General features: G+C 46.1%; 1 protein-coding gene and 4 long non-coding RNA genes across 9 annotated transcripts; 3 read left to right on the top strand and 2 right to left on the bottom strand.

Annotated features, from left to right (window-relative positions):
* Window positions 1-32,926: 32,926 nt before the first annotated feature.
* Window positions 32,927-34,051, bottom strand: LOC139835887 (uncharacterized). Its single transcript, XM_071825784.1, has one exon. The coding sequence runs from the start codon at window positions 34,049-34,051 to the stop codon at window positions 32,927-32,929; it is 1,125 nt and encodes a 374-aa protein (XP_071681885.1).
* Window positions 34,052-48,745: 14,694 nt separating this feature from the next.
* On the top strand, window positions 48,746-53,520 carry LOC127336748 (uncharacterized). Of its 5 annotated transcripts, XR_007873511.2 has the most exons (4): window positions 48,746-49,212; window positions 49,882-50,049; window positions 51,033-51,132; window positions 52,691-53,520. It is a non-coding gene; the product is annotated as an uncharacterized lncRNA (long non-coding RNA). The 5 variants fall into 5 exon arrangements; XR_007873510.2 differs by having other exon boundaries at window positions 51,033-53,520; XR_007873513.2 differs by having other exon boundaries at window positions 49,860-50,049; window positions 51,033-53,520.
* Window positions 51,718-52,721, bottom strand: LOC127336749 (uncharacterized). The gene is made up of 4 exons (XR_007873515.2): window positions 52,584-52,721; window positions 52,414-52,499; window positions 52,194-52,306; window positions 51,718-52,063 (listed from the first exon to the last, which is right to left on the bottom strand). It is a non-coding gene; the product is annotated as an uncharacterized lncRNA (long non-coding RNA).
* Window positions 53,521-62,267: 8,747 nt separating the features above from the next.
* On the top strand, window positions 62,268-64,452 carry LOC139836192 (uncharacterized). Its single transcript, XR_011752827.1, has 2 exons — window positions 62,268-62,939; window positions 64,241-64,452. It is a non-coding gene; the product is annotated as an uncharacterized lncRNA (long non-coding RNA).
* Window positions 64,453-66,233: 1,781 nt separating this feature from the next.
* Window positions 66,234-68,809, top strand: LOC139836191 (uncharacterized). The gene is made up of 3 exons (XR_011752826.1): window positions 66,234-66,795; window positions 67,210-67,295; window positions 68,598-68,809. It is a non-coding gene; the product is annotated as an uncharacterized lncRNA (long non-coding RNA).
* Window positions 68,810-72,089: the final 3,280 nt, after the last annotated feature.

Here is a 72,089-nt window from a genome sequence, read left to right as displayed (position 1 = left end):
AGTTGTAGTGCAAAAAGGGTAGTGCACTTTTTTACTCTTTTTTTTTGACTTATCTCTTATGTAGCTGTTACTTCCCCGTTCTACTGTAGTTATCTCTTTGTCTATGCTTATTTATTCTTTGCCATGGTGTCTTTGTAGCACTGAATACATTTTATAGATGATGCCGTTGATACATTTATTATGTATGTGATGAACTGTAACATACTTTAGCACCAGAAAATTGACCCTCAACACAAGAACACACTTCAATATTCTAAGTTCCCTTTGCACAAGGTACATTCTCAAACATCATGTATACATTTATATTCAATTTTCTGCTTTTAATAATTATGATTATTCTGCATCTTCTCATTTGCATGGTGGCTAGAACATGAAGATCTCAAAAGGGGATAGTGCAACAAAGCTTTCTAATGTGTGGTACATAATTTCTAAATCTTTTTCTTCTCCTATTTTGTCTGATTTATTTATATTGCATGCTGATCTTTAGCTGTATCTCCTGCGGAAACAACAATGTAGTACGAAAATTGGTTGGGTGCCAACTCAGATAGATTTATGTGTACTAAGTTTAATTTTATTCGTGATTCTTATCAGGTTTCAAATTTCTTGCATTGGATTTTCTTCTAATGTACTTTTTGTATGTATAAGGTTGGCACTATAATATTCTTGATGAATTTGGAAAATCCAGGTAAGAATGTACTCTTGCTACACTCTAAAGTATGCACCAGAATATACAATTGAGGTTGTTTAAATTGGAAATGAATTATGGGAGTGCATGTTGATGTTACATTATTGAAATCCGATGGGTTGATACAGCCGCATAAAAGGCTCAAGATTATTAGTCATCTAGGAGTATTAACTATTGTATGACCTTAAAACATTTTATAATTTGGAGTGGAGTTAGTACTGCTTTATTAACCAAATCTCAGTTTTTGTTGTTGTAGATTTCCAAGATAAATGGAGGATGCATGGTCGAAACATTAATTTGAGAATGATGCCACTACGACATAGTTCTAAATTAGTGTATTAGAATGTAAATGCATGGTCAATGTTTGTAACAAAACATGTATATTTGGAATGGTGCAAGTACCAAATAATTTTGCATCATGTATTATTGAACCTTCTTTCTTTGTAATGTAACAACGTTGATTTATTATATGAGATATTTCTGCTCATTATACTTACTATATTGTGGTTTCTGTGTACTATCTGTATTGACCTAGAAATGGTTGTGGGCAATAAATTCTGCAATGGTATGTCATTTTCAATTTCAAAATGCATTCATGCGGAATGCTACCAACGGATACAAAGTGCTGTTAGGCACTCCTTATATGCGTTGCTATCTTACAACACTTCAGCACCTCATTTACCAACACATGTATTTGCGTTGTTGTAGACCTTTGCAATGCCACCAACGGCAACGCATAAAAATCCGTTGGTATTGATCATTGCAACGCTTATATGGACATTCTGCAACACATGAGTGCGTTGCTATATGGGGGTGCCTGTTGTAGTGACATTGCACTTTTGGGTATTGCACCATTCGTTGATCATCATTTATTTTGTTTTGTTGATGGCTATCTCTTGTGAAATAAGTAGAGGTTATTTAAGCAAGTAAGCATGCATTGTTAGAGAAGAGCAATGGGCCGCTAACCGAAGCCATGATTAATCATGGTGGAAGTTTTAGCAACGAGCATCCTCAATAGGAAGAGTGAAAAAAGAGTTGTGTTAAAAAAAAGAGTTGTGAAAAAATAGTGTGAGAAAAGAAACAAAAAGAGTATGAAAAAAGTGAGAGAGAGAGAGAGAGTTAGAGAGGATGCTCAACGTCTGTTGTTCATGTTGTCCCGGTATGGATGGCCTATAGTTGAGATGCACATCTCCTTTGGTCCTTTGTACAGGTGGCATGAAGGTACCCCATTGCGATACTCGGTTAAAACATGTATGTCGAAAAATCTTGGTAACCCAGCGTTGAGTAACAAGAGGTGTAGTCCTTAGCATTCAAGAAAATGAGGCAACACTTACTCATAAGAGGTTAAAATCATGACACATAGATATCTTCATACATGAGATACTTGGTACCCCATCCTTATTATTATTGTTGACATGAATTGCATAGCTTAAAACCATGATTTATGCTCTCTACTTTTTATTTTGTTGGAGGTTTAGCACATACATTCGCTGCTTACTTTCTTGTGTTCAAGAGCCAAAAGAAATATTACTGAAAAGAGAGGACAAAGAGTCTTTCAACAATTCCATAGGATCTTTCCAAGCATGCTTTATGATTCATAATACTTATCATTCATGTTTCTTGATGGCTGTGAAATACGCCATATTTTCTCGCGTTTAAACCCTTAGCTAAGTCAAGAAATTGACTAAGTTTACCTCTCAACTTGCCACTAATGCCTAATCAATGCAAAGATGTGCAATCTCTTCTATTTTTGGATGTTGTGCAGGAAATCGCGTCATAATGGCAAATGGACCTGCAATTACTGAAGAAAATCACGTCAGGAGCATGGCAAAGTTGACTACGCTCGGAAAGGCAGTTCCAGATTCTTTAACGGGCATCGGTACGGGCAAGCCCCGCCCATACCGTCCGCCCGTACCACCTGCGGCTGCATTCCCGATGTCAAACCCTATAAAAGTCGTGAAGGGACCGACGCTAAAAGGAGAGCCATTCGTCGCCAAATAGAGCCGCCATCTACCAGATCCATCTGCACCACACCGAAGGAGATCCATCACCATAGTTCATCCATTCCATCTCCCATCTCCTCCATAGCCATAGCCATCACCATTGTAATAGAGATCTCCTTGAGAATTGGCGACCATTGTAAGAATATTGTGATTTCAATCTAAGTATTTTGCACAATGATTTCTATCTTTGTATTTGATCTTGATATTATGTGTGAGTAGTCCTCACGGGCTACGGGTTGGGGTGAATTCTCGCAGCGTTCATGTGCATCTAATCTTATGTTATGTGTAAGGTTTGAATAGGAGTTTTGCGATCTTGTATCCTTGTCTCTTTGCCTCGTCTTGATGATCTGCAGGTACCCATATCATTCGAGTCAATCAAGGGAAGAGGTGGGATGAGTGGAGAACGGCGTGCTACCGCGAAACCTCAGTGACAGAAAGGGGAAAGTAATAGTACATGTTTAGTGATTCATTCGGGATCATAGCACAATCATCTAGCTTAAGGCTTTGGTCTGTATTCACTTAAAAACTGTTGTTTCTTGCGGCTGTGAGGACAATGGTTGGACCATTAGGCTCTTATCACCTCTGGCTTTAGGGGCAAGGGTATTTACGGATGTGCTACTCACAAATCTCTTATCTCTATTTTATTTGTTACACATATGAGCTTCAATTATATATGTATGCATAGCTGCAGGTGAAACCTTAACCCTGGCCTATTTCCATCATTGAACACAACCCCCTTAAAAGTAAACTAGAAAGGTCCGGTAAACTGAAGATAAAGTACACTAGCAAGTCTTGTAGATGTTTCCTTCACACCATTTAGCAGTGCTTCCCAATGTTCGATTAAACCTAGGTCTTCTAGGGAAAAAGCTTATCATACTACAATCCGTAATCCGGATCGAAGGTATCAACCCTTTTTCTGGCGCCGTTGCCGGGGAAGCAATTTCGCTATTCCGGTAAGGTTACTAGAGACCTGGTTAGTTATCTTATTTTTAGTTTTAAATTTTTATTTACTGTTATTATTTTACTGTTTTACTCTTTACTTGAAAACCCAAAAAATTTAGTTACTTGTTCTTTTTAATCATAGAAGCAAATACCAAAAAGATAATCACTATGGTAGAAAAGAAGCTTGGGGAATATGCTATCCCCAATGATGATTTAATTCGTGCATAACCAATTTGAAATTAAGCGGAGAACTACGAAATTAAGCCTAACCTTTTAAGTTTGGTTCAGCATAACCAATTTGGAGGCTCAGCCGCTAAGGATTCAGGTATGCACTTAAACACATTCACTGAAATATGTGATATGATGCGCATTAAAGATGTTGATCCAAATGCTATTAAATTGCGCTTGTTTCCTTTTTCATTAAGAGGAAAAGCAAAGGACTGGTTGCTAGCTTTGCCTAAGGGCAGTATAACTTCATGGGATGAATGCACTAATATATTTATGACTAAGTTTTTCCCACCAGCGAAGACTATGCAACTGCATTCTAATATTACAGGGTTTAGACAAGAAGACCGCGAACCACTAGCGCTTGCATGGGAAAGGATGAAGGAAGCCACCATGAACTGTCCAAGTCATGGAATGGAGGATTGGTTAATCTTACATTTATTTTATAATGCCCTTAACCCAATGTCAAAGTCTATGCTTGATACTGCAGCAGGAGGAACATTCATGAGCAAGCCAGTTGAACTGGCAAGGAGGCTTCTAGATGATATGCAAAGCAACCATGCCCAATGGCATGTAGACAGATCCTCCTCAAGAAAGGTGAATGCAATCACCGAAGGTAACAATGAAGAACTTACTTTGAAGGTAGATGAGCTTTTAAATATTCTCAAGGGTAAAGAAACTACCCAAGTTAATGCCATCACCAATACTAAAATTGAGGAAATAGACTTCATAGCAAGAAATCCTTATAACCCTGCATGGAAGAGTCAAAACTATGGCTCTAATTTTCCTAGACAATATAGTAATGCAGGATTTCCTAATAATAACTTTACCAACGGTAATGGAGCAAGCAATGGTAATACTTCAATTGAAAGTACTTTCAAGAATTTTATGCATGCTCAAGCTGAACAAAATAGTAACCTTACAAAACTCACTGAAAATCATAACACTATGTTAGGGAATTTATCTAACCAAACCGTTTCTCTTAAGAATGATGTTCAAGTTCTACAGGAAAGGACGAAGACCGTTGAGACACAACTGGGGAAGATAGCTGAAAGCCAAACTATTATACTTGCAAGATTTGCAGGTAAACCAGAACCAAACCCCGTTGAAGACCTCAAGATGATGAGGATTGAAAGAAGTGAAGAAGCACTTGAAGAACTGGACTATAGCAATGCTCCAACACCTGAGTACTCCGTAGAAGATCTCATAAAGGCGGTCATAGTAAGACACCCCGGAATTGATGTAGGTAATGGTGAAAGGTACCATCAATTTATTCATGAGGTAACATGCAAAGTCCGTGATTTAGAACAACAATATAAGAAGCTAGCTGAAAAACTTCCAGCTAAGCTTGATGATATATTTGAGCCCACTATTAAAATTCATTTTGGAACAAACGAGGTGGCTGCACTTTGTGATCTTGGTGCAAGCGTCTCCACAATTCCAAAGACCTTATTTGATAAGTTAGGAATGGGGCCATTTAGAACAACTGAGCTAAGACTGCACTTAGTTGACTCAACATATAGACAAGATGTAGGCATAAAAGGTAATATTGTAGTAGAGATTAAAGGATGTCCTGCTCTTATTGATCTTATTATTGTGGACATGCCTGAAGATCCTATAGCTCCTATAATCCTAGGAAGGCCATTTCTTAGAACTATTAAAGCTTTGATCAATTTGCATGAAGGGAATGTGAGAATTGGACTACTATCCAAAGACCCATTTGTAGTACACTTCCCTAGAAAGAAGAAGGCCAAAAATGATGATGATGGGATCATTACTTTGAAAGATAATTATTTTGGAGTGGGTCTTCCACTTCCAAGTCTTAAGTGATCACCATCTTGGTCAAGCTAATTGACCTTAACTAGAAGCGCTTCATGGGAGGCAACCCATGTTCAATAAAGTTTTTCTATATAGTTCTTGTTTAAGTTTAATGTTTAGTTTTATTTGTTTGTTTCGTTTTGTTTTTAATAAAGAGTGTTCATGAGATCCTTGGAAAAGAGGAGAAGAAGTTAAACAACAATGCCTTTTTGATTTTCGATGCTAACGGTTGCGCATTCTTTAGATATACTGCTGTTTTCCCTTAGCCATTTTCGAGGTAATGTTGATGCATAAGGCATGTGAAGATTGCACAGAAATTTTTGATGTTCGCAGGTTAATATAACTTTGGCGACCATCGGTACGGTAGTACCAGACCGTACCACGCGCCCGTACCGCAACCACGACCACGAAAGAGAAAAGTTGAAGATTTCGTCGAAACTATCTGTAACTTTGGCGACCATTGGTACGGTCAGAACAGACCGTACCATGTGCCCGTACTGATTCGACGACGGACACATCAACTTCTCGAAAACTTACTGTAAGTTTGACGACCATCGGTACGGGGGGATATGGCCGTACCGCCCGGCCGTACTGCGTCGACCGCCTTAGTTCCGAGGCGGTTGCACCTGGTACAGGCGGGATGCGCCCGTACCGCGCGCTCGTACCGCGTGTCGGACGACTTAAACACGCAGGGAAGAGGTAAGCAACCCAAATTTTCATATTCTCTCTCTTTCTCCTCCAAACTCAGAACCTACTCCATTGGATCTCCAATTTCGTTCATTTTCGATTCGATTCCTCGCACTCCATCGAAGTATGGTACGTTTCTCAACTTTTTATTCGCGAATGCATGCTCTAGCTTTTGCCATTATCAATCTAGACTTAGGTCATATTATGAACTTCATCACCATAATGAGCATGCTAGATCGCAATTTTAGAGGAGATTCTTTTATAAGATGTGTAGAGGATGATCATATGTCTATTTCTATCGGATCAGATTTTTATTTTTCGTTAAATTTTTGTTAAGATGTGCTTAAGGTACTAAACCGCTAATAAATTTTTAGATGAACACAAGGAGCCGCTCGCGCGCTGTGGCTGCACAGGCTGCACTACCGGTTCATGACTCATCCGCTTCGCTCGGTATCGAGTTTGAAGACCGCCTTCATATCAACCGTTTCAACCGTCTCAAAGACCGCGAGGTGTCGACAAAATGGGCATGCCCCCATATTCTGAACCAACTAGGCCTACGCAATGATTTCAATACTCTTTGCAACAATGTTGGTTTGCTTGACTTTTGTTTTCAGAAGGCTGCCACTTATCGCCGCTTGACACTCGAGTTCCTCAGCACTCTGCAACACACTGTGGGACGTTTCCACAACACTGAGGAGAATCAACCCGGAGTCGACCGGATATCCTTCCGTTTGATGAACCGTGAGTATGATTTGACATTAGATGAGTGGTGCAACTACTTTGGCTTTGAGAACAGCACCACCGCCAACCGCTATGCATGCTTTACTTTGAACCCCTCACCTCACATGTATTTTTCTAGGATGACAATACCTAGCACACTCCCTCGGGGAAATTCTATTGAGTGCCCTGCTATTCGCTATTTGTACTATGTTATTGCTAACACCTTGCAGGCACGAGGTGATTTCACAAAAGTTAATGAAGAGGACATGATGATCCTCGCAAAGGTTGTGTTCCCAGAAAGCAACATCCACCCAAATTTGGGCGCCATTCTCATTTTCTACCTGCACCACCAAGCACGTGAAGCCCGGGTACCCATATGCGGAGGTGGAGTCATCACCGTCTTGGCAAGAAGGCTTCATATCAATGTAAGTATTTTATGATCATTGGAAGGCCCTCGCCACCATGGTTTTACTACTCTGAATGCATGTGGTATGGTTAGAAAAATAGAAGGTAGATATTACTTCAATATACCGGGAGCTGATCACTTGATCGCTGCCCCTCTACCTAATGGTCTATTCTCTCTCGAGGAAAGGCGTTTGCATTATGATGCGCAGGTTGAGGCAAATCTACCCCCACAAAAGAGGAACCGGAAGAAGAAGAGGAGGTTGAACAAGAACCTCAGGGACCAGAATAGGAGCAGCATCCATTCCATGATTTCACCACCTACCAGGACATATACGCGCTCGAAGGAAGCATTGAGAACCTGAGCAACCTCGCAATCAACCTTCGAGACCATACCACTGAACTCCATTCCCAGTTCACTCATTGGAGCAGCCAATGGAACGATGGGAATTATCCTCCACCACAATGAGCTCACCAATAGGGGTTGCAAAAGCCTAAGCTTGGGGATGTGTTCCTCAAGCATTTTTATTTGTGTTGAATAAGTTTGTACTCCAGCTCTTTGAGAGAGCTTTGAAACACTCGTGTTGGTTTGTTCCAACACTGCTTTTTATTTGCTTTTCATTTTAGTTCGTTTTCCTTTTTCATTTGTTTTAGTTCCTTACTTTGTCGCCATTCTCGTTTCTTTTTCCCTCTCTATCCCAATTCACGAAAATACAAAAAAGATTTTTCCTTTTATCCTTGTTCTTGAAGAGCTGAATTTTCTAATGCCTCTTTGCTTGATATTATTTTTGAGAGAGATCTACTAAGAGTTTTGAAGGAACACATCATAAGGAAGAGAAATTTGAAGCCACCTACAAGAGGTATGTCTTATGTATCCCACTTTTGAAGTTTGAATTGTTTATGCTAGTCAGTAGACTTGTTAAGATATTGTACCAGTGGGAGTGATCTGAAACAATTGGAGTGAGCTTTATTTGTATGCTTAGTTAATTGTGAAAGTTCTTACTCTAGTTCATTTGGTTAACCGAGTCTTGCCTTGAAAATAATATTGCCAAACAAGTACAACAAGAAGAAGTCTTAAAATTATGGCTTGTATGATGACCAATTGTCTTAAGGGTTTAACTTTGAAGATACTTAACTCCATAGATGTTGTGATAGACTTGATAGCACTCTTGATAGGAGTTGTTTGATGGAATTGAAGTCTAGTGGTAGCTGAGATGCATGCCAAGATGTAAGGTTGTATATAAATATGAGATATTGCTTTACGCGTGTCAACATATGCATTAGTGTCTGATATTTCTTTATGCGTGTCAACACGACTGTTGCGCACACTCTTGAGATACTAGCACCACTGGCCCCATGATTGTCACAATCCTACAAGGTCATTCATGACTTTTACTTGGAAACTGTCAAAGGAATCCGAAAGATATCACTTCTCAAGTCTTGGCATAGACTCGCTACTATTAGATGACTATATTCTTGAAAGGCAATGAATGGATAGTAAGTGTTTTGATAGCCTTGATCGATTGATGTGGGCGTAATTAAGATACTTCATTGCTTATACCTCTTTAGACATGAATGCTCATACTTAATTTGATGATAATAAACTTCCAATGTTCCTTGGCAAACTGAGAGTTAACTATTTAAACTAGAGTGATTGTTTCTACAACTAGCTATTCATACTTATAATCTTTATTGTGATTGTCTCGAGTTACCAATGCTTGTATTATATTCTTGGCACTTCTCTAACTATGCTAAGCTTTCAAATGGAAGAAGTGCTGGACTCATAAGGCTACCACTTGTAAGTGACTTTCTTTTCTCGTTGTTTTGGTTTAAACGCCAAGTTCCTTATGGTTCTTTGTTTCTTGCTCGCGGACGATCAAGTTTAAGCTTGGGGAAGTTGATGGCTATGAAATACGCCATATTTTCTCGCGTTTAAACCCTTAACTAAGTCAATAAATTGACTAAGTTTACCTCTCAACTTGCCACTAATGCCTAATCAATGCAAAGATGTGCAATCTCTTCTATTTTTGGATGTTGTGCAGGAAATCACGTCATAATGGCAAATGGACTTGCAATTACTGAAGAAAATCACGTTAGGAGCATGGCAAAGTTGACTATGCTCGGAAAGGCAGTTTGAGATGCTTTAACAGGCATCGGTACGGGCAAGCCCCGCCCGTACCGTCCGCCCGTACCACCTGCAGCTGCATTCCCGAGGTCAAACCCTATAAAAGTCGTGAAGGGACCGACGATAAAAGGAGAGCCATTCGCCCCCAAACAAAGCCGCCATCCACCAGATCCATCTGCATCACACCGAAGGAGATCCATCACCATAGTTCAGCCATTCCATCTCCCATCTCCTCCATAGCCATAGCCATCACCATTGTAATAGAGATCTCCTTGAGAATTGGCGACCATTGTAAGAATATTATGATTTCAATCTAAGTATTTTGCACAATGATTTCTATCTTTGTATTTGATCTTGATATTATGTGTGAGTAGTCCTCACGGGCTGCGGGTTGGGGTGAATCCTCGCAGTGTTCATTTGCATCTAATCTTATGTTATGTGTAAGGATTGAATAGGAGTTTTGCGATCTTGTATCCTTGTCTCTTTGCCTCGTCTTGATGATCTGCAGGTGTTGTGGGTATACTTTATGGGTATATCAATGGCATGGCCTAGATCCGGCAAGCCCGGGTGGCCCACGGATGGTGGTGTGGCATGTGGCCCATCGGGCGGCCCAGTTGCTGTAGATCAGAGAGGATGAAGTCCAGCCCAGAAGCAAGGAGTCGGATCTTAACCGACCTACGAAGAAGGCCGGATCCGTGATGGCCCATGAAGTATCCGGATCCAGTACGACATTGGTGGAAGGCGGATCCTTGACGTGCACGGCAATGTAATATTCCGTAGTTAGGCAACTTGTATTCCGGCTAGGACTCTCCGTGTAAACCCTAGATCCGGACGTCTTTATAAGCCGGATCCTGGGGGCCCTAAGGGGCAGAACCACAACTCATTGTAACAACATGAAAGCGCCCAGATAATTCCAGACAAGCAGCAGTAGGCCCTATCCTCGAGCAGGTGTTCCGAAGCTGGGTAAATCGCGTACCACCGTCCCGAGGACTCTCCGCCCAATGGCCCCTACTTCTTCTCCCCCTCGTGAGGATCCCTCCTCCGAGGTACCTTTGAATAGGCAACGACAGTTGGCGCCCACCGTGGGGCCAGCGACGTCTGGAGGCTGGAACCGGGAGGGTTCTACCTTCGGAGGCATCGGCGACACCATCGCCGTGGGGCGCGTCTTGTACGCCGGCAATTTTCCGATCGTCCCCCAAGACGAGTGTTGGATTCCGGCTAGGACAAACCCCGTCAAGCTCTCCATTGTCCCGATTGGCGGGATACACATCTTCATCGGCGAGACCGTCGATTCCGACGGAAACGCTCTGGTAAGTCACGCTGACGCGACCGCCGCTGAGCAGGACGCTGTCGCGAAGATCCGATCTGAGATGCAGGAGCTTCCCAAAGAAGGTTCCGCCTTAGATCCGGAAATTTCAAAGCCCACCCAATCCGCCCCTGAGCAGGAAATTACGGTGGAAGACCAATGCAGATCCGCCTGGGTCTCCCAGGTGTTAGAGAAGCAAAGGTGCCACTTCGTGCACTTCCTCGCACATACCGCAGGAACCGCTCCTCCCCAGGAAGAAGCTGTACCCATGCAGGTTGAGGCTACCGGAGATAGTGACGCCCCGGATCAGCAGGAGGCTGCCGGAGATAGCGCCGCTCCGGACCATCAAGAGGATGCCGGAGATAAAGAGGAATCAATCCTGGGCAATCTTAGCCCAGCCTCAGACGATGTTTCAACCATGAACACGGAGGAATACAACAAAGCTATGAAGGAGTTGGAAGATGAGGAGGCAGCCGAAGCGGAATCCGTTCCGCCTAGGCAGGTCCTGGCGACCATAGTCGGGCTAGAGCAGGACGCAGCTGAGGAAGAAACTCCAACCGATGCCAGGCTCCTAGGGCCGTCCACTTCAGAGACTCCGCCCACACGTCCTCGACGTGACGTCATGCCAGAAACTGGAGAAGGACATATCTCCGGGTACATGGATTACATGTCCGCAGATGAGCTCGTCGAACAGGCTGGCCGGGGTGCCATCGCACACTCGGAAATCCTCAACAAACCAATAACTCCGGACGATGCCGTAGATCCTGAAGCTCTAGAAGCACAAAGAAAGGAGATGCTGGCCACTGCCAAGGTATTTGCCAACACTGCAGCAGCAATGCTGGAGGAAAGGCAAGAAGCAGGCGAATTAATGGAAAAATTCCTCAAAAGAGAGCGCGAAGCCACAACATGTTTGGCAGAAGTTAAGAAAGTCCGAGCACAGTGGGAAACCATGATGGCAGACGCTGATAAGGAAGCAGATAGAATCCGCCGGGAGGCCATTGGCCCCCGAAAGATCAACTTTGCAACCCCCTCAAACCAGCAGCCACTCGCCACTCCAAAGGATAATATGAAGAAAGCTGCGGAGATCTTGGCCAAGAAAGACGAGGAAATTGACATCGCACACCTCCGCACGCTGGTAGTTTCAGCAATGAAGCAGCAAAGCAAGGCAGATACTTCGCGCCGGTTGGAATCCAACCCGGAACACTGCGTGTCCACAGCGCAGAAGGACGCCTCCGGAAGGCCTCACCGTGACGATGAATCGCGCACCGGATCCATGGAGCGCAGAAGGAGGACCAGAGAACATCCAAATCCGATCCCGGTACCTTCGAAAACACCACCGATGGACCCAAGAAAGGGAAAGGATCCGATGTACACTGGAAGAGACAAGTACCGGAACCCATCACCTCCGCCACGACACCAGGCACCTCCTCTGCCCCCTCGTCGTCGTAGTCCAGTCAGAAACACCAGGCCCCATGGGCCTGGCGGAATCAATATCCGCGACAACGTGGTCCCTCAGAGGAATCGGAACACGGAGCCTGCGCCGGAACCTCGTCGGAGCCGGAATGAAGAACGCGAGCCGGAGCCCCGCAGAAGCCGGAATGACGGAGGCGACCGCCATCATGGGGAAGGTAGCCACCGAAGCCAGAGTCAGCAGCGCGACGGGCGTGGCGAATCCGAAGGCGGAAGCAAAAGGTCCCACAGGCCCCCTCGCAAATCTCCCTCCCCACCACCCAGTGGAGGAGGCAGAGGCGGAGGCAGAGGCCGGAGATCTCGCTCTCGCTCGAAGTCCCCCGCTCCGGCCCACGCGATGCAAGGGAACGTCTCAACAAGTACAGATCCGAATACATTGGCCCAAAATGCTTTGGCAGGATGATCCGAGAGGAGCCATATCCAAAAGGCTTGAACCTTAAGTTACCCGGAAATCTGAAGCACTATGACGGCAGCGAAAGGCCCGATACCTGGATCGAAGACTACTTCAATGCAGTAAGCTTCGCCGGAGGGAACCAGAGAATCGCCTGCCGCATGCTCCAGTTGTACCTTATTGGTCCAGCTCGTACCTGGCTCGGTGACCTCCCGGAGAACACCATCTTTTGTTGGTTTGACATGAAGATAGCCTTTGAGAAGCACTTCAGGGGCACCTACAAAAGACCTGCCACAACAAGCGACTTGCAAGCCTGTATCCAGAAGAAGGGCGAAACATCACGGAGTTTCCTCACACGGTGGTTAGCAACCAGGAACGAGTGTGAGAATGTGGATAATCGCACAGCTATACACGCCTTCATCGGTGGACTGCAAAGAGGAGGACTACTCCGGCACAAGCTTACTTGCCTGAACAATGAAAACAAGTTAACGTTGGATGACATGATCGGCATTGCAAGTACTCACTCCGCCGCCGATGACGACGCAGGAGGAGAACTTGCTGCTACAGCCATACCCCTCCACCAACAGAAGAAAAACCGTGATAATGGTGGCAACAACAACAACAAGCTGAAAAATCCCCCTGACGACCAGAAGAGCGGCGGATCCGACATGGTCGCCATGGCGTTCCAACGCAGAGGTCAAGGAGGCAGAAGAGGCCGCGGACGTGGAGGCGGAGCCGGCAGGGGTCAACAGCGCACTGACGAAGTCATAGCTGCTGGATTCCGCGCTCCCCAAACGTATGAGGAGTATCGGGACATGCCATGCCTGGCCCATATGGATCCGGCTACTGGCAAGTCCTCCCACACTAACCGCAACTGCAAGTGGGTCAATGACCTAAAAGGCGACCCGGAAGCAGGATACAAGCGAGCCCGGAAGCACCGCCCACGCGGCAAAGGAGGCAAGGGCAAGAACAAGGAAAAGGATGATGATAGTTCCGAGGCGATGGATGAGGATGATGCTTCACCGGATCCTAAAGAGGCTTCCGCAGCAAACAAATCCAACCCCTTCGTCAAAAAGAGTGCTGGCGCATACCACACTTTCCTCGGAACGCCCACAGTCCGTGCAAGCAAATCAGCTCTCCGGATCCTGAACGCCACAGTTCCGACTGTGCCGCAGTATGTCAGGTGGTCGGAAAATCCTTGCACGTTTGACAGGGCGGATCATCCAACCATCATTCCAAAAGAGTGTTACGCCTTGGTTGTGAGTCCCCGCATTGATGGGTTTGATTTCTCCAAGTGCCTTATGGATGGCGGAGCCAGCTTGAATATCATGTACCTGGAGACTCTGGAGAAGATGCAGCTTACCAAGGAACAGCTTAAGCACAGCAACACTGAGTTTCACGGTGTGGTTCCGGGTAAAAAAGCAAATTCTCTTGGTAGCATCCGACTCCCCGTGGCCTTCGGCGATGTTAATAATTTCCGCGAAGAAATGATCACGTTCGAAGTCGTCCCCTTCAAGAGCTCCTACCACGTCATCTTCGGCAGGCCCACCTACCACAAGTTTCACGCAAGAGCGTGCTACATCTACAATAAGCTCAAGATTCCGGGTCCTAACGGTATGATTACCATATCCGGAGACTACAAGAAAGCTCAAGAGTGCGAAATTGGCGAAGCCGCCTTTGCAGAATCTGTGCTATCCGACGAGGAGCTGCAAGGCTACAGAGCCGCGGTGGATCCGACTGAGATGCATACCACCAAGAAACAGATCTCCGAGCAGAAAAACTCGTTCAAGGCCGCGATAGACACCAAAAGGGTCGACCTCAAGGCAGGAGACAGCTCCAAACAGGTGTCAGTCGGAGCCAACATGGACCCCAAATAGGAAAGCGCGCTCATCGAGTTCCTCCGAGTTAACATGGATATCTTCGCATGGCAACCTTCTGACATGTCCGGAGTACCAAGGGAACTCGCCGAGCACTACCTCAACATAAATCCGGGTGCCAAACCGGTAAAGCAAGCTATGCGACGCTTTGGTGACAAGAAGCGCCGCGCCATTGGGATGGAATTAGCAAAGTTACTAGAGGTAGGTTTTGTAATAGAAGTTATCCATACTGATTGGGTCGCAAATCCCGTCCTTGTACCCAAAAAGAATTCTGAAATACTAAGAATGTGCATCGATTACTCCGGCTTGAATAAGCATTGTCCGAAGGATCCGTTCTCCTTGCCGCGCATTGACCAAGTCATTGATTCGACGGCTGGGGCGGAACTTCTGTGTTTTCTTGACGCATATTCCGGGTACCATCAGATCCGGATGAAGAAGTCTGACCAAAAGGCGACCTCGTTCATCACACCCTTTGGCACTTACTGCTACGTTACCATGCCCTTTGGTTTGAAAAATGCAGGTGCCACCTACCAACGTACGATGCAGCGCTGCCCGAAGGACCAAATTGGCCGGAATGTGCATGCTTACGTCGACGACATCGCGGTCATGACCCGGAAAGGATCCGACCTGATCAGCGACCTCACAGAAACCTTTGAAAATCTCCGACGGTACAAGATGATGTTGAATCCGCTAAAGTGCGTCTTTGGCGTGCCAGCCGGAAAACTCCTTGGCTTCATAGTCTCTCATAGAGGCATCGAAGTAAACCCGGAAAAAATCAAGGTAATCCTCTGCATCAAAAGGCCAACTTGTCTCAAAGATGTGCAACGACTAACTGGTTGTGTTGCAGCAATCAGCAGGTTTGTTAGCCGTCTTGGCGAGAAGGCACTACCTCTCTACAAACTACTGAAGAAAACAGACAAATTTGTCCGGGACGACGCCGCAGATGCAGCACTTCAGGGGTTGAAGGATTTACTTACTTCCCCACCTATTTTGGCAGCTCCGGCTGAGTCAGAGCCTATGCTCCTCTACCTGGCAGCTACTAATAAGGTCATCAGTCTTGTTATCGTGGTGGAGCGACAGGAAGAAGGTCTTGAATATGGAGTCTAGAGGCCAGTCTATTACATTAGCGAGGTACTGACGGAATCCAAACAGCGCTACCCTCACTTTCAGAAGCTAGCCTATGGTGTGTTCCTAGGTAGCCGGAAGTTGAGGCACTACTTCCAAGAGCATCCAATGACAGTTGTGAGCAAAGCTCCATTGTCAACCCTTAAAAGTAAACTAGAAAGGTCCGGTAAACTGAAGATAAAGTACACAAGCAAGTCTTGTAGATGTTTCCTTCACACCATTTAGTAGTGCTTCCCAAGGTTCGATTAAACCTACGTCTTCTAGGGAAAAAGCTTATCATACTACAATCCGTAATCCGGATCGAAGGTATCATTACTTACAATGCTATTTACTATTATGCATGCTTTGTAGAATGTAAGAGTTATCACTTTATTAGTTCATGTTACTTATTGTCATTCTTTATTGATTGAACCTTGTGATACTTTGCATGATTATTTAGAAGCTATATATTATAAACTCCGAAGTTCATGTTAGTTTTATCACCTTCATGCTCGGGACGAGCATAGGTTAAGCTTGGGGATGTTGATGCATGTAAAATGCATACATGAACTTTGTCCTTTATCATATTGAATTCCCACATATTTGCAACATATATGATGATAATACCATGTTTTACACAAATTTATGGGGATTTACCAATGATCCCCTTTATTTTGGTTATAACGCTGCAGAACAGGAAACCCCTGTTTTGTGTATTTTTCACTTTCAGAGACCTATACGGAGTCAAATTGCCCTGGGATTTTTGGAGCGTCACTTTTTCATCGGGATTAGCAGCATGGGCCCTGGAAGCACACCTGGAGAGGCCCGAGGGCCAAAAGAGACCAGGTGGCGCGGCCAAGAAGTCTGGCCGCGCCACCCAACCTCTTTCAGCCGTCGATCGCCCGTTTGCCCTGATTCTTTCTCGAACCGACGTGTTTTGCCCTAAAAATGACTATATATATGGCCCCGAAGAGTTCTCGGGAGGAGAGAGCCGCAGAAAGACAGAAACACCAAAACGGAGGCTGCTGCAGATAAGATTGGAGGGGGAAACTCCGCCGGGATCACCGCCGGAGGGATCTCCACCTTCTCCAACGTCTTCATCATCATCATGACCAAGAGGGAGTAGTCCACCTCTGTACTACGGGTTTGTGGCAGTAGCTTGATCTATTTCTCTCATGTTGTTCATAGTTTTTAGTGCCATATGAGATGTCTATCATGATTATGGTCATATTTGTAATACCTATGTGGTGGATCCTTATTCTATAATATTGTTTTATGAGATCTGATCTTATTATATGGTGAGATGTATTGATAGATGCATATTATGTACCCCGTTCTTAAGTTTATGTTCTGATCCAACATCTATGCAAGAGCGTGTGTGGGGGTGATGTGTGTGTTAGATGGAGTAGCATGGTTTTAGTGATTGGATAGTGACAATATGTTCAAGATCTATTATGGCTTTGCCTTTCTTTTGCTACCTCACTAGGGATAAAGTGAATGCATGTGCTATGTTCATCATGTGACAGCAATGATGATCTTGTTTGTTCAAGGTAGCATATTTCATATTCAAACTTCATGTCAAAGTACTTATTGCTATGCTCTGTTAATTCTTAATACAAGATTGATGAAGTTTCTTTCTTGTGGAGTATAAGAGAGATGTGTTGCATCATCTCTATGTTAGGACGTGATGCCCATATTAGTTCTGATCTTACATATAATATTATCTGCACCTTCATATCTCATTGATGAATTGCTTTCTGTCCACCACAACTTTACGAGAGAATAGTCAAGTGAACCCATGAACCCTGGTTAACTTTTTATCATAAGAAACACATTTATATTGCTTTTGCATTGTTTTCTATTTGCTGCACTATTTTAATCCGAAAATACAAAAATATTTACTTTTCTTATTTGCATCCAAAACACCAAAAACAATCAACCTCTTTACAGTTTTTACTTAGTAATCTTATCTAGTTTAGTTTTTTACTTGTTTTATTTCTACTTGTGTTATTTACTTACGCGAAACCTTGTGCTTGACAACCACACGGTGGAGTTGGGGACACGAGGCATTTACTTTACCTGCAGGATTACTTGAAGAAGAGAGAAGAGTACACTCTTTGATCCAGTTCCCCGAGAGTTCGATATAAACCCTCGAGTCACCCTTGTGGGGAAGATACTCCCTTGATACAACACTCTGCACTTGGAGTCCCAACGTATCAAGATCTTTTTGGCGTAGTTGCTGGGGAATAATCAAGACACTTCATCAAGCCCGTCAACCGCTATCAACATGGCACAGAGAGCGCTGATGGCCTCAAGAACACAGGGTCATTCGTGCATATTTTCGTGGAAGTATTATTTCCGGTTTTTATATTGTATCCCAACAAGGAGCGTAGGAGGATGTTTATCTGCGGTGTTTCTGTCGCACCCAAGGTTTCATAAGTCTTAAGTGAATTGACTACAAGAATTGAAATGGAAAGTGGTGAGTGTGAATAATAAGAGTTTGGAGTATTGATAATGCAATAAAGTAAAATGCATAAAAGTTAACAGCTAATAAGAAATAAATGAGTTTCTGCAGGTGGAAAAGTAGGCGCGGGGTGATTCGGTTCATGGCGATAGTGAATGTGCCTGGTGGAATAAATGTGATAAGTGAATATGATTCTTCATATTTATATCTGAGAAGGCAAGCAGCCCATAAGAGAGAAAGACTCCTCTTGGTAGATTTCATCTTCCTCCAATAATCCTTCTGCCTGTTACCAAAGCCATGGTCAGTGCATCTATTAAGGTGGTTAGACCGGAGTAAAGCTTTAAGCTCGGTGGTTCCTTGTGATTCCTCGAGTATTGCTAGATCCTCTTTGATATCGGCCGTGTCACTCGGGGGTCGCCGATTCACTAGCAAACAAGTTCCTGTTTATGAGTTCTTGAGATCATGCTATCTGGGCCCTTAAATTACATAACAGCATTAGGTGCACATAAACATTCATACTCATATATGTAATAATCTCAAACATAAGTTCACAAATAGATGAAATAAAATTGGCACATCACATCTCACCAATCCCCTACATCTCCCACGCCAATGGGATCTACTCACACATGAGAGGAGAATAGCATCATGATATCATAGCAAAGTAAATGGAGTTCATCTTGATATTACCGTAGCAAGCCACAATAGTTGAAGATCAAATCAAATACAAACCAGGATGGAATAGAGGTTTCAATCCCTAATCTTACAAGTATGAATCTCTCTCTCTCTCAGTACAAGTGGGATGTAGTGGATGAGGCGATGATCTTAATGAGATTGATCGTCGGTGGAGTCGAGGTTGGTCTTCTCCTTCTTCAGATCTAATCTCTTCTGTTCTGGTGCGAATGGTGGCTGCTGTGTTGTGTTTCTCGTCTGTTGCCCTTCACAAAAAGGGTTTGGTTTGATGAGGCGAAGGCGGCGCCGTCCAGTACGGGCGGACGGTACGGGCAAGCCCCACCCGTACCGATGCCCGTTAGAGGTCCTATGTCGCCAGGATGGGTTTGGCCTCAAAAGGAAATGTCTTTATTTCGTTGCAATTAGCCCATAAATGTCCTTGGATCCTCCAGATATGATGGTTTCCTGAAATACATAATAAAAAACAAGGTTCCGCTTGGATTGCGATATTAGCGTTAGTTGAAACATAAAATCCAATGAAAACCCAATGAAACCAATAGATAGGTGATGGAAAATCCGTAGTAAAATGCATCGAAATTTGGAGATATCAACATCCCCAAGCTTAGCTGTTACTCGCCCTCGAGTGACAAAGTGATAAAAGAATAATAGCGAGAAATAAACCTTGAGTAGAAGAGATCACAAGTTTGAAGCAATATTAAGTTCATCTTCAAAAACCTTGCAACTTCAAACATGATCATAAGATATTCAATTGGTTGCACCTAATGTCGCGTCCTAACCACATGTAGTTCATCAATCAAAATAAATTTCAAACCCATAGAAAGTGTCAAGAGTTTGACTAGGATCGCCAATGCATTGTTTCGGTGCCTCTCTTCTTATTGAGAGTAAAATTGGAATTTTAAGCAATGAAGGCTTTGATCAAATTAAGGGTGCACATGTATAAGTCAAAAGAGAATTAATCTTAGAGCAAATCATTGGCCTCCACATCAAGAATCATGACTCTCCAACACCCAATCCCCTCCTTGTCTTTCAAGAAAATCCACCTAATAGTAACGAACTCATAACAAGACCTTGAAGTGATAAATTGGATTCCGATGAGAGTTTCCAAGCAAGGGCCATGAGTGACTCTTTGGTAAAGTTGCGCCAACCATGGGGCTAGTGGTGGTGCTAGTGTCCCAAGGGTGTGCACAACAGCATGATGATACGCGTAAAGCTATATCAAACATTGATTCAAGTGGTGACACGCGTAAAGCAATATCTCACATTGATTCACAACATTAAAGTTTGTCATGTAGCTCAGCCACTATTAGATTTCAGTTCAATCAAACAATTCCTATCATGAGTGATATCAAATCAATTCATCGAGATATGTGGTTGAGCACTACCAAGATTAAAGCCTTAAGACAAACACATGGCACCAAAGTCATCAAGAGATGCTTGTTCTTGTTGTAAAAATGATTGGAGTTAAATCCAATCGCAGTTGTTTGTCATACCTCATTCAATGATTGTGAAGCAAAACCAAAATAGTGACATTAGCATGGGAACGAATTTATATGACGACGAGCTAAGTGGGGAGCGAGACTAGAGTGCAACCAAGCAAATAATCATATGATCACGAATGGAATTACAATGAGAGTGAAGATGAGAAATAATACCTCATCTCGCTTGCTTGCCTCATGCCCAAGTCTTCCTCCCTTTCATTCCCATCACGAAGTCACTGGAAGTGAATATTTCAAAGAAATCTCAAAAAAAATATGAAGAGAGCTTCACACAAATAAAAACAAGGAAAGTTAACTAATTTTTGTGTATGTTCTCAAATACAAATGCGAAACAAAAAGTAAGCATACGTATAACAAGAAATCATAACTAATTTTTTTGTGTTTTTGGATGTAGATGCAAAACAAGAATTAAACATGCAAATAACTAGAAAAGAAAATCAATGAAAAGATCAAACTAAAATATGAATGCAGAGGTGGAGGACTTAACCTCCCCAAGCTTAGGTGTTTAGCCTAACTTGGATCATTGCCCGCTACCACCACCTTGCGGCGGCGGGGAGTAGGTCTGGAAGTGAGTGGAGAACTCACTGAAGCTCTGGGTGAGAGACATCACATTGGCGTTCAAGTCATGCAACGTGCTCTCCACGTCGCCGACACGACCCACCAAGGTGTCGTACTCCTCCCTCAGGATGTAGTCGTATCCCGGTTGTTGCTGCACGTAGGGCTGCTGCGGCGGCTACTGGTACTGATGGTATTGATGGGCTTGACCGAAGTCATCCCATCCCTGGCCTCCCCACTGCTGGTCATCGTCTCCAGCTTGATCATTATGCTACTCCCAAGTAGCATCTCCTCCTGGGGCAGGTGCTCGTCCAGCCGCCACCCTCACAGCATGGAGCTCCTCCGGTGAAAGCACCCAAGTGTTCTTCCTTGGAAGACCAAAAGCACCGGAGAAAGGCAACAACTCCTGGACTATTTCACCGTTAACCTCAAAATAAAACTGATATGCACGAAGATGGTTGTTCTCCCTATAAACTCCAAGAAATTTGGTGCTAGCCATATGGTTAACATCCAAATACTTACTGCCCATGACCTGGTTGCCCGGAGGCATCCTGAAACGGCTGACATAAGCTATTTCGGTGACTAACCCACCACAACGGATATCACCTGAGTTTGCCGCCCTCTGGCGGCGGAAGTGCTGAATGAGCAGGTCACCAAGGTTCATCCAGTTCTCCATGTTGTGGTAGAGCGCGCTGCAGATGACGCTCATCTCGGAAGAGGGAGTTTGCCAAGAAGGTGGCGAAGTAGCGAATGGTCGGGTTCTGGATGGTGGCGGACTTCTTCCGCAGATAGTGCTGGTTCCTATGCACAGAAATATGCTGCCAGGCTTTCCCTGCCTCCTGGACAACATTATCAGTAATATCGACCTCTCCAGTGGTGGAGAACCCGAAGCAACCACAAAACTCCTCGAAAGTAAGACAGTGCGGTGTATTGTTCAACAAAAAACTCACAGTGGTATTTTTCCCAAGGACGGCAAGGTCGTCATGGAAGGTCGCGAGAAACTCGAGTGTGGCATTCTTGTACGTGTCACAGTTGAGTGCCGAGAAAACCTCCATGCCGGCGTTCCTCACCAACGTGGCGAAATCACTGTCGAGGACGTGACTGGTGAGAAAACCCTCATCGACCCACTTCGTTGGGAGTACCTTGCGGGCGGATAGCCGGTTGTACTCCTTGCTGAAGTCGGTCTCGAGCACTTCCTTGCCTTTTCGCGCCTTCTTCCGCGAGTCGTGGTGTCTGCTTGAGCCATCCGCTCCACCGCTCGAGCTCTTCCGGAATAAATTGCTAAAGCTCATTGTGCTGCAAAAAAATTCATAGCAAAAGTATAGGCATTAGGTTTCTATGGTATTGTACAACGATTACAGGCACAAACTTTGAATTCGAACGTGTAGAATCAACAAAAATTTCAAAAACTATGAACTCATCTAGGTATCCAATACGAGAGATTCAACCGTTCATTGCTGCAAATAACACATGGATCAGGTGAGAAACGTACCGATGTGAAGAATCCCCAACTCAAACGGACGAAATTGGCGAAGAATCGATGATTCTAGGGGATTAGGGTTTGAGTTATAGAGAGATAGAGAGAGAGAGAGAGAGAGAGAGAGAGAGAGAAAAGAGAGAAAGAATGGCTGGTTTGGGGGTTTCCCCCGGCCAGCCCGACGCTTTGACGTCGCCACCGACGCTATATGGGCGGACGGTACGGGGCAAACCGGCCCGTACCGGTGGTCGCCACCGTTGGATGTGTCGGTTCGCGTAGGATCACGTACCTGGATCTGGTACGGGCGGACGGTATGGGCGGATGTCCCCATACCGATGCCCGTTAAAGTTACAGTAAGTTGTCGACGAAGCTGCGAAGTTTTTCGTCTGAACTGGTACAGGCGGATGGTACGGGCGGATGCCCCCGTACCGATGCCCGTTAAAGTTACAGAGAGTTTTGACGAAAATCGTAAGTGTTGCTTCTTATTCGGTACGGGCGGGTGGTACGGTCGTACCCCGCCATACCGTTGTCCACCGAAGCTATTGTTTTCAGTAATCCTGTTCTCTTTTCTTCCTGGTCTCTCGTTTGGGCCTTTTTCATCAAGAGTTTCTGCAAATCATCAAAACTAAGTGGAATTTATTAGCGAAATCCTAATGTCTAAAAAGAAATAATCAAAACACTATAAGATAACTAAATTGCAAATAAAGAAAAAGATGGGTTGACTCCCACCAAGCATTTTATTAAAGGCTCACTCGTGCTTTAAGTATATTTTTGATAAGTGGAACCTACTGTAAGTTGTCCACTATCAAAAACATTTACCTCTTAAGTGCGCTTACCGGGTGGCACATACTTTTCCTCCTCTAGTTTCTTAGGGGAGTATCGAGTAATCTGATCATCATAAATATTGAAGACGATCTTTCCCCCATGGCAATCAACATTCGCTCCTGCAGTACTCAAAATGGTCTGCCCAATATAATGGATAATTTATCATCATGAGGCATATCTAGGATTATGAAGTCAGTGGGTATGACATGTTTATCAATTCTAAGTAAAACATCTTCTATCATCCCCACAGGCTTCTTAGTTGTTTTATCAGCCATTTGCAAAGTAATAGACGTTTGAGAATAATCTCCTAGGCCTAGTTTCTTATAAAGGTCATGTGGCATAACACTAACACCTGCACCTAGGTCGCAAAGAGCATTATGAATTCTAATCTTTCCTATTGCACAAGTAATGGTAGGTATGCCAGGATCACCTAGTTTAGCTGGGAGTTTATCTCCATAACTAGTCATCACGGCCATAGTTGTAGTTACTTTCTTTTTTCTATTAAGAATATCTCGAAGAAATTTAGTGTATGTAGGAAGTAATATAGCATCTGCTAACGGACGTTCTAAACGAAGTATACCAAGAGCATCAACAAAGGGGTCGTAAAGGTGTTTACTATTATCAAACTTCATTCTATCAGGATAAGAAAGATCTTTAGTTGGTACCTTTGGTTTTACCTTTGGCGCTGGCTCCAGTTCCTTTGTTTTTGGCTTCTTCTTGGCCTTCTGCTTTTCTAGTTTCCTCTCCTTTGATATTATTTCTTCTTCTTCCTTTTCTCGGCTTACAACCTCTTCTTCTTTAGAGTCTACCGTCTCAGCGTCAGAATCATATACCTCGTCTTGGTTTTCAGTATCTTCTTCTGGATTCTCTCTCGAGGCTTCTTTCTTTTTCCTTTGTTCTTCATAGTCAATATCATCTTGTGGATCAACGTGGTCTTTCTCTTCTTGGCTCATTCTTTCTAGTTCTTTAGCTTTACGAGCTTGTTCTTCTTGATACCAAGATGGACCTGTAGGTTCCTGCGTTTCTGTACCTCGTCTTGTGACAACATTAGTAGAAATAGCTTTACTAAAATCTTTTTGACTTAAAATCAAAGGTTGAGCATTAGCTATTTTGTCACATTGCACTTGAACCATGTCAAGATGTTTACTTAAGTGCTTAGTTGCGTGACTCAAATCTTCTAGTGTTTCTGCTAAAGCATTTATATCGCTCTTGTGGAGCGTTAGTTGTCTAAATATTAGATTTTTAAACTCAGTTTGTTGATACCAACAAGTTTTCATTTCTAGTTCAAAATAATTCTCTACTACCATAGCATGTAGCTCATTGGTCTCACTTTCAATAGCTAGCTTAGTTGGTATACCTTTCTCTTCCATAGACTTTTTAACTGCAGGCATAAGTTCAGGGGTTATAAAGAGCATACCTTTCTTTGACTCAATCTCACCTAAAGGATTATATTGCTCATCAGTATAGGCTCTGTCGGCGAAAAGTTTCACTGCCTCCTTATAGGTTAATGAATTTAGAGTTCCTCCTGCACATGCATCAACCATCTGTTTAGATTCATCATTAAGACCACCATAAAAATATTGTAAGATAACATGGTCCATGAAACCGTGGTTGGGAACCCTCATAAGTAATGCGGAGAATCTTCCCCAAGCTTGAGCAAAGCTTTCTCCAATATGCTGAAAGAAATTAGTAATCTCCCTCTTAACCTGCATTGTCTTATAGAAAGGATTAAATCTATTCATAAATTCTTTAATGCAATCTTTCCAGCTAGCAATAGTATTTCTTGGTAAGGCTTGTAACCATTGGAATGCCTTGTCCTTCAAGGACCAACGAAATAATTTAAGAAGTAAGAAATCTTTTGGCAAATTCTTAGGTCCAACTACCTCACATATATCATTCACTCTAGTTAAGTGACTGCCTGGATCTTCATGTTCTTCTCCTAAAAAGGCATTATCTTGCATCATAATTAGTAACTCAGGATCCATTTCATATTCAATGCCCTTAACATCAGGATAAACGATAGGATTTTTTGCAACTAAAGTTGAAGGAGTCCCATATTCCCCTAAAGCTTTGCTTGGCTCTACTGCCTTAGCTATGATGGATAAGTTTTCCATCATGGTACTTAAACTGTTTACGTCTACAGCACGCGAATTAGCTATATTTTGAATAACTTCCAGACGTCTTGAGTCTGGTACTCGATCAATGAAGTTTGGTAGATAAACTCTACCTGAGCGTGTGGAACCTCTGTCCTCGACAGAGATCATCAAAACTTACAAGTGTCAAGAAACAAACACCCTGCGCTTAGCTCCCCGGCAACGGCGCCAGAAAATAGCTTGATGGCCTGCAAGAACATAGGGTCATTCGTGCATATTTTCGTGGAAGTATTATTTCCGGTTTTTATATCGTATCCCAACAAGGAGCATAGGAGGATGTTTATCTGCGGTGTTTCTGTCGCACCCAAGGTGTCACAAGACTTAGGTGAATTGACTGCAAGAATTGAAATGGAAAGTGGTGAGTATGAATAATAAGAGTTTGGAGTATTGATAATGCAATAAAGTAAAGTGCATAAAAGTAAACAGCTAATAAGAAATAAATGAGTTTCTGCAGGTGGAAAAGTAGGCGCGGGGTGATTCGGTTCATGGCGATAGTGAATGTGCCTGGTGGAATAAATGTGATAAGTGAATATGATTCTTCATATTTATATCTGAGAAGGCAAGCAACCCATAAGAGAGAAAGACTCTTTGACGAGGGTGATTCTCGGCAATGCCCACCATGAGGGGCTTAGGGTTGACGGAATCCTGCGGGTTAGCACTAGTCATCGGATACCAAACAAACGGGGAGAGAGATTTACCCAGGTTCAGGGCCCTCGATGAGGTAAAACCCTTACTTCCTGCTTGTCGGATCTTGATTATCGAGTATATCAGGTTACAATGGGGTAGCCGATAGGCTTGCTGCGGTTAACTCGCTGAGAGGCAAGGTTCGAGCTCTAGATTGCGATGGTTCTATGTGCTACTGTTGTTCTTCTCCCATTCGGCAGGCCCTCTCCTGGCCCTTATAAAGCAGGCCAGGTCCCGAGAGTCCTGTCCGAACTCGACTAGGTTACAATGAGATCTAATTCTAGTCCTTCCTTTGATGAAGTCTTCTTGCCTTGTTCGTCAAGAATCCATCTTCTGGTAAGTCCGCTTTGTTGGAACCGACGTATGGCCCCACCTTGGTCGTTGGGCAATCTTCGTGGGCCCCTAGTTGGGCCAAGGGAGGTAGACTAATGTCGGTTACCCGAAGGGTAATGCCCACATCAGTAACCCCCGAGTGACTGGCCGAAGTAAAGCTTCGGGTAGGGACTATAATTGTCTTCATCCGAATATCCTTAGTTGTCGAAAAGAATTGGTCCTTCTCATTCGCCTTGAAGTCGTGATTGCTTGATATCGGGTGCGGGTCCAGCGCTCCCGATGGGAGTAGCCCCCGAGTCTAGGGACGGATGTTTGCAACCGTGCGTAGACTCAAGTTGTACTACTCAAAGATTTTTGCTGTCGTTGTTTGTTGTCGTTTGATATCGGGTGCGCATCCAGCGCTCCCGATGGGAGTAGCCCCCGAGTCTAGGGACGGATGTTTGCAACCGTGCGTAGACTCAAGTTGAATGATCAAACGCGGTAGATTACTTCGAGTGCTTCATTACCGAGGAGCCGATAACTTTGATGATGTCATCATTGACGTAGCATCTGTGGCAGCTCGATTGACAAGACGTGACCTAGCGGGCCCACCCTATATCTGCGCGGTCAGTTAAGAAATGACTGATCCTTGCGCGTTGACCGAGGCGTTTCGTCAATTCTCGTGCGTAGTGGAGGTAATGGGCCGCCGGTTTCTCTCCTTTCTTGACACGTGTGCAGCTGGACTTTCGTCCACTTCCCCTTGATGCGGATTCAGCGGCCATGATCCGCAGCAATTTTCTATTATAAAAGGGGGGGGGCGCTGAGTTTTAACTTTTTACCCCCGCCGCACTGTTCATCTTCTTCCTTGTCTCCACCTTGCCAATACTACTGCTTCCAAGAGCTTCCTCATCACCATGGGAAAAAAGAGGATGACCGCTGGCTCCGGGGCCACCGCAAGTGCCGCCGGATCCAAGGCGCCCTCCGCGTCGCGCAAGGCGGGCGCCACCGCCAAGAACCTTGACTGGACGGCCTCCTCCATCTCCAAGCGCGATGAGAAGAAGTTGAGGACGCTGGGGCTCATTTCTTCCGATGAATCAGACTTCATCCACCCAGGTCCTGTATCTCGTCCAAAGCCTCCCAGTGGTTTTACCATTATGTTTTCGGCTTTCCTGCACCGTGGGCTATCTCTTCCAGCCCACGAGTTTCTTCGCTGCCTCCTCTTTTCTTATGGGATTCAGCTTTGGCAACTGACCCCAAACTCCATCCTCCATCTGGCCATCTTTATTACTGTCTGCGAGGCTTACCTCGGCATTGACCCCCACTAGGGTCTTTGGAGGAAAATTTTCTTTGTCAAGCATCACAGCGGAGGCGACGGTCCTCACATTGTTGGCGGTGTTGGCTTCGTCGTCAGAAAGGAAGGCAAATACTTCAACTTCCCGATGAGGGAATCTGTCCAGGACTGGCGACAAAAATGGTTCTATCTCAGGGACCGCCCGGCGACAGGCCATCGCTCCAACTTGCCACCATTTGAAGACGTTCTCGAGGCAGTGTCGAAGAAATCTTGGCAAAATGCATTGACTACCAAAGAGAGCGAGGTGGCCGACAAGCTGTACGAGAGGATCTTAGATCTGAAGAGTGCAGGGGGCCAACAATGTGTGGAACTAAAGTTGTCGCCTTGTTTCTGAAGCGTCGAGTACAACCAGTGATGTCGAGAAGCCATCAGCTGTGGATGTACACTGGCGCCAATGACAAGACACGGATCGACTCGGCTGAACCCACAGAGAGCGAGCTTCGGGATGAAGTGAGGCGCTTAACTCGCTTTAGCCAAGAAGACTCCATAGCCCTGACATCAGCTCAGCTTCCTTATGATGCTCGCCATCTTCCCGCCGTGGTAATTCTTGCCACTTGATGTATTTGATTTCATATTTCGCATTCGAGATTGATGATTTTTCTTTATTTCGACAGCCTTCTACTATTGGAAGGTGCTACCCTTCAGAACCTGAGAGCGGAGCGGCTCCCGAAGACGACGATATATCTGAAGAAACCGAAGAAAACCCCGATGGGGTCGAAGATAGTGAAGCCTCGGAGGAAGAAGAATATGATGATGACGCGCTCCTTACTGCCAGGCGCCGCAGGAGAGTTGACGATGATCTAATTGAAACAGCGGAGTCAAGCCCTAGCGGGCGTAATGACGATGATGCTGATGAAATTCCTCCTAACGCTCCCGTTCCTGAAGCTTCGGCAGCTCCAAGGAAATCATTCGGCTTTTTTGCTGATGAAGATGACTTGATGTCGATTTCGTAAGTTCCTTTTCCTTACGTTCCTTTTTTAGAGTTCCTTAATAGTCCTCTTCTAACGCGATCAATGCTTTTCTTCCAGTTCTGATGAAGACGTAGATCTTCCTCCCTCGAAGAAGGCTAAGGCTAGCTCCGACAAACCGGAGCCGACAAAAAGAACAATGCCCCTGTCTTCTGAAGATGCGCCAATTGTTCCACCTCCTCCAAGGAAAGTAGTGGCGAAAGTCAAAGCTTCTTCCATTGCTCCTTCAGCAAGCGCTCCCGTTCCGCCATCTTCGAATGATCATGTAAGTATTTCCTTCTAATAATCCGTACCTGACAGCCCCCGAGCCGAAATTGGCTGGTTGAAGCCTAATGTTGGTTTTAATAATCTTCTGATACATTCTGACAAACTCTTTGATTCTGTCGTCACAGCCGATTCATGCCACAGTCGACATTGTGGTGGATTTCGCTGATCAGTTTGTTCGTATGGAGGCGAAGAATGCTCGTCTTCGGGAGGCCGCGAAGTCTTCGACTGAACAGCTTGATAAAGCAAATAGGCTGGCAGCCGAAGCTCAAAAAGAAGATGCAAGCTTGAAGAAAGAGCTAAATCTGCTAAAGGAAAGGATGAAGGAGGAGGAACAACTGAGACTTGAGGCTCACGCCCAAGCAGACAAGAAAGAGGGTGCTCTCCGCAAATCAATCGAGAGCCTGCTAGGTAAATTCCTTCGACTCCTCGATCTTTCCTTCTTTTTTTTACCAAACTTTCTTCACTTTGTAATAATTTATCCTTTGTCATGCTCTTAGGTGCTGCCGACATGCCTATCGACCGCACCAAAAGGCTTCGAGTAGATTCTATGTTAGATGCCCTTTCTTTTGCCGTGGACTCCAGCGAGCAAATCCAGGAGCTCTTGAAGAAAACCAAGGGAGCCTTGTCGAAGTTATTCCTGCTGATGTTCCCGAAGTTGGACCAAAGCAGAACCCTTGGAGACCTTGTGAATACTTTCTTCGTCGACTCCGGCAGCGCTATCGAGGTATTGAAGCACCGCTCTCGTCTTTACGGAGCAGTTCTTGCTTTTCAACTTTTGATGGGGTATGGCTTCGAGTCCAATTTGGAACGCTTGACTAAGGCATTGCCGAAGAATGAGGATGGCTCACTCGTTGATCTTGGCCTCTTCAACGATTCGGCGCGCGTATGCGCAAGCCAGCTCCTTAAATTAGTTGATGATGAGAAGAAGAAAACTGCATCTGAAGCTGCCCCGAGCTCATCTGCGCAAACTCAGGCGCTATGACTTCTTTGATTGTAATCTGAACACACTTATTTCATCCATTGTTTTGTAACGAATCATGCTGGCTTTGTTGTTAGCGTTTTCTATTATTATTACTCTTCTAAGTGAAATGCTTCTGATGGCTCCCGATGGGAGTGTCTGAATTTGATAATCCCTTTGTTAATTTTCTGAGTATGTATATTAAATACCCTGCTGCAGATACCTTCGACTGTTTCCCGCGCCTAAAGTTCCTTGAGTTCTACAACTGGTAACGAGTCTGAGCTTGTGCGTCGTCTGCGCAATCGAATATCTCAGTTGGAGAAGGACATAGCTGGACGCCATGCTATGGCAGCGGTGGTGAAGAAGAAAGGCGAGCTCGCTGCAGAAGTCGAACAACACGCTCTAGATCGTCTGCGCACAGCCACTGACAGCTTAAGTTGTAAGCAATCAATGTTTCCTCATCCCTTGCATTCTTTTGATAAAAACCTTATTATGTCTTGATTTTCCTCCATCTTCGACAGTCGTTGCTTTCAACGTACCAGAGGAAAATAAGCGGGTTCATGATAAGATTGAGGCCATAACCGATCTATCGCACCCGAAGTGCTCGTTGTGGTCGAACAGATCGAAAGCCGTTATTGTGGCGAAGTTCGAATATCGGGTAGAGAAGGTGCATTATTACTTCGATAAATGCCACGCTCATCTGAACATGGTGTGGAAGACCATGTTCCCATTTGATCCGGCACCCGGAACTTTGTCGGCTTTAATGACTCGGTTCAAGAACCCCGCCAGGATTCAGTCTCTGATACGCAAGGAACTCCTCGTTGGAGCCGAGCTTGCATTTGCTTCAGTGCTGGCATGTCATCCAACCCTTGATTTAGAGTCTATTGCCAACGCCAATGTAGAGCTCAATCAATACTACCCCGTTGCCAGGCATCCTGCTCATATTGTTGTTTCTAGGATGGAGGCAAGTACTGAAAGAGATTTGCGGAGCCAGACTGGTCAGGGAACCTCGTCTTGATAGAAATATTCGAGTAGTCCCGCACATAGTGCGATTTGTAATTGCTGCAAGAATCTTTGTAATGCAATGGCGATGTTCTTTTTTAACATCATATGCCGACGATATTCTTTTATAATATCGTTTGTAGCCGATGATTTCGCGAGTTATTTGAAGGGACCGTAAACCCAGTCGATAATTCTGTTTGTATTAAGTCGAAGACAACTGAGTGATCAGGTCAGTTTGCTCTTTCGATGACCCCGTAGTAATCGCAAGTATGTTTTGCTGGGCCGTGTGTATTTTTGTATTGGCAGCAGCCCCCGAGTAAACGAGGGAACCATGTGCCTATTCGGCTTCGTAGCCCGGTGCACCGGCGTGAGCCTTCCACTTCCCATAGTTTCCAGCTTACTGCAGCACTCGCATGTTCCTTGAGGCTTTGCTGAAGTGTTCGTATTTTTATTTATATAGAGATTTCCGTCAAGTGCAGCACTCGCATGTTCCCTGAGGCTTTTGACGAAAAACATTGCAGCCCCCGAGTATTGCCGGGTACACTTGTTGTATTGATGTGTCGAGAAATTTCGAACAGGACTATTGTATGATCGATGTTTTTCTTTGTAAACCAGAGCTCCCGATGGGAGTAATAGTTTGTAATAGCCGAATATTTTGATGAGCTCCCGAACGTTTTTCGGGTGAAATAACAATTGTATAAGTCGAACTAGAAGTTTATTGATAAAATGCAACTAAGCTATACATTGTCTTGAAGGTGGCTAAGTAGCCTTATTGAATGAAATAAAGGAAGGTAAAAAAGAAGAGGCCTAAACATAGAATCGTCGCAATTGTGCAATGTTCCATGGGTTGCCTTCCACCAATCCTGTTGTAGTATTCTTGATGCGGTATGCTCCTCCTGGGATGACTTCAGTGATGACGTAGGGTCCTTCCCAAGGAGATTCGACCTTCAGATGTCCTTTTTGCTTTAGTCGTAACACTAGGTCGCCCACGTTAAAGCTGCGAGTGCGCACCCTTCGGCTGTGGTAGTTTCGTATCGCCTGCTGATATACTGCTGTTCTCGCCAAAGCGATATCTCGGGCTTCATCTACTAGATCCACAGCGTCCTGTAATGCTTGGACAGAGGCGTTCTCGTTGTATGCAACAACCCGAGGTGCTTCAAAGCGAACGTCGGCAGGCAGAACGGCTTCGGCTCCGTGTACCAGAAAGAAGGGAGTATATTGCGTCGACATGTTTTGTGTAGTCCGTAAACTCCAAAGTACCGAAGGTAACTCTTCGACCCAGGCACCAGCTGCTTTTGTGAGGAGTTTTTTGATGCCGTCACAAATCAATCCATTAATTTTCTTGACTTGTCCATTGGTTTGAGGGTGCGAAACCGAGGCAAAGCTGAGTTTGATGCCAAGCTTTTCACAGAATTTATGAAACTCATCGGAAGTGAAGTTGCTTCCGTTATCAGTGATAATACTGTGAGGTACGCCAAAGCGACAGGTGATTCCGTTGAAGAACTTGACAGCCGTCGATGCTGTTTGATTGGTGACTGGAATGGCCTCGATCCACTTGGTGAATTTGTCGACTGCCACCAATAGGCATTGGTCCAACTTGATCGAGTCCCCATTGCGCGAAAGGCCAGGCAAGAGGTATTGTCATAAGGTATGTAGCGGGGGCGTGTAGTTTTGGTGCGAAACGCTGACAAGGGTCACACTTCTTTACCAATTCTCTTACATCGGCTGCTGCTGTTGGCCAATAGAAACCAGCTCTAAAGGCCTTGGCAACAAGTGCTCGACTACTTGCATGATGCCCGCAGGTGCCTTCATGTATTTCTCGCAACAGGGCCTTTCCATCGTTGATGGCGATGCACCGTTGAAATATGCCAGATATACTTCTTTTATATAACTCGCCAGCTACCACTGCATATGCCTTGGAGCGACACATGATGCGCTGTGCTTCCGCTGGGTCATCTGGTAGCTCCTAACGAAGTAAATATGCCAAGAAAGGTTTAGTCCATATGGGTTCGAGGAGCAGAACTTGCTGGCTTGGGCCAGTAACAACATCTTCGGCAACGTCTTGAGCTGTAGCCCCCGAGTCGATAGCCGACAGTATGGGGGGTGCCGATGTTTTGACTTTGATAGATCGTTGATTGATCACTTCGAAGAAAACTCCATCTGGAATTGCGGAGCACGTGGAGCCGATATTTGCCAAGGTATTTGCTTCTTCGTTGCTGGCTCTGCCGATATGTTTTAGCTCGCAACCTTCGAACTTGGCTTCCATCGAATGATACATTTGGCGATAAGCAATCATGTTGTCACTGATGGTGTCGCATAGATTCATCGACTGCTGGACAACGATATTTGAATCTCCATATATATCCAAACGTGTGGCACCGCATGCTTTAGCCATACGCATACCATGCAGCAACTCCTCATACTCTGCTTCGTTGTTTGTTGGCAGCGAGAAGTTCATCCTTAGCACGTATTTCATCTTGTCACCTTGCGGTGATATTAACACTACTCCTGCTCCTGCGCCCGTGTTTCGTTTTGAACCATCGAAGTACATGGTCCATGACCCCGACATATCGGGTGCGGCCGGAGTTTGCGACTGAATCCAATCGACAAAGAAGTCTGGGAGGACCTGGGATTTGATGGACGTTCGGTTGACGTAAGAAATATCATGCGGTGCTAATTTGATGGCCCACTGAGACACTCGACCTGTGGCATCAGGATTGGTGAGTATGTTCTTTAGTGGAGCCTCGGTAACGACGACAATTGGATGCTCGGCGAAGTAATGTCGTAGCTTTCTTGCTGTCATCCATACGGCGTATGCCAGCTTCTGATAGTGCGGGTACCGCTGCTTTGCTGGGGTGAGTACTTCACTGAGGTAATAGACGGGGCGTTGCACACCGTGGACTTTTCCTGCTTCTGTGCGTTCGACGATTAGCACGGTGCTGACGACTCGACTTGTTGCAGCGATGTAGAGTAGCATCGGCTCCCTGTCGTGAGGGGTTACAAGGACCGGGGAAGTCGACAGAACTTTCTTAAGATCGTCAAAAGCGTCCTGTGCTTCTGCTGTCCACTCGAATTTTTCTGATTTCTTCATTAATTGATAGAAGGGCAGCGCCTTTTCTCCCAATTTGGCGATGAATCTGCTAAGAGCTGCCACTCGCCCTGCCAGCTGCTGCACCTATTGCAAATTCTTTGGCGGCTCCATATCGAGAACGGCCTTGATCTTCAGGGGATTGGCTTCAATTCCTCTAGCGGAAATAAAGTACCCGAGTACTTGGCCTCCAGGTACCCCGAAAAAGCATTTCTTCGGGTTTAACTTGATTTTGTAACGATCGAGGTTGTCGAAGGTTTCTCGTAGGTCATCGATTAATCTGGCGGCGTTTCTGGTCTTGACGATGATGTCGTCGATGTAGACCTCGATATTCCGGCCGACCTGTTCCCCGAGGCAGGCTTGCATACACCGTTGATAGGTTGCGCCCATGTTTTTTAGCCCAAAGGCCATGACGTTGTAGCAATAAACACCATGCGGTGTAATGAACGCCGTTAACTCCTGATCTTCTTCTTTGAGTTTGATTTGATTGTATCCAGAATAAGCATCTAGAAAGGAGAGCCGATCACATCCTGCCGTGGAATCGACTATTTGATCGATACGAGGCAATGGGAAATGATCCTTCGGGCAGTGCTTGTTGAGACTTGTAAAGTCGATGCACATACGGAGACTTGTTGTATCTTTCTTTGGCACCATTACTGGGTTGGCTACCCATTTGGCTTCTTTGAGCTCTCGAATAAACCCAGCTTTCCGGAGCCGATTCACTTCTTCTCCGATGGCTTTTCTTTTTGGTTCCAAAAAACGACGTAGCGTCTGCTGTACAGGTTTGGCTTTAGGGTTAACATTGAGGGCGTGCTCAGCGAGTTCCCTGGGAATACCTGGCATGTCGAATGGCTCCCATGCAAATATTTCCCAGTGCTCACGGAGTAATTCGATGAGCGCGCCTTCCTATGCGACAGTAAGATCAACCGATGCATTGACTGTTTTCTTCGGATCAGAGGGATGCACCTGATGCTTCTTTGCTTCTTTGGCAGCGTCAAACTCGTCAGACTTTGTGTTCCGATTATCGGCAGGTGGCTGCTTATGGTCGGTGAGTACGTCTAGTGCATTGAGCTCTTCTCTGACTCCGAATTTGGAGGCGATCTTCTAAAAATCCTTGTCGCAATTATCGGAACGAGAAAAACTTCCATGAACAATTATCGTTGTCCCGTTATTGCCTGGCATCTTGAGTTTTAGATATGCGTAATGAGGTACTGCCATGAATTTGGTGAACGCTGGTCGGACGAGAATAGCATGGTACTGTGATTCCCAATCCACCACCTCGAACTCGAGTCTCTCCCTCCTGAAATTGTCGGGTGTGCCAAACACAACATCCAACGAAATCTTGCCGAGAGGATATGCGGGTAGGGCCGGGATAATACCGTGGAAACCTATGTCATATTCTTGTAACATATCGACCGTCATACCCATTGCCTTCATTGTGCTTGCGAACAGGAGGTTTAAGCCGTTGCCCCCGTCCATGAACACCTTACTCATGTTGAATCCACCGATCCGTGCTTCGAGTACTAGGGCGGCGTGGCCGGGCCTAGGTACGGCTATCGGATGATCTGCCCAGCTAAATAGGATACTCTGATCTGACCAATCAATGTATTCGGGTAAACTTGCCATGGCCACCTCTGCAAGTTTTATCTCCCGTGTAAATTTCTTGGATTCTCTTTTGGAGATGCCAGATTTGTGGATCATGTTCACATGTCCCCGCGATACGGGGAAGACTTCAGCTGGCGCGTATGAACATTCTTGTGGTTTGGGTAATCGAGTAGACGCAACTATACCCTGTTTCGTCGGGTGCACCTGTTCGTTGGAGTCGGACCTCAATTCTTCGCATAACTTCTGGATATCAAGGAATTGTCGACAATCCTTGAGCAGATGCGATGCTTTCTCGATGTTTTCTTTTGGGTCGATGTATACATCCAAGTAACATGGGGCGACCAATTGCTCCGCGGCTGGCAGGTGAGGCGTGCGGGGGAGACGTATTTGTCGGCTGCGGCTCCTGGTTGATCGCTCGTCGTATCGCTCATCATCCTGATCGCCGCATTGGCAGGTACGACTGGCAGCACGGTCGATTGCCTCATAGTAGAGGTCCCTTCTCCTCTTCCGGCGCTCCTGCCTGCTCCCGATGCTACTTGGATGCCTTTGGATGCCTTCGTTGTTGCTGCTCGGCAAATCTATTGCGTTTGATGTCGAAGCAGTATCTGTTGATGGAGTCGAAGTCTTTTTCGTGTCAGGTGCGATCGATCCTGGAAGCCGAAGGAAACCTCCAGAGTCGATGATGAAGTGAACGCTGCCGAACATCGCATCCATGCCGCCGCGCAGCTCCGAAGAGGCCGAGCGCGACGCGTTGGCGTGCGGAGTGAACTCGAGGGATCCGCAACGAACTGAACTCCTCGAGCTTGGCAACGATGGGGCCGATGGTATCGATGATGCTGGCGAGGATGTAGCCAGTGTGATCGGAGCAGCTGATGAAGTACCTTGCACCCGCAGACTTCCCACAGACGGCGCCAATTGACGAGGGTGATTCTCGGCAATGCCCACCATGAGGGGCTTAGGATTGACGGAATCCTGCAGGTTAGCACTAGTCATCGGATACCAAACAAACGGGAAGAGAGATTTACCCAGGTTCGGGGCCCTCGATGAGGTAAAACCCTTACTTCCTGCTTGTCTGATCTTGATTATTGAGTATATCAAGTTACAATGGGGTAGCCGATAGGCTTGCTGCGGTTAACTCGCTGAGAGGCAAGGTTCGAGCTCTAGATTGTGATGGTTATATGCGCTATTGTTGTTCTTCTCCCGTTCGGCAGGCCCTCTCCTGGCCCTTATAAAGCAGGCCAGGTCCCGAGAGTCCTATCCGAACTCGACTAGGTTACAATGAGATCTAATTCTAGTCTTTCCTTTGATGAAGTCTTCTTGCCTTGTTCGCCAAGAATCCATCTTCTGGTAAGCCCCCTTTGTTGGCACCGACGTATGGGCCCACCTTGGTCGTTGGCCAATCTTCGTGGGCCCCTAGTTGGGCCAAGGGAGGTAGACTAATGTCGGTTACCCGAAGGGTAATGTCCACATCAATCCTCTTGGTAGATTTCATCTTCCTCCAATAATCCTTCTGCCTGTTACCAAAGCCATGGTCAGCGCATCTATTAAGGTGGTTAGACCGGAGTAAAGCTTTAAGCTCGGTGGTTCCTTGTGATTCCTCGAGTATTGCTAGATCCTCTTTGATATCGGCCGTGTCACTTGGGGGTCGCCGATTCACTAGCAAACAAGTTCCTGTTTATGAGTTCTTGAGATCATGCTATCTGGGCCCTTAAATTAGATAACAGCATTAGGTGCACATAAACATTCATACTCATATATGTAATAATCTCAAACATAAGTTCACAAATAAATGAAATAAAATTGGCACATCACATCTCACCAATCCCCTACATCTCCCACGCCAATGGGATCTACTCACACATGAGAGGAGAATAGCATAATGATATCATAGCAAAGTAAATGGAGTTCTTCTTGATATTACCATAGCAAGACACAATAGTTGAAGATCAAATCAAATACAAGCTAGGATGGAATAGAGGTTTCAATCCCTAATCTTACAAGTATGAATCTCTCTCTCTCTCTCAGTACAAGTGGGATGTAGTGGATGAGGCGATGATCTTGATGAGATTGATCGTCGGTGGAGTCGAGGTTGGTCTTCTCCTTCTTCAGATCTGATATCTTCTGTTCTGGTGCGAATGGTGGCTGTTGTGTTGTGTTTCTCGTCTGTTGCCCTTCCTTCACAGAAAGGGTTTGGTTTGATGAGGCGAAGGCGGCGCCGTCCAGTACGGGCGGACGGTACGGGCTAAAGCTCCTGTATCGCCAGGATGGGTTTGGCCTCAAAAGGAAATGTCTTTATTTCGTTGCAATTAGCCCATAAATGTCCTTGGATCCTCCAGATATGATGGTTTCCTGAAATACATAATAAAAAACAAGGTTCCTCTTGGATTGCGATATTAGCATTAGTTGAAACACAAAATCCAATGAAAATCCAACGAAACCAATAGATAGGCGATGGAAAATCCGTAGTAAAATGCATCGAAATTTGGAGCTATCAAGCGCCTGCGAGAACATGTGTACGGCGTTAGAGAGAGGGCAAGGATGAAGTAATTATTAACTTGTTGTACACTAGCTTAGTTAATTACCGTGAGGGCGTTGAGCTCGGCTAATGTCGACGGGCCGACACCTGCGGCGGCGGGCGTGCAAGTGACGGAGGGGCTGCTAGCCGGCATGGCCGGTGAATCCGTAGCAGCTGCGTCATTGCTGGCGGCAGGAGGAGTGTCCATTATAACATCGCGATTTCCACCCGGCGGCGCCATCACGGAGTTTCTGGCGGCTAAGCTAACCACCGGGCGGGGCCCTTGTTTGCCACCTTCATACCAGGCGACGACAGCGTGGAAATCTGCTTGGACTTCAGCTTTGAGTTCAGGTACGAGTGAAGCTTTGAGTTCAGGTACGAGTTCAGCTTTGATTCCTGGTACCAAATCAGCTTTGACTTCGGCTATGATTGACTTCCTCATCTCCTCCGCCTCCCGCTGCATCCTATCATCGCGCGCATTTTTATCTCACGCAGACGCCAAGCCGTAGTGCGAATGCTTGTGGCCTGTACCTTTGCCAGCCACACTTCCTCTATGCGGCCTTCTCGTAGGTGAATGATTATTAACTACGTTTATCGCCCGTACGAGAGGCTTGTCCCAGTCTACCTTGCCCATCGACGCCTGGGACGAGGAGCCTTCATCACATTGGGCAAGTCTTTGTTTTTCTGCTTCCTGCAGAAGAAACGTGAACCATTTAGAAATATTGCTACTATTATAAAAATGATACTTGATGAGTCGTAGGATCTAATTAAACCGGTAAATTGCTTACCAGTTGTTTCTCAATCTCCAGGACTTTCGGGTCTGTCATGAACCAAACTATATCGGTTACCACCTTGGGATCCGTGACAAGTTCCCCGTTTGGTCTTTTTATGGTACCGGGACCTGATAAATTTTCTTTCCTGCGGGTCCTTGTACTTGTGCCAGGGGTTCTCAATGCCGGCATTTCTATAGGCCTCGTCCTCCTTCTCCTAATAGGGCTCCTTTCCCTCATAACCACGGCTCCCAAGGGTGTGGTTGCCGATGTTAAGCTCCCGCATCTCCTTCCCCACGTCTTGCGGTTCTTGGTCGCTTGTAGCTCTTCATTGGCCACGAAAGTATCGAAGTCCTCTTGTGTAACCTTCGGAAGAATAGTGGATCTCTTCGAAACTTTTGCCATCAGCAATCATCTTCCTCACCATGTACTTATAACTGCTCAAGTGTTTGGTGAACTTGAGGAGGGCTTGTAAGTTCACAATGTTTTTGCTTTCATGAGTGGAGGAGTAGTCGCCTAGGAACTTGTATAGTTTGTGCAACCTCGCAATGAGTTGGACTCGCAAATGATTTTTGTTCTTCCCTCGGAGGTCCGTTTCGTTGAGATTGACGACCTCTCGGTGGATTTCTGCTAGTTGGTTGCCGTACCCCCTCGCGACGTCCTTAGGCTCTATCGGCAAACCACTTTTGGGGTCCACCTCTCTTACTGTGTCTCTGCAAGTGGCGACCGTGTTTGGGCGCCTTGCCTCCCGCGGACACTTGGCGCCACTTGTGCCGGTGCCACTACTCCCGGCGGCGCCACTTGTCTCATCGCCCCCAGTCCCGGCGGCGCCACTTGTCTCATCGCCCCTACCCCCGACGGCGCCACTTGTCTCGTCACCACTTGTCTCGGCGCCACTACCCCGGCGGCGTCACTTGTCTCGTCGCCACTACCCCCAGCGGCATCCTCCATCTCATGGTCGTCGTTTCTAGCTGGTGGACTATCTTGCCTAGTTTACGACACCGACTTCAAGAAATAGTGATGGTAGTGCAACTCCAAATCTTGATGAGACCCGGCGTCGTCGTCGTTGGGGTGTCCGGAAGATGACATGGTGGCTAGCACTAATCAAAGATGAAAGGTATTAGCAAACCTAAAATTCATGGAAAAAATTGGCATGACCTTTGCTAAAAAAAGGTCATGCGGAGTGCTAGATTTGCCGGAACAGAAGTTAATCAACATTCTGGCAACTCAATCCCTGTAACAGAAATCCAAACATATATATAGCAGCTTCATTTTCAGCAACACCATAACCATCACCATAATCAGCATTTTCATTTTCAGCAACACCATAACCATCAGCAACACCAATTTGAACCCTACGGCATTTTTTTTCAGCACCATGTACATCAGGAGCCAATTTGAACCATGTACATCAACCATGTACATCAGCAACACCATGTACATCAGCATCACATACTGCTTTCATTTTCAACTAAAAAAACCTACTGCATTGTTCAAACCTTGTTCATTTTACCAATTTGCAATTTTTTTAAACCTACTGCATTGTTCAAACCTTGTTCATTTTACCAATTTGCATTGTTCACACCTTGTTCAAACTAGAGAACCAGAGAGCAAATTTTTAAACCTTGTTCATTTTACCAATTTGTAACCTTGTTCATTTTACCATTTTTTAAACCTACTGCATTCATTTTCAACTAAAAAAACCTACTGCATTGTTCAAACCTTGTTCATTTTACCAATTTGCATTGTTCAAACCTTGTTCAAACCAGAGAACCAGAGAGCAAATTTTTTAAACCTTGTTCATTTTACCAATTTGCAACCTTGTTCATTTTACCATTTTTTAAACCTACTGCATTGTTCATATGAACCCTAAGACGAAATTTGGAGTTGAAATCCTACTGGATGCGAACATGTATGAACAAATTTCAGAGAGCTAGGTTGCAATCGGAGGCAGAGGGGAAGGTAGAGAAGAAGGGAGAGGGGCCGGTTCATACCAACGGCGACGGTGGCGACGCCCTGCTCCTCCTCTCCGTGACGGTGGCCGGCGCGTGACGCTCTCCTCCTACTCTTGACGATGGTGGCGACGACTGCTCCTCCTCTCGGCGGCAACGCCCTGCTCCTCCTCGCGGCGGTTCTCCTCCTCTCGGCGGCTCGGGGGCTCGAGGGCGACGCGGTGGCGCGGGGGCTAGGGCAGGGGACGGCACGGGCGGGTGCGGTAGTGGTGGCGGTTAGGGTTGCACGGGAAGAAAATGGGGAGAAAGAAGAGAAGGGAAATGGCTAAGTCCCTAGTGCCCACATTACTGTCGGCGTACCAGGGCTATGGTGCGCCGGGGGTAATATTATCCCCGGCGCACCATAGCCATGGTGCGCCGGCAGTAACATGGGTGCAGCTATACCTGGGACTTGTCCCCAGATGCATGCCCACCCCTGGCCAGTTTTCTTTTCTTTTATTCTTTTTTATTTTCTTTTTCTTTATTTCTTTTCTCTTTCTTTTATGTTTCTTTTATTTTTCTTTATTTTTCTGGCCTTTTCTATTATATTTATTTTCTTATCTTTTTAAGATAATAACAAAGCAATATGAGTTATGTATTACAAAAAATATGAGTTATACATAAAATATTGACCAACACAATATTAGTTATACATAAAATATTGACCAACACAATATGCGTTATGTATTACAAAAAATATGAGTTATACATTGCAAATAAAGTTTTACATCATCGAGAAGAGTGTTTCACTTTCTTCTTGCTTTTTTTTGCTCGTCGTTGCATAATTTAGCCCCGTGTCGTGACTTCTTCTTTTGAAGGGTCGACCTGACCTAGGTAGCGTGGTCATGCTTCTTCTTGTGGTGTATGTTGCGTCTTCGTCCTCGGATTCTTCCATCATTGGGTCTCCGAGATGTCCTTCGAAGTCTTTCTCGTTGGCGACTCCATCCATTCCGACGATGGTCCTCTTGCCTCTCCTCGCGACAACACGGCTAGGCCTGGATGGGTCGGTTATGAAGAAGCATTGGTCCACGTGTTTAGCCAATACCAATGGCTCATTTTGCGTGGTGGTGTTCGTGGACTTTGATTTGTTGGCTTCGGATAGAAACATGGTGGTGAAATACCGGTCTTCTTTTGTGGCGCTCTTAGTCCATCTGATATGGAACATCGGAACTTTCTCCCCAGCGTAGCTAAGCTGTCAGATTTCCTCGATCCTTCTGTAGTATCTAGTCTTTACGTCACCCGTATAGGATTCCATCGTTACCCTTGAGTTCTGGTAATCGTTGTTCTTGTCTTTTTCCTCTGTGTAGAATGTGTACCCGTTGATATCGTACGCTTGGTAAGTCATTATGTTGGACGCGGGGCAATGTGAAAAGGCCAATACTAGTTTATCATCGTCACAATTCATTGGTGGGGGATTAGCATCAATGTGGTTTTTGAACCAGCGCGCGAAAGAGGAGTTGTGCTCTCTGAATATTTCTGCTTCCGTCATCGGCTTGCCACGGTTCGCTATCCTGGTTTTGTGCTCTGTCAACCAAGTATAGATCAAGTTAATGTGTTGTAGCGCTACTAAGTTGGCCCTATCAAAGTCGGAAGTCTGACCAGACATGTGCACGTGCAATTCCCTCCTTCCATTTTTTGTGGCCTACTCCCTCGAACCTGCGGAGGTGCTTGTTTCGAGGCAAACCAACAGGGTCCTTGACATCTAGATAATTCATGCAGAAAGAGATGCACTCTTCGGTGAGCCAGCCCTGGACGATGCTTCCATCCAGATGCGACCTGTTACGAACGTATCCTTTAATGACCCCATTCATTCTTTCAAACGGCATCATGTTGTGTAGGAATGCTGGCCCTAGATTGGTGATATCATCCACGATATGGACCAACAGATGGACCATCACGTCAAAGAATGCAGGCGGCAAGTACATCCCAAGCTCACATAGGATCACCACGATCTCTTCCTGCAGCCTTCTGGGTTTCTTCACACTTATCGACTTTTGAGTTATGACGTCGAAGAAGTTACAGAGGCCAGTCAGCGTTGCACGGACATGGTCATCCATTATACCTCGGATTGCAACTGGAAGAATCTGCATCATCATCACGTGATAGTCATGAGACTTCATGCCGCTGAAGTTTCGTTTCTTGGGGTCCATGTATCTGCTTATTAGCCCTGAGTAACCCAAAGGGCACTCTGACTCCTAGAAGGCAATTGAAACATTGATCGAGCTCATCCGGACTAAAAGTGAAGCAGGAGGGGGGGGCAGTAATAGTCTTGTTGCTTAACCCTTTTGCGCTTCTGACCGTCGTCCGTCTCCTCCTCCGACTGTCCATCTTGGGTCGGCGGGATCTGAAGCTCTACCCTGATGCCCAAAACTTTCAGGTCGTGTCTTGCTTTCGGCCCATCTTTGGTCCGGTCCGGCATGTTGAGAAGAGTGCCAAGCAAGCTCTCGCGCACGTTCTTTGTGATATGCATGACATCAAGGCAGTGAGGTGTATCGAGAATTTTTAGTACGGCAAGTCCCAAAACACGGACCTCCTTTTCCATACACCCATGAGCGGCATTGTTGCCTTTTTCTTCTTCTCTCCGGGCTTTTGATGAATCTTTCCCGGCACAGGGCACTCTTTCCAACCTTTCAATAATGTATCGATCTCTTTGCCGCTCTTCTTACGTGGAGTTCCTCGAGGCTCATTTGTACCATCAAACATATCTCCACGCTTTCTCCACGGGTCAGTCTTGTGTAGCCACCTTCGATGCCCCATGTAAACGGTTTTCGAAGAGCCGGGATCCTTACCAAGATGCAAAAACATCGTCTCTTCCATGCACCTGACACATGCATTGTGTCCATGGCACACCTGGCATGCAATATATCCGTATCCGAGGTAGTCCTGCACCGTCGTGATCAACGCGGCTCTCAAAGGGAAATATTCTTCTGCGACGGCGTCCCATGTATCTACCCCTTCCTTGGCCCACAACGTGTCAAGCTCATCCTTTAATAGTTGGAGATACATGTTGATATCGTTTCCTGGTTGTGTCGGCCATTGAATTAGCATACTCATCTGTATGTACTTCCTCTTCATGCACAGCAAGGGGGGAGGTTGTACATCCATACGAACACGGGCCAGGTGCTATGTGTGCTGCTCTGGTTGCCGAACGGATTGAATCCGTCTGTGCTGGCACCCAACCTGATGTTTCTGGGATCTGGCCCAAAACTTTCATATTCAATGTCTAATGCTTTCCACTGGCTTGCATCCGAAGGGTGTGTCAGCACTGGGTGTTCAAACCACTCTGGATCATTCAGCACTGCCTCCTTTCTTTCAGCGTGGCAGCGCATGAGCTTTTCTTCCTTGCGGTCCGCGGAGAACCGTTGCAGCCGGGGGGCGAGCGGGAAGTACCACACAACTTTCCGAGGAGCTTTCTTTTTCCCTTTCTTGTATCGATCAGCGTCACACAACGGACATTTGGTCTTGTCCGCGTGCTCGTTATGATAAATGATGCAGTCGTTGATGCAGGTGTGGTATTTTTGGTGCGATAAATCGAGAAGGCACGTGATTCTCTTGGCCTCGGCTAGACTACCAGGACACGTGTTGCCGGCAGGAAGGCGATCTTTCCAGTATTGCAGAATTTCGTCGACGCTTGTGTCCGTCCATCCGTGTTTTTCCTTCATCTGCAGAACATCGAGCGCTAATCTCAAGCGGGGCTTCTCCAACCCGCGACCTACGTCGTACAACGGAGTATTCGAGTCTTTCTCCAGTTGCTCAATCTTTGATTTCTGCCTAGCGCTTTTCATCTTTTCGAGAAGCAGGTCTTGAAGATGAGGGTCCCGCACGACTAAAGCTAGCGGCACCTTTTCGTCGTCATCAATGTTATTGTCCGCGTCTTCAACATTTTGTTCATCATGATACTGATCTGCATCGTCGTGTGCGGCAAACTCTCCGCCGTCATCAATATCATGATGCCCTTCTTGTCGGCCATTACCACCTGCTGTCATCGCCCCATTGACCTCCGCGTCATCATCATCATCACTCATCCATTGAGTGTGTCCCTGCATGAAACCATCCGAGAGCAGGTGCCCTTGCAGTTTGCCTGAAAAGGGGTCAAGCCATTTCCCTAGTTTGCATCTTCGACACGAACACAATATCTCTGTGAGGTTATTTCGATACATGTCAGCGATCACGTGTTTGAGATATCTCATCACGAAGCTTTCCCTCATCTTGATGACCATTATCGCCTACACGTCAAGATAATTGATTAGAACCATGCATCCATCGTTAATTTTCACGGAAAATTTCGGCATGACCTTCCTAGATAGTAGGACCTAGGAGCGCCAGAAATGTGCCGAAATGAAAACTTAACGAATCAACATTTCGGCGCAACATTGGCAACTCATTTTCATCTCATCAAATCATTCGGTCGCAAACACAAACACAAACACAATATATATTGCCACACACTTTGCTTCAAAGTTCCAATATATACGCATAGACGATTTCATCCGCAATTTGTTCATTAATCACCTATTTAATTGATATATAAGTAGATGAGATCGAGACATCACGCCGACCGAGACGTCACGCCGACCAAGACGTATGGGTTCTTATTTTCTAGATCTAGATCTAGATCTAGATTGAGCGGTGATAGATCTAGATCTACATAGAGGATGTGTGATGCATGTAGGATGGGAAAATTTGCTCAAAACATATCAACTTCTTTGTTCAAATTAGCTAAATTAGGGATAGAAATTGGAAAAAATGAGATGGGTTCGGAGAAGGGTCGGGTTGAGTGTGTGGGAGGAGAGAGAGATGAGGGGGTGTGTGTGGGCAGTAAATAGACCAGAGAATAGTGCCCAGGTTACTGTCGGCGCACCAAGGTATGGATGCGCCGGCAATAGGGTGGGCAGCCGTGTGTATATTTGCTCCGGGCCTGGTCCAACAATTACTGCCGGCGCACCTGACCAGAGACGCGCCGGCAATAGTAAATTAGCGCCGGTGCGCCCCTGGCCTGGTGCGCCGGTAGTAAGTCTTGAGCCAGGCTCGGAGCGGACGGAGCCACGGCCTAGTTTTAGCACCGGCGCACCCCCGGCAAGGTGTGCCGACAGTAATCTATCTTCGCCGGCGCGGCGCCATCCTGGCGCGTCGGCTGTATTTGCCACCGGCGCATGGTTCTTTTGGTGCGCCGGCAACGTATTTTGCAGCTGTAGAGGTTTTTCTAGTAGTGAGAAGCACCCTCATATATTTCACCATTATTAACACATGTAATTACAACTTTGATACTTCAAACTATGTTGTCGTATCTTCTGTTTAGAATGATTCTTTATGCCTGAAAATTCAGCCAATAAAAAATATTTGAGTTCCCACCCATGTATCAATTTATTCCGTCGCCAGACGAGAAGGTATGACTTGCGTGCATGTGATTCCATGTCTGTTTGCCGATTTTTCACATGGGCAAAACCTTTGAGAAGAAGAAAATCTTATCAGAATTTTATAAAAATCATAGCCAGAAACCAAACCAATAATGATTAATTGAAATCTAGATGCTAAAAACTTGACTCAGTCATGCGGTGTCCATCCGGGGACGATACTAATTATTTGCATATCAAACTGACTCTCTTATTAATCTTTACTATTAAATTGCAATGTACGTTATGATCGTTTAGCAAAACACCCCTAAGAAAACTATAAACAAACCCGCGGTACATCCACAGCAAACTCACGGCGATGTGGCTCGCAGCGCAGCCGGCCGAATCGTTCTAGAGCAACCTCAGTTCATCGGACAGCAACCGAAGTTGGCCGACCGGAACGCCTTTTAGAGCTGCTACGCCACGGGCGCGGGCCGCCGGCATGCAGCGACGCTGGACCGACCTTCAAGGTGCCCTGGGCGGCGTCGCAGACGCTCGGTCAGCTGCTTTACCAAGCTGCCCGGTGCGGTGTGTGGGTTTCGGCGAGAAGCAAGTCACGAGAAGCAAATCGATCTATAGGTCAACCTAGCTAACCAATAATGCATCGGTGCATGTCCAGATCAATCAGCCTGCTTGCTTAGCTAGCTTGGATGTTAATTCTTGAAGGTTAATTTAATGTTACTAAATGAGCTTCGATGATTTTGCCTTTTCAGACTATGCCGTCGTCAAGTTTGATCTCCGCCACCGAGGTATATAGATCGGACCCAATGTAATTGGAGAACTGATAAATTGGTTTTCGAATTTTTTTGCAGGCTGCCGGAGCGACCACGAGTTGACAACCATGGCGGTCGAAAGGGTATCGGGGAGGTGGTTGCTGGCGGCGCAACGAGTCACGACTATGAGCTTCTTTTCATGATGGCGGCCCTCACATACATTTGCAGGTCCACACAATCGGCGATGGTGCTTACAACAATTTTATATATGAAAAGTTATCTAGATATATTTTTTCCTATTGCAACGCACGGGTATTGTGCTAGTAAATACTAATGTACAGATCGTGGTGGCAAGTCTTAAACTTGCACTAACCTTATTGACCTAGAGAAGACATGAGGGGCTATTAATTCAGGAGCCTTCTACGAACATGAAACAGGAAGAAAAATATGTTGGGCTGCTTAGACATGCCTTTTCTCGACATGAAAGGGACAGATTGTAATACCGACCTTGAGAGTGTTTCTACTATATTTGCCAAATCATTTTTAAGAAGTTGTAACATGTATTTTCTCAACAAGAGAACATGCCGCTGACAAATTGACTGTTATATTTTTTCGTCAAAATTAATTCGTCAATTTGTATTTAGAAACATATGTGACATGAATTTTCCCAACATGAGAAAAAAAATGCACAGATGCACAGGGAGGTAGAAAGTGACACAAGGAGACTGGTATTACACAAATTCCGCGTCTTGGACATAAGATTGTCAGACCCATGGACAATTAGAAGGAACTAGGAAGTTTAGCGCGGCGACACGCCGCGCCCGTGGTGATAATTATTTATGTAAGTAGTTAGATGTTATTTTTTTGGCGTGTGTTGTTTGAATCATTGGTTATCATCTTTGAAGGGCTAAAGCTTAAAACAAAAATCTTTCTCAAGTTAACTTAGGAGAACCGTGGAATTTTTAGGTGTGTGTTTTCTGAGCCATTGCATATCTACGTTTTAAGTGGTGAACCTTAAATGAAAATTTCACGCCCATGATGCTAATCTTGTAGAAGAAGTAATTAGTGGTTACTTTTTTGAAGTGTGTTTTTCATCCATTGCATATATACCATTTAAGTGGTGGAGCTTAAAGAAGTCTTTCTAAAGTAACCATAGGAGAACACGTATCTACCTTGTAAGTGGTGAAGAGTAGAAAATTTTAATTCTTTAAAGTGTGTTTTGAACCTTTGTTTATCTACTTTTAAGTGGTGAAGCATAAAAAAAAGTTGTAGGAAAAACCCTGGAACTAACGTGGAAGAGGTAGTTGCTGTTGAAGAGTTAGGGTCAAAAAATTACCGGTGAAGATTATTGTCCACGCACAATTAAAGAAATATGGCTGGGAAATAATATGATTCTAAGATTTACGCGCCGCTGAAGTGTTACTATGTTTGGTAAAAATGGATTCTACAAATCGCTACGGATTACGCGCCGTTGAAGTGTTACTAACCACAAGGCCTTAAATTGAGATGCGTATTTTATGAGTTTGAGTTTACCTCTATATATTTCTGTTGAGTATTTTTTAAAATATTTTTTGAACCGTTCTTTTGAGTGACTGCTTCTTCACGAAATAATAAACAACTTTTTTTTTTATTTAAACCCGGCACACGCACATCTCCTTTTTTTTACCAATAGCCTAGCTGCCCAGTCATTTCTCTTTCTATTTTCTCATTTCTCTCTCACGTACCCACCCAGAAGGCATCATGCCAGCAACTTAGCACACTGTCTTCCGATCCCCATTTTCTCCTCTTTGTGCTCCGTGCAGATCCCCTTCCGCTGGCGCTCGATTTCAACCATGTCTCGCACTCTGTTGCGCCAGCTACCTCTTCTTCGACCTCTGCTACCTACCACTGACTTCGGCTTGTCGTTCTGCCCACGCAAGCGGCCCTGTGGTTAGCCCTAGTTATGGCCTACGGTCACCGGCACGGCTGCGAGGTAGCCGTATGCGCTGAGGGTTTGGCTCCAGACCAGGGCCGGCGCTCCCATCGGTGGCGAGGAGGTCGAGGCGGCATGGCAATGGAAGATAGCACGACCGGACGGCGGGGACCGTCTGTGCGCCGGCTAGACGACGGCGCCTACCGGCGGTGAGGAGCTCATGGCGGCACGGGGCTAGCAGGGCTGGCCGGTTGAGGCAGCTAGTGTGAGTGAGTTCTGACTTCCGATTTGGTTTGCTTGTTGATTTTGCATGCATGATTATGAATGTAGTGATTGGAATGCTGCTGCAAATTGAATCGTTATCTTTGTTAATCATGACAAAGAACCCCCCTGACTAAACTCCCGGTCCACAAATCATGAAATGCTTGATTTGTTTTTAAGGCTGAGCTGCTAAATTATATCCATTGGAACATGGCATCAATATATTATTACTTCGTATTTTTCTCAACGATTGGGATGGTTGTCTTGATTTGTGATTCACTCTTTATTAGTCGATGGTCACATATCAGAAAGCGGTTCAATTGTTTACAATGAGTGTATCTTCTGACATTAATAGAATATGTCGGCTTCCTGATGGAGCACGCTTGCTCATGTGTGCATGTTTTTTTATTAATTAGGAGGTTTGTGTACTGGCCTGCGTCCGCCTTTTCTGGTTTGATTGAATTTCTTTATACATTTGCACGAGTAACATTAGAATGAATAAATAGATCATTCCTGCGAAATACCAAGATCATGTGTCCGTACCTTTTTGCCACTCTCTTTTTGACAACTTCAGTTGATTTTCATCTCATGCAAGAGGGAAGGAAGAAACTGTATGTCAATTGCTTCAATGATATCCCTCACTGAAAATAGGTTGTGCTATCGCATCCTCCAGATCTGGCGACCTGGGGCCAGAGGCTACATGTCTGTGGAGGTAAACATTCCTTTGACAATGGCTGCATCGGCCGAGTGGAGCGGGCGTGTTCGGCGAGTCTTGGCCATCGGCTTTCCTCTCTGTTCCAATGAACGCATGCAGTGGCACCTTGGCTAACACTATCTTCAGGTACACTGCTGTTCCCCTTTTCTTGTCCACCTGTTAACGTTGGACACTGCGTCTTATTTTGTTATCAGAGCTAAGAGTTTCTTGCCCAGCTGTTAGTGTTGGAGACTATTTTATTTTGTAACCAGCGCTCGGAGTTTAGAACAAAACCATTGTTCTGGTCTTGTTTCATTTTGTCCATTGAGTAATTTCACATAGGAATTAGTTGTTACCATGTAGTACATCTTGGTCTGATCAACGGTAACAATAGAACATATCATATCTCACCGCATTGCTGTAGCATGGCAAAAGGAGAGGAAATTAATCTACCATCTCTTCCTTGCTCTTCTCTGATGAACCCATTTTGAAAGGTAGACACTCTGTAATAAAAGATAGGCACCTCAAAATCCAAATATATTTGATGTTAGTCACAGTATGGTTGAAGGAATCACTAAAATCAGCTGTATAAAATCAATGGTATTTGTTTTGGACAAGCTAGGCATATGTATAGGCTTGATCACAACTATATGACATTGGTGGTTTTACTTTTGGGCACACGTTGTTATGATGATGGGTGTCGCACCCATGTTTATAAAAAGAATGACATCATCTCTTGTAAACAATGCAAGTTGTCGTATTTTAATGTGTAGTTTTTCCATAATGTGCGTGACACCAAAATTAAATTTAAAATGCACATATATTGAAATATGATATAATCTATACACGACAGCAGTCCGTTCAAAACAAAATATGGCAGCTAGCTGTTTCAACAGATGGTATACTGAAAGAGCAATCCTATCAGCAGACATTGTGGACCTTTCAACAATAAACACATAAATATCGGTTGACTATATTCATGGAAAAAACAATTTATAACATAAGATTACCTTTGCTTGTCTAGTATATATGAACATGTACGGCACTTATAAGCTATAATCCCTGTAACAATAAAAATGTTTGCGCCAGATGGGAGTAATGGGCCTAATTAGTTATTGTTGTCTTAGCAGATGTCTGGAATTTGGATGCCTAAAAACTGGGCAAAAGCCACCTTGATGGAGGCCTTGTGCATCAAAGTTGTCAATGTGTTCTTCCCATCGAGTAATAATGGTGAGTTTACCACTTAACAGAGGCAGGCACTTTTATAATGTCTTTTCTGAGCACTGCTATCTATACAATGAGCCTTACCTTGCATCCTTTAAATACACATGTCTCCTTGGTTTCTGATTTATCTTTGACGGGATAATACCAATTATCCTGGTGACCACTCCAACTACATCTGAACTCTGAAATTAGCAGTAAAAAAGAAAATCCAGTACACATGAGAATTAGATAATACAACATGCAATGCATAGGCTGTTTTCGCTGGAAACCTGGCGTTGGTCTGTCTTTGCAATCTCTCTGACATGGATTGATAATAGATAACAAGTTGCTCTTCATAATTTTTGATGCATAGAAGAAGATACATCTTTCAGATTATCTCATATTGCATCTCTTCTAAGATTATCCTATTACTAAGTAATCTTCCACTACAAATAGAATTTGTAGATATTATAAAAGGTGTCAAGGAATAACCATTTCTTCCAAACATAATAGAAAGTTTTTGCAGCAACTGGCCATATAAATATTCAGAAGGAATAACTTGGCGGTTGTCATCCAAAGACTGCAATCTGTGAAGCTAGATCATCGATCATATACCGCCAATATTTATCAAGCAATCTTGACTCATTGGTAAAACCACATAGTAACAATACTGTCATAAATAGATGTCTAAGCCGGAAAGAAGAAGCCCACTGAATGGCTTCATCAAATAAGCGAAACCACTCACTGTCATCACCAGCCAATTCACGGACTTGCCAAGCTTCCTTGAAAGAGCCATAAAATATACCACGGTTGGCAAAAAATTCACGGCCACCAGCAAGACGCTACCGCTGAAACTACAGGTGAAGCTGAAGAACCACACGGAGGAGAAGGTAGATCGGGCGAGGATGGGACAACAGAGTCCACCGACCATATGACCGACCGTGACCTTGTGCATGACCTGGAGGAGGATGCAAATCAGGGCGACCAACAGGTGGCACAACAGTCTAAGAAGCAACACAAGCCCTCCGGATTTTACCCTACTATGGAACGTCTCAAAATCACATAATCAGGAATATCGAATATCTTACCTTTAGACAATTTAGCTATGGCTAGCCAACCAAAAACAAAACTAAGAAATATGACAACAAAGCTTTTATTTTCCAAGTCAACCTGCTTATCCTGAAATCACTCAAACTCTGACCTGCAGACATAACAACATGGTTCACAGAGTTAGAATCTTAGGAAGCAAATATCATGTTTAATCAATTGCACATGCAAATTCATAAAATTGAAAGCAACAATACAAACCTAAGTATGACATTATGCAGGAGAAGCCGGTCTAACTGTGAGGAAGCTACTAACTTGCAGGAGAGGACGCTGTCAATTTCTTTGGCCTGAAACACATGAATGCAAGATAAGGCACAGAAATAAAAGCTAGCAATAGCTGAAATAAAATATAAGTGCAGAAAATTGCATACCAGGCGATGTTTGCTGCTGAAGCTCCTTCAACTCCAATTTTATTTTCTCCAACAGTGTATCTTTACTATCAATATCAATGTTAAAATCCTTACAAATTTGCCTATAGCTGCTGTTGACTTCCTCTAGGTACATGAAACCAAAACAGAGGGCAGGATAATGGAACAAAAAAAAAGGACATCGCACACCGATGCATCGGAATCTAATGGAAGAAGAAAGCAGATAGCAGGACAGACAAAGATGAGAAGCTGCACGCCGCACACCATCGTTCAGTGCAAGAACATCATAGACTGCCTGAAGAAGTGCCTCTGCTCCGGGTCTCCCTCGACCGGCTGCGCGAGCTCCTCCGCTAAGCCCCATCGCTTCCGTTAGGTGTCCAGTACCACCGCACCACCATAGCCGGAGGAGGACTGGGTCTGCACCGCGACTTGCCGCCTATGCTGCTGGCCGAGCTCGACATGCAGCCGCAGACCTTGCAGGCCATTAAGCCAGCATCAACACACCAGAGGAGGGCACTTCAGCTTATCAACCAGCCGTGTGGGGCGCGGCGGTCGGGGCGGCAGCTGAGGATGAAGGCGTCGGTCGGCATCACGAGGTGGCCGTCCGGTGGCACCGTGCGCATCGTTCGGCGCTGTAGCAGCCATAGGGACGGGAACGTCCCTGCCATTGCCAGCAGGGTCACAGGAACAGGGACGACGCCGTCCATGAGTGGGAGCTTGCCGGCGGCGCCACGTGGAGAACTCCGAACGGCGAGCACGACACCGTCGAAGAGACCGAAGCGAGGCGGGAACCATGTGTAACGTCCCGGAAAATATTTCAAATTAGATTTGTTTGTTGTTTTGGTTTTCGCGTCATCGTGACGTCATCATGCATATTTTTCTGGCATATTTTCAACCGCGAAAATTATTTTCTTAAAATCCCTATTTTTGTTTTGCTAAATTACCCCGGCGAATTATAAAGCCACCCCGCTCTTTTCCTAATTCCGAAAGTAAAACAAAACTTATTTTCCGGTCCGTTACTTTAAATGAAATGTTGTGCCAAAATTATTTTATCGTTTGCTAAATAAAAGTGGGCGAAAGCCTGACAAAGTTTTGGCCCAAAACTAGCCCAAGCCCACCTACCACCTTGGCCTATTTAAAGGCAGCTCCCCTCCCCTTCTTCCTCCTTCCCAAACCCTAGCCCCCAAATCAGATCTGAGATCCCCTCTTTTGCTCCAAAAATCCCCACCCAAAATCCTCCCCTTTCTTCCCCAAATCTCTGCCAAAAATCGGGTTCTATTTTGTTCCGCCGCCGCAGCGCCCGCCACCTACCTCGCGCCTTGGCCGCCGCTCGCCTCGGGCCGACCGCCACGCCTGGCCACCTACCGCCGCGGCTGCCGCCGCCTTTTCTCCCGCGCGCGCGCGCTCGCTCCCGCACTGCCGCCGCACCGCGCCGCTCCCGCCTTGACTCTTCCCGCGCGCTGCGCTGCCTCCCCCGCATCTCCCGCTAGCGACCGCCGCCCGCATGCCCCGCTGGCCCACGCCACTTGCTCCGCCCGCCGCTTCCGCCCGCGGCCACAGAAGATCGCACCACGCGGCCCCGCTCGCCTCGCGCCGTCGCCGCTGTTGTCTCCCGCGCGCACGCTTCGCCGCCGCGACTCGCCGACGCTCTGCTCGCCTCGCGTTCCGTGCGCCGCGTCCGCGCTTGACTTCGCAGCGAAAGACAAGACAAATAGCTACGACGAGTTTTTCCGGCGCATCTTTTTGGTCCGGTTTTTGTCCCGCGTTTTGGCACCCGCCATGTGCTCGACAAAATATCCGCCCGACTTTTGGCCTCCGTTTCTTCCGGCGACCGTGTCCGTTTGTTTCCAACCGGCGCAACCACCACTCCTTCGTCGCCGCCGCCGCCTCTCCGACTTCGGCGCCGATTCAAGTTCGACATCGACAACCGTGCCGGGTCCGCCGACGCCTCGCCGCCAAGGTCTACTTCCCGGCGTTCGACGCATCGGCTACTTCCGCTTCGACACGGAGGCGACGACATGGATCCGATGACCTCGGCTTCGACTGCTTCCTCGACGTCGGCGACTTCCGCCACTTCCACTCCGCCCCGGCGACCACTTTTGTTCCGGTACCGTGAGACCCCGACCATAAGCCCTATTTTATAAATATGCTATTTTGATCTTGTTGCATCATACATACATGTGTGCATCGCATGTCGCCCTGTTGCATCGCACCACATATGTGGGTTTGGGCAAATAGCGAAACACCTAATAACTAATATGGAATTGTGCGGGATTGTTATCTTATCCCGGTTCCATTTAATTTTGCGTAGCGCACCCATGCCATGTTTATGCCATGTTAAGCAACATTTAATATGCGGGGTAGATAAATAACTTGAACCTAATAATCGGTTTGTCCGGGGTTCCGACTCCGCTTAAATTGGATAGTTGCATTGCATCATCGTTGCCATGCCATGCATATCATCTTGATCATGCCGGTTCTTTATTCGTAGTAGTAAGACTTGCATCCTGATGAGGACATCCCTACTACAACACTACCTCCGTCATTGATAGATGAAGATGAACCTGCTGTGAAGCTCAAGTCCAATGAAGTTCGGATTGGACCTATTACAAGGGCTCGTGCGAAGCTACTTAAACAACAGGTGAACTTGTTTCTAAACGGTACTTTGATTGATGAGAACTTTATACTGCCTAAGTCCTATTACTTATGTATCATCAGGTATCAAGAGGAGACGAGCATCGCACGAGGAGGAGAGGAGCAGCTGGACCTGAAGACGGACGTCAAGATGGATGTGAAGCTGGACATGGAGCTGGACATGAAGATATCTCATGGACGCGCGAGGGAGGAGCGGGAGGCATGCGCGAGAGGAGAAGAAGACGTCCAGGCCGGTCCAGCACCCGGTCCGACCGGCCGCCAGACCGGCCCACCGATCCTGAACCGATCGGCCAAGGCGCCAAACCGGACGCGATTTATCGTACCGGATTAAAACCGGAAATCCTCGCAGAAATCCGGTTGTCGCCCGGCTGACCGGACCACAGACCGGCCCACCCGGCTGTCGCCGCCGGTTGACCGGACTGCACCGGCCGATCCGGTCCCTGGTCCGGTTGACCGGATTCCAGACCGGACCAGTCCGAGTCTGTCTCGACCAGATCTATTCTGGGTCGGTTATTTTCGTACTTTTTCGACCTGAGGTCGTCCTGAACTCCTATATAAGTCACCAGGACGCCCCCCTAGCTGCTTCAGACCAAGTTTAAGATAAACCCTAGTTCTTAGTTGTTTGCTTATGCAAAACTATTGAATCCCTACACCATATTGCTTGATATTGTGTAGATCCTGAAAAAGTCTTGTGTGATCTGCTGTTCCATTGGGAATTAGACGGTTGCAACTTACCGCTTCGTGGTCGGCGGCTACGTGCGCAAGTGTGTGGAGTTGCGAATATCTTGCAGGGTTGAGAGGCCATTTGCATTGCCGACAGGGACCACTCGAGAGAACTCGTGGCGTCATACAAGTTATCATCCACTATATCGTCGTGTTTCTCCGCTGCCATCACCCCGTGATCATCATCACCACCGTTGCTTACTGAGAAGATCGGGCCACCCCATATCATCTTGGTATCAGATTTCAGCGTTTCCTCGGTAAGCCATCCACAATCCACCCCATAGTTGAGTTGTGCGTGTTTCCTATCCAGAAAAAGCCATAAAAAGTTAGGGTTAGGGTTTGCCATAGCCTTAGATTGCACTAATTTCGAGTTTTAGTTGCTTTTCGTAGTTGTTTTTGCGTATCTTTTTCTTCTATCTAGTATTGTTAGGGTTTGTGTTTCCGCTATCATCTAGAGTCAGTTTTTGTTGCTCCGAGTACACATATCTTACAGTTTGCTTGTTCCCAACCATAGCCACAGCCTTTCGATATCGTGACTAGGAACTTTCCCAAAAGAGACTAGTTTTACCGCTCGACAGGCTGCTCGTTAGGTCTTGGTGCTTTGCAATTTCTGTTGGCCGTGTTATCAAGGAGTTGTGTCAACAATATCAAAAAAAAAAAAACTAGAAAAGAAGCAAAAAGAGCTACATAGCTGCGTGTGTTATACAAAAGAAAATAAAAAAAAAAGTGAAGTGCTAGTAGAATCAAGTGAAGGCCTAAGTTTCTTTAACTGCACCCGTAGTTGAGCAATCTTGTGCCTGTCTCGTTGAGCTTTGCTAGTGTCTCTCTAGTGCATTGCAACCTTTCCTACATATAGTTGCTTTGCCACATTTATCGCCTTGTGTGAGTATCATTGGTTGTCTACGGTCAGCGCTAGAGCTTGTTATTGGTGCAAATAGGTAGCCCACCTACAGCCCCACATATACCCTGCTTTGTCGTGTGATTGTTCTTATACCCTTGATATTCGCTTCGCTACATCCGTGCACTAGTCCGTCTATCCAAGTTGGTAAGCAATTCTAATTCACTTTGGAACGGTAAGATTTACCTTTTCTTATCAGTTGTTGAGTGAGTTGTGAGAGTACCACCAAAGATTTTTGTTTAGTGCACTAATCTACTAACGATGTCTGCTAGTGATCAAAAAATTGTTAACCAGGAAAACAAGAGTGCTGCAGATCTCATCACATGGAGGGAGTATGAGGCTCTTCGTAATGAGATGCGACGTGAATTCCGCGCTCAGGATGATGAGCTTAAGGAGACGGTCCAAGCGATCTCCCAAAAGTTGGATGCTACTCATGTGACCGTCACTACAATGCAAGATCAAATGACGGACGTACAACGCAATCTTGTTGATTTGCGCTTAGCTGTTGAGAATTTGACCGCGCAACAACAACACGATGATGACGATGATCTTGAACTTCAAGATGACGCACACAATGCTCGTGGTGCGCCACGTGGTAATCGTCCTCGCGGTTGGGCTCCACTTGGCCGCAATGGTCGTGGACAAGATGAGGAAGATGGATTGGGTAAGCCTAAGTTTTCTATACCCAAGTTTGAAGGAGGAGCTGATGTTGACGAATACCTCACTTGGGAGCTCAAGATTGAGAAGTTGTGTAGCTTACATCCACATTATACTGACGATCGGAAGGTCAAGCTTGCTTCTTCTGAATTTGATGGCTATGCTTTGCGTTGGTGGGATGCTTTTGTTCGTAATCGTGATGAGGATGGTGAGCAACCTATACGCACATGGCGTGCCATGAAGGAGGCAATGACTTCTCGCTTTGTGCCAACAAATTACTTACGGAATATATATGATAAGCTGACTCTATTGAGACAAGGTGTGAAGACTGTCGATGAATACTACATGGAGATGGAGATGCTTATGCAGCGTGGCCGTGTCCGTGAGTCTCTCGAGATGACAATGCAACGTTTTCTGCACGGTTTGAAGTATGATATCAAAGGCATTGTTCGTCACTACAGCTACATCAATATGAATCAATTGTTACATCATGCAAGAGAAGCTGAATCACAGTTGGCTGACGAAGCAAAGATCAAAGGACGAGCTACAGGAGCTGGGCGTTTCACACCACGCGCGGCCCCATCTACGGCACCGGCGCCTTCGACGCGCTCCGCCCCTTACTCTACTACGCCTAGTAAGCCGGTCTCCAATGTGTCTAACACAAAGAAGTCCGAATCTGCTGCAAGTACGAGGGGCTCTAATGTGTCTACTGCGCGCAATCGCGATATGCTTTGTCATACATGTGGTGGCAAAGGTCACTTCAAGAGAGATTGTCCTAACCGCAAAGTTATGATTATCAATGAGGACAATGAGTATGAGACTGGAGATGATGTTGATCCTAATGCTCCAGAAGATGATGACTATGACACTGATGGTGAAGATGCATACCCGTCTGATGCTCGCACCATTGTTGTGTCGCAGCGTGCTCTTAATGTGTTGCCTAGTGCATCTACTCAGCGCTGCAATTTGTTCCAAACAAAAGCTTTAGTTGGTCCTGACAAGGCTTGCAAGGTCATTATTGATGGCGGGAGTTGCCGCAATTTAGCAAGCAAGGAGTTGTGTACCAAGCTGAAGTTGAAGTATCTACCGCACCCGCATCCATACTATATTCAGTGGTTGAGCGACAATGGTGAGATGAAGGTAAACCACATGGTGCGTGTTGAATTTGCTATTGGACCGTATAAGGATTGCATTGACTTTGATGTCGTTCCTATGACGGTGTGTCACCTCTTATTGGGTCGGCCTTGGCTCTATGACCGTTCTGTGCAACACAATGGCCGTGCCAATACATATCACTTGGAGTTCAAGGGCAAGAAAATCAACTTACAGCCTATGACACCACAACAAATTGTCAATGAATCTCGTCAGAAAGTTGAAGTGAATTTGGAGGATGCTTCTTTAGATAGGCGAGAGAATTGTAATGTTGTGAGTGATATAACGAAAAGTGAGAGAGTGAATTCCTTAGTCTCATTAGCCACCAATGAAGACATGAGAGAATTTAGTGAGGATCCTACAGCCAAGCCTCTTGTGCTTTTGTACAGGGGTACGGTTTTGGTTTCTAACGACATGACCCCTCTTCCTCTTGGTGTTTCTAATGTTTTGCAGGAATTTGGCGACGTGTTTCCGGATGAGGTACCTGCAGGACTTCCACCGTTGCGAGGTATTGAGCATCAAATTGACTTGATTCCCGGAGCTTCGCTACCCAATCGGGCACCATATAGAACGAACCCCGAAGAAACGAAGGAGATACAGAAGCAAGTACAAGCGCTACTCGACAAAGGTTATATCCGCATAAGCCTTAGTCCTTGTGCTGTTCCTGTTATTCTAGTTCCTAAGAAAGATGGTACATGGCGTATGTGCGTAGATTGTAGAGCTATAAACAACATTACTATTCGATATCGTCATCCTATTCCCCGTTTAGAGGATATGCTAGATGAATTGAGTGGTGCTGCTGTGTTCTCTAAAATTGATTTGCGTAGTGGTTATCATCAAATTAGGATGAAAGAAGGGGATGAATGGAAAACAGCCTTTAAAACAAAATTTGGTTTATATGAGTGGTTAGTAATGCCTTTTGGTTTAACTAATGCACCTAGCACTTTCATGAGACTGATGAACCATGTTTTGCGTGATTTTATTGGCAAATTTGTGGTTGTGTACTTTGATGACATCTTAATCTATAGCCGCAATGAATCTGATCATACTATGCATATTAGACATGTTTTGCAAGTGTTGCGTGATAATAAACTCTATGGTAATCTTGAGAAGTGCACATTTTGCAAAGATAAGGTCATATTTCTGGGTTACGTTGTCTCTAAGCATGGAGTAGAAGTAGATGTGTCTAAGATTGAAGCTATTCAAAATTGGCCTACTCCCATGAATGTGAGTCAAGTAAGAAGTTTTCATGGTCTAGCTGGGTTTTATAGACGTTTTGTGCCCAATTTTAGTACTATTGCTGCACCTTTGAATGAATTGACTAAAAAGGGTGTTGTTTTTGAGTGGGGCGTCGCCCAAGATCATGCTTTTGATGAACTAAAGAGATTGTTAACTTCTGCACCGTTACTTGCACTTCCTGATTTCAATAAGCAATTTGAGATTGAATGTGATGCTAGTGGTATTGGAATTGGTGGTGTGTTGATGCAAGAGGGTCGTCCAATTGCATATTTTTCTGAGAAACTGTCTGGTGCTAAGTTGAACTATCCTATCTATGATAAAGAATTGTATGCTTTAATTAGAGTTCTTGAGGTTTGGCAACATTATTTGTGGCCAAAAGAATTTATCATACATTCTGATCATGAAGCTTTGAAATATCTGAAAGCCCAATCTACTTTGCATAAGCGTCTTGCTAAGTGGGTTGAGTTCATTGAGTCTTTTCCATACATTATTAAGCATAAGAAGGGAAAAGATAATATTGTTGCTGATGCTCTATCTAGGAAGAATATGCTATTAACTCAACTTGATGTTAAAATTCCTGGATTAGAAGTACTATGTGATTTGTATGCTACTGATCATGTTTTTGCTGAACCATATCGCTTGTGTGCTATTGGTAAAGCATGGGAGAAATATCACATACATGATGGGTTCTTGTTTAGAGCTAACAAACTATGTGTTCCAGAATCGTCTGTGCGTTTGCTCTTATTACAGGAATCACATGCTGGAGGTTTGATGGGTCACTTTGGGCGTGAGAAGACGCTGCTCATGCTAGCTGACCACTTTTATTGGCCAAAGATGAGGCGTGATGTGGACAGGTATGTGAAGAGGTGCATTACTTGCAACAAGTCCAAGTCCAAGCTGAAGCCTCACGGTTTGTATACTCCGTTACCGGCACCTACTACACCTTGGGAGGATATTAGTATGGATTTTGTGTTGGGTTTGCCGCGTACTAAGAGAGGCCATGATTCTATATTTGTGGTAGTGGACAGATTTTCTAAGATGTCACACTTTATTGCCTGCCACAAAAGCGACGATGCGTCGCATATTGCTAACCTGTTTTTCAGGGAGGTTGTGCGACTACATGGAGTCCCGAAGACTATTGTTTCTGATCGTGACGTGAAGTTTATGAGCTACTTCTGGAAGACGCTGTGGAGGAAGCTGGGGACAAAGTTGCTTTTCAGCACTACTTGTCATCCTCAAACTGACGGTCAAACTGAAGTGGTGAATAGAACATTGTCACAATTGTTGAGATCCATGATTAAGAAGAACCTGAAGGAGTGGGAAGAGTGTTTGCCACATGTGGAGTTTGCTTACAACAGGGCGGTACACTCTACCACGGAGCTGTGTCCTTTTGAGGTGGTGTATGGTTTTAAACCCATTACTCCACTTGACTTGTTGCCTTTGCCCATACACGAGAGAGTTAATATGGAGGCATCCAAGAGGGCAGATTTTGTGCGTAAGATCCATGTGAAGACTAAAGAGTTGATAGAGAAGAAAGGCAAGAGCAATGCTGCAAGGATGAACAAGAAGCGCAAAGAGATGTTGTTCAAGCCTGGTGATATGGTCTGGGTACATTTTCGCAAGGATAGGTTCCCGAAGCTGCGGAAGTCTAAGTTGAAGCCTCGTGGTGCTGGTCCTTACAAAGTGCTTGCTAAGATCAATGATAATGCATACTCGATAGATCTTCCAGTTGATGAGTTTGGTGTCAGTAATTCTTTCAATGTTGCTGATTTGACACCATATGACGGAGAAGACCTTGGAGCGTCGAGGTCGACGCCTTTTGAAGGGGGGGGGGAGATGATGAGGACATCCCTACTACAACACTACCTCCGTCATTGATAGATGAAGATGAACCTGCTGTGAAGCTCAAGTCCAATGAAGTTCGGATTGGACTTATTACAAGGGCTCGTGCGAAGCTACTTAAACAACAGGTGAACTTGTTTCTAAACGGTACTTTGATTGATGAGAACTTTATACTGCCTAAGTCCTATTACTTATGTATCATCAGGTATCAAGAGGAGACGAGCATCGCACGAGGAGGAGAGGAGCAATTGGACACGAAGACGGACGTCAAGATGGATGTGAAGTCTGGACATGGAGCTGTACATTAAGTTATGTCATGGAGGCGCGAGGGATGAGCTGGAGTCATGCTCGAGAGGAGTAGAAGACGTCCGGGCCGGTCCAGCACCGGTCCGACCGGCCGCCAGACCGGCCCACCCGGTCCACGAACCCGATCGGCCGGGCGCCAAACCGGACGCGATTTATCGCACGGATTAAAACCGGAAATCCTCGCAGAAATCCGGTTGTCGCCGTTGATCGACCACAGACCGGCCCACCCGGTTGCCGCCCGGTTGACCGGACCCCAGACCGGCCGATCCGGTCCCTGGTCCGGTTGACCGGATTCCAGACCGGACCAGTCCGAGTCTGTCTCGACCAGATCTATTCTGGGTCGGTTATTTTCGTACTTTTTCGACCTGAGGTCGTCCTGAACTCCTATATAAGTCACCAGGACGCCCCCCTAGCTGCTTCAGACCAAGTTTAAGATAAACCCTAGTTCTTAGTTGTTTGCTTATGCAAAACTATTGAATCCCTACACCATATTGCTTGATATTGTGTAGATCCTGAAAAAGTCTTGTGTGATCTGCTGTTCCATTGGGAATTAGACGGTTGCAACTTACCGCTTCGTGGTCGGCGGCTACGTGCGCAAGTGTGTGGAGTTGCGAATATCTTGCAGGGTTGAGAGCTGTTGCATTGGCGACAGGGACCAATCGAGAGATCTCGTTGCGTCATACAAGTTATCATCCACTATATCGTCGTGTTTCTCCGCTGCCATCACCCCGTGATCATCATCACCACCGTTGCTTACTGAGAAGATCGGGCCACCCCATATCACATCCGTCGTTTGTCCAGCATTTGCTTCTTCTCGGATAGGATCACGAAGTGTTGATGTGAGATACGACGAGTTCTCCGACAAGTTCTTCTGCAGCTTTTCACAGGCGAGCCCACCTCCTTCACCTATTTTACTTTTTGCTCTCCCTCGCACTGCTATCCTTATGTTGCGCTTCTTTATCGAGTCACGTATCCTATTCCACTTGTTACCATATTAATCCTATATGCACCATTCCTTATCCATAGCCGTTGCTTGATGTTTGAGCCTTGCGAGTCGTAGGCGTGTTTAGGCTCTGTTGTTTATCTCGATCTGTTATCGGTATATGTTGGGTTGCTGGGAGGTTTTCACATGCTATATCAGTTGTCGGAGATACACATGCCTTACTTTATTGTTATTAACTAAAACTGTAAGCAGAGGCATCTGTGAGCCCCTTTGCGAAAGCATCGGAACTTTGACTCGCTAATGTCCCCTAGGACCCGAGTTCCTGTTATCTGTTCCGAGATTGAGCGCTCTACCCGTACGTGGGGACGTTTATTGGGACCCCCCTCACCCATTACCTTTTCTCAAGTCAGTTGAAAAGGGGGCCACAACCTTGGTTTTATTTGCCTATGCCATGTATGCCATGCTTTACTTACTGTTGCCTTCGGGTGTTTACTTCCTGTTGCCTTCGGGTGTTTATATTATGTATTGTACCCCGCGGGACGTTTAGCGAAAGCGTGTGGTTCGCACGCCTAGCCGCCGTCGCAAACCCTGAGTCCGCTTCGGAGTACGGCCGGACTTCGATACGGGTAGCTTAGTTGGGTGGCCCCCCTAGACTTTCTTGTTGAACTGGGAACGGTCTTGTTGTGAGACTCCGCACTTGCTACGCGGGTTCGAGCATGCGTATGGTTACATTTGGGCAACCCCTGCAGGGTGTACATCTTATCGATAATCCGTGTCCGCGGTTATGGACGACTTGGAATTGTATAGCTCGATCATAGAACAACTTACACCTTTGATGTTGCTGTTAATAACTGGCTAATAACTTGTCTAGTAATATAGCATTACTACAACGGCTACCTAATAAAACTTGTCCACCGTGTGAGTGCCTTTGTAAGTACTTCCTTGCGAGGGGGGAACACATCGGCTGTGTTATGTTTGCAGAGTATAGAACTGTTAGTTATGCGCTCTCTCATCTTCTCTGATTAGACGGATGTTGTAGCGTGTCTCTATTGGTTATAGTTTTGCTGCCGCTAAACCTACCATATAGCCCCAGGCGATATATATTTATACTCGCCCGGCGAGCATAGCCATTTCTAGTCTCGCTAAGTACGTGCCGGAGTTCGTTCCTTGGTACTTACTCTCGCCTTTTCTTTTTCTCTTCTGTTCCCTCCCTTTTGTCGGCAACCGATGGCCCGACTTCGACAGGTACAAGATGACGACGTTAGCAAGGTTACCCTTCCGGCTTGGCCTGGGCAGGGTTATGGACGCCACTGGTTATCTTCAGGACTCTTAGTCCAATTTGTATCTTGTCCGTACTCGGATGTATTCGATCTTCTGTATGATTTGGATCTTTGTATTGCATATTTGTATCTTGACTCGTTGGAGTCGTTGTTGTAGTATATGTTTCTTGTGGGCTCTATTGTAAACTTGTTGTAATGTTACCACTCGTGTTAATTCCTCTGGCATCACGTGTGTGATTCGTCGCGCACGTCGTGTCGGAGGGCGTCTCTGAATCGATATCGTGCGGATTTCGGCGGGATCGCTGGAATCCTCACGGTATCGGTTTTGGGGCGTCACAAGTTGGTATCAGAGCCTCAGGTTGACGGTACCCCACTAGTCCAGCCTGTAGGATAACCTTGCCAATGGTCGTTGAGTTTAGAGTGTCAAAACCTATTTTTGAAAAATCGTTGGATAGATCTGATTAGCTCTGATTTTTCTCCTTACCTATATTCTTTCTCCTCTTACCTTTGCGAGTTTTGAGTCCTCTTTCTTATCTGAGTTTTTCCGAGTCTTAGGTTCCGACGTGGGTTGGACGATCTCTGCCTTAACCTAATAGGACCGATCTCTGAAGACCTTTCCAACAGAAGAACATCACCGCCGGCTAATCTTTGTCTTCTCCGTTTGACATCATCTTTGTTTATGTGATCCTTCTTCAAATCTTGTGCTTTGATCCCATCGAATCTTTGTTGACAACGCTTGTGAAGGACGCCAATCTGTATTCCTGGAGTTGGTTGCACGATTCTCTTATTCATGTACAGAGTAATACTTTGAGTGCGGGATGGAGTCGCGACCATAACGACTACTCTTATGATTCGCTCTTGTTACTTGAATGGGTGGATCAATGTGATTCTTACTCCTTCCATCTTTGTGTACGGTGCCTGATCCTCTGCGACCGAGGCTCCCGACAGAAGCACATCATCACCAGCGGAACAACGACTTCTTGTTGGTGGTGTCGACCGTTCAGCATGGAGCAACACTTCTTGTTAGTGGTGTCGAGAATATCAACACTTCGCCACAAGAAGGCCCCACGTCCAGGTCGGGTGAAGATCAACGATGCGCCAGAAGATCCGGTAGATCACCTCTCTCCCCCTTAGGTTGACGTGGGATCTCGGGGCGCGATCCCTTGTTAGTGGTGTCGTTTGTAACGTCCCGGAAAATTATCCAAATTAGATTTGTTTGTTGTTTTGGTTTTCGCGTCATCGTGACGTCATCATGCATATTTTTCTGGCATATTTTCAACCGCGAAAATTATTTTCTTAAAATCCCTATTTTTGTTTTGCTAAATTACCCCGGCGAATTATAAAGCCACCCCGCTCTTTTCCTAATTCCGAAAGTAAAACAAAACTTATTTTCCGGTCCGTTACTTTAAATGAAATGTTGTGCCAAAATTATGTTATCGTTTGCTAAATAAAAGTGGGCGAAAGCCTGACAAAGTTTTGGCCCAAAACTAGCCCAAGCCCACCTACCACCTTGGCCTATTTAAAGGCAGCTCCCCTCCCCTTCTTCCTCCTTCCCAAACCCTAGCCCCCAAATCAGATCTGAGATCCCCTCTTTTGCTCCAAAAATCCCCACCCAAAATCCTCCCCTTTTTTCCCCAAATCTCTGCCAAAAATCGGGTTCTATTTTGTTCCGCCGCCGCAGCGCCCGCCACCTACCTCGCGCCTTGGCCGCCGCTCGCCTCGGGCCGACCGCCACGCCTGGCCACCTACCGCGCGCTGCCGCGCGCCTTTTCTCCCAGCATGCGCGTCGCTCGCACTCGCCTCGCACCGCGCGCCCGCTCCCGCCCAGCTCTTCCCGCGCGCTGCGCCTGGCCTCCCCGCATCTCCCGCCAGCAGCCGCCGCCCGCATGCCCCGCCTGGCCCCACGCCACTTGCCCGCCCGCCAGCTTCCGCTTCGAGCGCTGCGGCATTGCCGCACCACGCCGGCCCCAGCTCGCCTCGCGCCGTACGCCGCCTGCGCTGTCTCCCGCCGCGCACGCTCGCCCGGCCCCGCCAGCAGCTCGCCCAGCACGCTCCTGCTCGCCTCGCGTTCCGTGCGCCGCGTCCGCCGCTTGACTTCCGCGAAACAGCAGCAGCACAACAAATAGCTACAGCAGCAGTTTTTCCGGCGCATCTTTTTGGTCCGGTTTTTGTCCCGCGTTTTGGCACCCGCCATGTGCTCGACAAAATATCCGCCCGACTTTTGGCCTCCGTTTCTTCCGGCGACCGTGTCCGTTTGTTTCCAACCGGCGCAACCACCACTCCTTCGTCGCCGCCGCCGCCTCTCCGACTTCGGCGCCGATTCAAGTTCGACATCGACAACCGTGCCGGGTCCGCCGACGCCTCGCCGCCAAGGTCTACTTCCCGGCGTTCGACGCATCGGCTACTTCCGCTTCGACACGGAGGCGACGACATGGATCCGATGACCTCGGCTTCGACTGCTTCCTCGACGTCGGCGACTTCCGCCACTTCCACTCCGCCCCGGCGACCACTTTTGTTCCGGTACCGTGAGACCCCGACCATAAGCCCTATTTTATAAATATGCTATTTTGATCTTGTTGCATCATACATACATGTGTGCATCGCATGTCGCCATGTTGCATCGCACCACATATGTGGGTTTGGGCAAATAGCGAAACACCTAACAACTAATATGGAATTGTGCGGGATTGTTATATTATCCCGGTTCCATTTAATTTTGCGTAGCGCACCCATGCCATGTTTATGCCATGTTAAGCAACATTTAATATGCGGGGTAGATAAATAACTTGAACCTAATAATCGGTTTGTCCGGGGTTCCGACTCCGCTTAAATTGGATAGTTGCATTGCATCATCGTTGCCATGCCATGCATATCATCTTGATCATGCCGGTTCTTTATTCGTAGTAGTAAGACTTGCATCCGTCGTTTTTCCAGCATTTGCTTCTTCTCGGATAGGATCACGAAGTGTTGATGTGAGATACGACGAGTTCTCCGACAAGTTCTTCTGCAGCTTTTCACAGGCGAGCCCACCTCCTTCACCTATTTTACTTTTTGCTCTCCCTCGCACTGCTATCCTTATGTTGCGCTTCTTTATCGAGTCACGTGTCCTATTCCACTTGTTACCATATTAATCCTATATGCACCATTCCTTATCCATAGCCGTTGCTTGATGTTTGAGCCTTGCGAGTCGTAGGCGTGTTTAGGCTCTGTTGTTTATCTCGATCTGTTATCGGTATATGTTGGGTTGCTGGGAGGTTTTCACATGCTATATCAGTTGTCGGAGATACACATGCCTTACTTTATTGTTATTAACTAAAACTGTAAGCAGAGGCATCTGTGAGCCCCTTTGCGAAAGCATCGGAACTTTGACTCGCTAATGTCCCCTAGGACCCGAGTTCCTGTTATCTGTTCCGAGATTGAGCGCTCTACCCGTACGTGGGGACGTTTATTGGGACCCCCCCTCACCCATTACCTTTTCTCAAGTCAGTTGAAAAGGGGGCCACAACCTTGGTTTTATTTGCCTATGCCATGTATGTCATGCTTTACTTACTGTTGCCTTCGGGTGTTTACTTCCTGTTGCCTTCGGGTGTTTATATTATGTATTGTACCCCGCGGGACGTTTAGCGAAAGCGTGTGGTTCGCACGCCTAGCCGCCGTCGCAAACCCTGAGTCCGCTTCGGAGTACGGCCGGACTTCGATACGGGTAGCTTAGTTGGGTGGCCCCCCTAGACTTTCTTGTTGAACTGGGAACGGTCTTGTTGTGAGACTCCGCACTTGCTACGCGGGTTCGAGCATGCGTATGGTTACATTTGGGCAACCCCTGCAGGGTGTACATCTTATCGATAAGCCGTGTCCGCGGTTATGGACGACTTGGAATTGTATAGCTCGATCATAGAACAACTTACACCTTTGATGTTGCTGTTAATAACTGGCTAATAACTTGTCTAGTAATATAGCATTACTACAACGGCTACCTAATAAAACTTGTCCACCGTGTGAGTGCCTTTGTAAGTACTTCCTTGCGAGGGGGGAACACATCGGCAGTGTTATGTTTGCAGAGTATAGAACTGTTAGTTATGCGCTCTCTCATCTTCTCTGATTAGACGGATGTTGTAGCGTGTCTCTATTGGTTATAGTTTTGCTGCCGCTAAACCTACCATATAGCCCCAGGCGATATATATTTATACTCGCCCGGCGAGCATAGCCATTTCTAGTCTCGCTAAGTACGTGCCGGAGTTCGTTCCTTGGTACTTACTCTCGCCTTTTCTTTTTCTCTTCTGTTCCCTCCCTTTTGTCGGCAACCGATGGTCCGACTTCGACAGGTACAAGATGACGACGTTAGCAAGGTTACCCTTCCGGCTTGGCCTGGGCAGGGTTATGGACGCCACTGGTTATCTTCAGGACTCTTAGTCCAATTTGTATCTTGTCCGTACTCGGATGTATTCGATCTTCTGTATGATTTGGATCTTTGTATTGCATATTTGTATCTTGACTCGTTGGAGTCGTTGTTGTAGTATATGTTTCTTGTGGGCTCTATTGTAAACTTGTTGTAATGTTACCACTCGTGTTAATTCCTCTGGCATCACGTGTGTGATTCGTCGCGCACGTCATGTCGGAGGGCGTCTCTGAATCGATATCGTGCGGATTTCGGCGGGATCGCTGGAATCCTCACGGTACCGGTTTTGGGGCGTCACACCATGGCGGTGAGACACGGCCGCTGCACCACGCGCATCTCCTCTCCACTTATACCCCGTCCTCCACTGCGCCACCAGCATCCTGGAGAAGGAGAAGAGAGTCATGAGCTCATCTTCCAGGCCATCAGCTGCCCTCGGAAGAGAGATGACTGCGAGAGAGGAAGAAGAGGGTGTCGGCCCTATCGAGAGCACGGGAGAGAGAAGGGGAAAGATGAGGGCAAAGAAAACTCTGGAATCGATCTATCCTGAAGATGGGCACCGCTTTTACTGCCGCTTTGACCAAATCAACTAACCGGGGAGAATGCCTACAGGAACAGGAGGGGAAGGCTAATAACCGGTAGCCCAAAGCCCATCGGTCCAAATAAAAAGGCCAAAAATTACCAAATCACGTGGAGGCAACCAAAACGAGCCGGTAGCTGAGGGATAGGCAGGGCAATCCATATGGATCTACAATGTTTGAGAAGGCTATCTACAGTGACAATCCCTGCCGTGTCAAGTTCTGATTGGATAAAATGTTTCCATCAACAGTTCCCAAACTGCTAAGATTTTAGCAAAAGGGGTCAGCTTTGATATATAGGTAATAATAATAATTCTCCTTCAGCAGCCGAGCTCCTAATAGGTCCAAATCGAGCTTGTTATTGTGACTTTTATGGACATGCTGAAAGAGTAGTTCCATTTGCAGCCGGCAGCTCTCACAAACCTCAGAGTAGTTCCTTTGACGCAACTCCCTGTTATCAGTTTCCAATGAATAAAATCATTGAGCTTCCAAGACAAAACAAAATTAGCAAGGGATTGCCAAGTGGTATACACCTGCCAAGTCTGACTGTCAAGTCAGATTATTTTCGCCGACAAAAATAAGTTAATGACATGGAGTCGAATTGTGCTTGTCTGCACAATGCAAGTGTTAGGCCCCAGATTTTTTCTATATATATGAAGTGCCCAAACTGTACCACGGACCGTGGCATTTTTTTTTTCCTCTAGAAGGTCTGGACGGACGTGGACTGAATTTTCTGAACGAGAAAAAACGCCTACACTTGAACAGGGAGGAAGAAACCGTGTTAAATGCATGGTCTCTTAATCTTAGGATATCGTCCCATGGACAATTAGACAGCATCTTCCATTTGCAGCCGACCTCCTACTTTCCTAGGATACATGCCAAGTACAACTTCTTATGCTAAGTTGCGTGTCGACATACCGAGGATACCACGTGGCAATCTTGCTCTGTCCAGCACATCTTCCGGAACCTCCTAAAGACCAAAACTCTGTGTTGCTTAGCGCGCTACTACCTCGCAGCAGCGCTAAACAACAAATATGATTCACATCAGGTCCGTAATCTCACTTGTATTGTATCACTGGAGGTGTGTATCACCGGAAGTCATAGACGAAGATTCAAGGGTATGCCCAGTTCCGGCAGCTTAACGGAAAGAAACTTGAGAGTAGTTCCTTAACGAAAAAATGGGGTGCACCCGCAACTAGTTGCGGATATGAGTTTCCCTTCCTTAAACGCAACTCTCTCTATGAAATTTCTGCTCCCGGGAGCACATGCTCCTGGTTTTAAAAATTAAATTTCAACATATTATATAATGTCGAAAAATTCTGACAAAAAATGTTACGGATACATCTTGATGTTCTATGTGTTTGCAAAGTCGTTTCACGAAAAATCGATACTTTTTGTGTCATGTGTAAAAAAGTTAAAATTTGGTGCTAAAAATAAGCTCTTCACAAGGCATTTTGCTTGTCATTTTTACACAGGACACAAAACCTATCGGTTTCGCGCGAAACTTGGCATACACATATGGATTGTTGACATATACGCGTGAAATTTGTGTTCGTAATTTTTGTGATATTTTAAAATGTTTTTCTCTGTAGCAGGAGCATATGCACCTGAGATCAAAATTGCATTTCGTTTGCGAAAATGCAATTCTGATCTGGAGCACAGATGCTCCCTTTATCAGTGCCACCCAATCGCGCCAAGATCTGTGGTACATTGGGCAGTTCGATTCGTACGTCGATTTAATACCGAAGGAACGGCAGCACCATGCCTCATGTCTGCACACGCATTTAAGAACCTAGTTGCCGTTACTCCATATCGCTGCATGATCTGTAGACGAAATGGACCGGGTAGTCGAACGTTTTTTAACCAAGTTGGACCGGTTCCACACACACACCCATATCCTTCACCAGAAGATGGTCCGCCGCCGCCGCCTCCAGCGCTCCGCCGCTTCCCTCCTCACGCGCGGCCACGGCGCCAATGAGCGGACATATGCTCTCTCACTTCTAAGGATGCGGGAGGCGACCGTCACGGCGTCGGACGCGCCGGCGAATACGCGCCGGCGACGGCTGGTTTTACCGCCGATCGGACCGGTGCTCACGCCGGTGGTGGGTTCCCCAAGCTCGGGGTCGCGTTTCGATCTCCTCGGTGAGGCATCCGACGACGAAGACGAGATCTCGGTGGCTGAGGACGTCGCGTGGCGCGGTCTAGATGATGAGCCGCGTGTGCTGCCTCTCGGCAACGTCGACGGCCAGTGTGACAGTGAGCGGTTGAAGGGGTTCTAGTCCAACATCGGGTTCCCTACGGCGGAGTCTAGATCATGGGAGAGGAAGGCGGCGGTGGCCTCTTCGAGTGTGCAACGCGCGCGATCTTCGTCTCCGACTAGGACTGCGAAACCGTCGGGGGGAGGAAGAGCAGCGTCTTCTTCGCCACCGTTTTTTCGCCTGCCCAAGCCGCCGTTGAAGTTGAAGGCGTGGAAAGGCCCCCTTCCTCCTAGACGGATCACGCCGGCGGCGGTCTTCGCGGATTTTGTCGACGCCGCGATGGTGAGATCGGCAGCGTTTAAGGTGGGGGATGGCTACGTCGCGCCGCGGCAAGGTTCTGTTCCGCTCGCGGAGCCGGCTCACGTCTCCAGGGCGTCGGCGTCGACGACGATGACCGCGACGTCCATTCGGCCGCGCTTCGAACCGACCGAGGCGGCCGAGGCGGGATCTGCGGTTCGCGCTGGTGGGCCGCAAGCGAGGTGGGCCTGGTTTGGCCGGGCGGTCATGGGCCTGCAACGCGCCCCGCGCCGTTATGCAGCAGCCGATCGTATGCGATCACGTACAATCGCACACGAAGCTGCGTCA

The sequence above is a fragment of the Lolium perenne genome, chromosome 2, assembly GCF_019359855.2.
Source record: "Lolium perenne isolate Kyuss_39 chromosome 2, Kyuss_2.0, whole genome shotgun sequence".
NCBI classification, from domain to species: Eukaryota; Viridiplantae; Streptophyta; class Magnoliopsida; order Poales; family Poaceae; genus Lolium; species Lolium perenne.
The sequence above is the reverse complement of the archived record's forward strand: the minus strand, read 5'-3'. Positions and strand labels throughout refer to the sequence as shown.

What these genes read in the sequence shown, in the direction of transcription:
- LOC139835887 (XM_071825784.1), bottom strand. Translation starts at nt 34,051, where the DNA reads ATGAAGAAATCAGAAAAATTCGAGTGGACAGCAGAAGCACAGGACGCT.